This window comes from Taudactylus pleione, unplaced genomic scaffold, assembly GCF_031769625.1.
Source record: "Taudactylus pleione unplaced genomic scaffold, aTauple2 ptg000579l, whole genome shotgun sequence".
NCBI classification, from domain to species: Eukaryota; Metazoa; Chordata; class Amphibia; order Anura; family Myobatrachidae; genus Taudactylus; species Taudactylus pleione.
In genome coordinates, this window is record NW_028284981.1 from 2,443,935 (window position 1) to 2,516,023 (window position 72,089).

The 72,089-nt window shown below is 47.5% G+C and overlaps 1 protein-coding gene across 1 annotated transcript; it reads left to right on the top strand.

The window, feature by feature from the left end:
- The first annotated feature begins 34,809 nt into the window (after positions 1-34,809).
- On the top strand, positions 34,810-57,275 carry CERCAM (cerebral endothelial cell adhesion molecule). The gene is made up of 12 exons (XM_088453360.1): positions 34,810-35,205; positions 36,588-36,698; positions 43,671-43,788; positions 45,920-46,054; positions 47,294-47,498; positions 47,827-47,946; positions 48,142-48,218; positions 49,100-49,206; positions 52,226-52,358; positions 55,741-55,868; positions 55,970-56,173; positions 56,689-57,275. The coding sequence occupies exons 1-12, from the start codon at positions 35,003-35,005 to the stop codon at positions 56,924-56,926; spliced, it is 1,779 nt and encodes a 592-aa protein (XP_088309486.1). The 5' UTR covers positions 34,810-35,002; the 3' UTR covers positions 56,927-57,275.
- Positions 57,276-72,089: the final 14,814 nt, after the last annotated feature.

Genomic DNA, 72,089 nt, shown 5'->3' on the forward strand with positions numbered 1-72,089 from the left:
ACACAGCCTGTGAGATGACAGTTGGGAGCTGATTGGCTGGCACCTTATCACTTCCTTTTCACTCTGTCTCCTAACACTGCTTAGTAAATAGACCCCTTAGTCGCCTACACATTCGATGGAATCTGTGTCTGTTTACGCAGATGTGTCGGACTCAAATCTGGCCCATCGTTACCAGTTTCCTGACACTGAGGGTATGCATCATTACATCATTGTGATAAGATGATATCACAGATATAAATCCATTCCCAGTAGCATATTATAATACACAAGTGATGTTGATGTACTTGTAAAGCCTTGTAAATAAACTCTGTATAAACAGTGAGCTCTGATGTCATCACTTATTATAACTGGTGATGTCATCACTTCAGTGATCATGGAAAACTGTGCATTATAAGGAATATAGCACTCCTTTTGTACATTATTACAGACATTAGCAGTCATACATAAAAGCAATTACATCTAACAACCTTGTGACTTATTATATACATATAATTAATTATACTCATAGTTATGTTTTAATACTAGGTTACCACACCGAGACAACGGCTGTCTTCCTTCTTCTTCCTGGTTGTACATAGAATTAGTAGGAAGTTGCCATAGCGAGTGCATTATGCCGTATACTGTATACAATGTGCAACTTTGTGCTGCATCATCAAGCTGCTCTGCATAGAAGAACGACTGGACTGAGGCAGTGCCATGAGATGTTTGCTGACAATATCTGATTATAGGTAAAGTGTCTACTTGATGCATTCTTTTAATTAATCTGCACTTCTCTACTAATGAGCCTCAAGCTATAATGTACACATTACACAATGGGGGCTGTCAGTCTGTCAGCTCATCCAATATTCATGAGGGTGTAGCTATCCGTTCGCTATGAACTAATGATATGACTGAGGCATGATCCCTGCTATGCCTCATGCCTCAGTGATGTCACTAGATCCTAGTGAATTGATTTTTCAGCCTTTAAAGTGGCTGCCTCCAGTTGGTCTGACTTCTAAAGTATTAAGCGGCGGAGGTGCAGCGCAAAAAGCGTCTTGATATCTGCGTACCTGGGCTCCTGGAGCAGGAGGCAGTGTTTTGGAGGAGGCTTGTGTCGGCTTGGGGCTAGATTAGTAGAGTATGGGCATATTTTTAATGCAAATGTGATTATTTTTCACGTAAATGTGCAACATGAAATAATATTTTCCAGTTTGAACATACATACTTGGGGGCCAACGCCCTCTCCCTTAACTTTTGTGATATAGGCCACTGCCATCTGCATTCTAGAGCGTGGTAAATCTGACAGCACAACAGCCCGTATAGAAACCTATGGAGGCGGCATTTTTGCTTGTGGAAATTGCAGGGATTGCGGCAGAGATATCTGCTGCGTTCCCTCCACGGTACATCTGGCGGACCCTTAATATTTGCTGGTGTCCCCCACCGCCCCCCGCCCCATAAACAGATATTCCGCATATATTGCATGACAAATATGCCCCTAAAACACCGCAAAACTATCTCCCCAAGTTCAATAGGATGTCCAGAAATCTATATACTCGTCATACATTCTATAAATGCTATAGTTGCAACACTCGGATGCAGTCCTAAGCAGCAGCAGACCCATCCATCTTTTTATAAATACACCACTTACCATGGATTGTCTATTGAGGGATATCTGTTCTATTCCTAACTGTAAGGAGCTCAGCATAGTGCTGTACAGTATAGAGAAGATGAGCTTGTATATATCACAGAGGGAGGTAGAGTACCTGGGTCCCCCTTCAGCTTGTCCTGTAGGTAAGTCTGAAGCGTATGAAAGGACTGTGCAGAATGTGATGGGGAATCAAAGTGAGAAGCAGCAGTTGTGACCGAGGAGATATTCACAAGAAATAAGATGCAGAGAACTTGGATGCATTTTGGGGTTATGGTTAGGATTGGGCCTAAACCAGGGATGGGGAACCTTTTTTCTGCAGAGGGCCATTTTAATATATAAATCTTGATTTGCTGTCCCGATGCAGGCCACGCCCCTTCTGTGTGACATCACACGGGGCGGGGTCACAATCGCCGGTAATTACAGCAATGCTAGGAGCATCCTGAGGATGCTCCGGGGAGCTGTAAGGGCAGCGGTGTGACTGTCTGAAGCTTCCTAAGGAGACTCCAGGCGGCACTGCTGCATAGATTCTGGCTACAGTGTGCCATTCTAGTCACCCTGCTTGCCAGCTGAGGCTAGCAGAAAAAGGGATACAATCAGGAAGCCAGCTGACATTATACCGACAGCCGGCTTCCCGACTGTCATATCCCGGCGAGGGTGAAATGACCGGCATCTAGATGTAGACGCCGCTCATTTCACCGACGCCGGGAGACCGGCGCCCGGCATCCCGATCGAAGGGATGCTGGGCGCCGCAAGTGGACAGCCGCTTTAGGTTTAGGGCTCCCGGGGGGGGACTTAGGGTTAGGCACCCCCCCGGGAGATTAGGGCTAGGCTAGGGGGAGGGAGGGTTAGGGATAGGCACCCCCGCGGGGGACTTAGGTTTAGGCAGCGGCGAAGGGGGGGGTTAGGGTTAGGCACTGGGGGGGAGGTTAGGGTTAGGCACCCCTAAGGGAGGGTTAGGGGGGTAGGTTAGTTCATACTTACCTGGGGACGATCAGGATTTCCAGCGCTGTCGGGCTGCCGCTGCCAGGATCTGTTCCACTGTCGGCCTGACGCTGCCGGGAATCGAACTGCCGGCCATGCGGCCGGTGGTATTACATACCGATTCCCAGAAAAAAGCTCAGAGGGCCAGACCAAATGATTCCGCGAGCCTTATACGTACCCCGGGCCTGAGGTTCTCCATCGCTGGCCTAAACCTTCCTTGATGGGCCTGATTATGAGAGAGCAGAGTAACACTGCCTAGAAGGGAGCTACACTGCCTGGAAGGGAGGCCTGCTGGTAGTCCGCTATAGAGTCAGCTGCAGTCCTTATAGAGAGATCACCACACGAGACCTTACTAATGTTAAAGGGACACCATCAGGACAATAGTATATCATTTTCTGACTAGTCTCGATTTCAGATGCAACGTGCAGATGGTAGGGTCAGGATTTGGCCTAAACAACATGAATTCATGGATCCGTCCTGCCTTATATCATCGGCTCAGGCTGGTGGTGTAATGAGGTATGTTTTCTGGGCACACATTCGGCCCCTTAATATCAACTGAGAATTGTTAAAATGCTGCAGCCTACCTGAGTACTGTTGCTGATCATGTACATCCCTTCCTGGCCACTGTCTACCCATCTTCTACTGGCTACTTCCAGCAGTGTTACGCGCCCTGTCACACAGCGCACGTCCTCTCACACAGGTTGCACCAACATGACAACGAGGTCAGTGTACTCCTATGGCCTCCTCAGGCTCAGTACAATAGGGCACCTGTGGGATGTGGTGGAAGCCGACTAATACGCAGCAACTGTGTGATGCCATCATATCACCATAGACCTGAATCTCTATGGAATGTTTCCAGCACATTGTGACTCCCTGCCAGTGTCGTACCTATAATGGGTGCAGTGTGTGCGGTCCAGGAGGGCTCATACCGCATACCCTGTGCCCATTTCTTCAATACTTATCTCTCCAGAGTCCCACATTGGCGCTGCACAAATCACAGAGGAAATCGCGCGGCAGCCATTTTCCCAGTGTTTTGCTCATGTGCAGTAGGAAAATCAGTGGGAAAATGGCTGCCGCACCATTTTCCCGGAGACCTGCGCAGGTGCAGTAGATTCTGGCACAGCGCTAGAGTCTACTAGTACTCCTAGTGCTCAGAGTCTACTGCATTCAGTGCGCTGCTGGAATGAGAGGAAGGGACCCCGAACGGAGACTGCACACGGGCCCCCTCCTCTCATAAGACGCCCCTGCTCCCTGCCATAACAAATTCAGCTGTTCAGGGAGTGAATGGGGTCTACCCAACTCTATAAAGATGTGCCTAATAAAATGGACACTAAGTATATACTTTATAGCTTACCCTCAGCTACAATAAAATATTACAGACTATTTTTAATATTAAGGAGTTATGGAAACTCTTAGAAAGGAAGTAATGGTGTGATCACTTTGTGCCTCGTGCCTCAGTGGTACCACTATCTACTAGTGAAATGAAAGACTACTGTACACACAAATGCTACCTCCACTGTGAATAGGCAAAGGGTGCACTTTAAATAAATATATATATATATTTTTTTAATTTACACTAACAGAGGCAAACACATCTATAAGATTGTGACACACACCTGCGTACACTCTTTTGTATCACACACTGCGGCCCTGCCGTCTCAGGCACTGGGGTTTAACGTGTGAAGCTCACTGTTTCTGGTGCCAGGAAAGAAAAAAAAAAAAAAAGCAATAAAGTTAGTAAGAGACTTCCAGTCCCTCCCAAAGACAGCAAAATATTTCATCTGTAAGCCTGGAGATATAACCTAAGCTGCACTGTTACAGACCACACTCAGGAGCTCAGCACTGACCACCAGCCAGGGTAAGTAGTGTGAGAGTGTAACGGTTTATAAAGTACAAAGTTTTCCTGCTAAACAGGTTGTTAGGGAGAGTTTATGTAATGTACTAATAAGTGTGCAGAGATAAGGAATACTGTATATAGAACTATAGTGATGGGTAGGTGCCAGGACGGTGTAACAGGTGTTATCTGATGAACTGAATGAGAATGGAGTGTACTCCCAAACTGAATAATACTGACAATATCTGGTTAATGCCACCATAACCCAGTTACACTTTTATAATAATCTATTATCTGATTTTTATTTATTATGATCTGAGAAATAGACAAATGTTACAGAGAAGAGTGGCAGTTGGTTACAGACAACATTCTATAGTTAATAAGCCCATATGAGCATGGACCTATTTACTAAGCCTTGGATGATAAAGTGCACTGAGATAAAGTACCAGCCAACCAGCTCCTGGCATTTTTCAAACACAGCCTGTGGCATGGCAGTTAGGAGCTGATTGGCTGGTACTTTATCTCTGTTCACTTTATCTCCATCCAAAGTAGTAAATAGACCCTCTTGTCTCTTTGACCTCTCTATATAAGTATGCTAAATGCTCCCATTAATTATTTATCTGTCAATTTAAATATTATTTGTATTATTCTGTACTCATATTATTATTGTCAGTTTTATCCCCTTGTAAGGTGCTAATAATGGAGCTCTTTAGGTATCTTATAAATAAAAGATAAAATTAATAACAACATTATTTATACATCTTTTTACCGCATCCCTATGAAACTTTAAAACAAACCCCCAAAATAGACATTAGAACGCCAGGCGCTACATTACTAACCCACAAAGTGTCCTAGCTCAACACTGGTTTTATTTCTTATCCCATAGGGCTCTATTTATCAATAATCTTTAAGCCAGGCTAAACTAAGATTATCCAGAGAATGTAGACCTGGCCCCTACTTATTTATGCAGTAAGTTACAGTACTAACACCATTACTGTGCTGCTAATGCCCGATCTGGTGCCACGTAAACCTCTTCATTTTCCCAGGAATGTGCCCTGTTATGGAGGGAGTGGCACTACTGTGTTAAATCATGACATGTCAGCATCCAGGCTTACTGGACGAGGCTGGCAGAGCATAATGGGAGTTGTAGTTCAGCCAGCAACAGCTGCCGAGCCTTCTAGCAAGAGCCAAATATCAGCAGCGTTTAGCGCTCAAGAGTGTTAATACAAAAGTTTTCCCTTCTATACGAATTCCCAGGGACTTTTTTGACGTGTCCCTGACACCTTTGTCTTCTCTCTGGGAAAGGAACAAACCCTCCCAGGTCATGAATCTCATAGCTTTCTATAGGAATGGACGGGTTTGGGTGTGTGTGGGAGGTGAGGGGGTCATAGGTTATTGTGGCTTCATAGGTCATCTGGAAAAGAAACCCTTTAGAAACTGCCCCTCTTCATCACTGGCCACAAAGCGCACTACCAGCAGGAGACTGGCACGGCCCTTCAGTCCCTCCTGGGCCCGGGTACTGTCCAGCATCTGGAAAGTAGGGACAGAAGCCTATTGTGTGCAGGGGACAGTCCTTTGTCATCCCCACAGCTGTGCGGGGTACACAGAATAACAAAGGGTGGAGTAGATTTAAATAGAAAAATAAATAAATCAGGGTCAGTGTATCTGTAACAGATCACATAGGATCAGCAATCACTTGAGATCTGAACACTTGTTCCTGTCTACTGATAATGATACATAGATGGTAACATCGGTGTTGGGTAGTTATTATCCTCAATGCTAATCTTGTGTCAGTCCCAGCGTGCTCACACTCTAGGTTGTCATGAGACTAGTTTCCCAGGAACTAAGCGAATATTGCTCTAATATTATATGATATAGCTTCAGACCCCAAGCGTCATAGCCTCAGTCTATATAGCCTCCTCTTTACTCTGTTTAATATTCCGGTGCTACATCCGCATAATTTATTGCACACTGTTAAGATGTTAATATTATGCTGCGGGGGCCCAGTTTAGTGTCAAATAATACACTTAATGTAGCGTCCTAGGCCTGGAGCTCTACAGCTCAAGTGGCACTAGAAGGCACAGCATGGTCTGAAAGGCAAAGCTAGCAGGTGGTTATGCTGGAACTTGTAGTGCGCTAGCAGCTGGCAAGCCACTGATCGCCTAACTTTACCCTTAAACAGACATATTTAGATAGAAGTTTTAAATCAGCCACCTATTATCTCTAGTGATCATTGATACAGCTTACTCATTATCTCCTAATTGCTAATCATGCTATCTGTGTTGCTATGGCTTGCTGACCCCTAGCAACCAGCATTTAGATATTGCATGTTGAGTGCTGGTTGACAGGGTCAGTGAAATATTGCAGTCGAGCTGCCCGCATTTAGCAGTCGAGAAATATCATTATGTTTGAGTGGACGTCTCCATTTCCTTGACTATGGGTCTGATGAATTATGGGTCACTATTGTGATCGCAGTCCCACTGTGAAAATATGCTGTCTGAGAAACCATCGGTAACATCGAAGCCTCGCGCACATTGCACAAGATCTGACCACATCGCATGCAGTGAAAGGCCAAGCTGCGTACGGCGTCGCAATGGCGTTCAAAGGCACTGGCACGCTTGCGTTTCTCCGACACCCGCCCCCCCCCCGTCACCTCCCCCAAACGGTCACTTTCTGTCAATCACTCTGCAATGGGCAGCACAGATGGTGTAATGGTTAGCATTACTGCCTCACAGCACTGAGGTCATGGGTTCGATTCCCACTACGGCTCTAACTGTGTGGAGTTTGTATATTCTCCCTGTGCTTGCGTGGGTTTCCTCCAGGTGATTCAGTTTCTTCCTACACTCCAAAAATATACTGGTAGGTTAACTGGCCCCCAACAAAAATGAACCCGTGTGTATGTGTGTGTGCATGTGATAGGAAACATAGATTGTAAGCTCCACTGCGGCAGGGACAGATGTGAATGGCCAAATATTCTCTGTGGAACATGTGTGCGCTATATAAATAACTGGTAATAAATAATAAATAAGCACAGGATGTCTAATTAGTACTGCAGTCAATTAGATTTAACCCATACTTGCCTACTCTCCCGAAACGACCGGTAGGCTCCAGAAAATCAGGTGGCCCTCCCGGAAAAGAGGACAAGTCTCCTGGCCGGATACGACCTCTGGCATTTTAACTGCATCCCGATTTAAAAATCTGTGCTCAAGTATGGATATCCTTAAAATCTGTCCTGTTAGGGTGCCTTGAGGGCTGAGGGCCTGATTCAGAGCCGCTCGTAAGCGGCCGCTCGTTCGCTCCGAGCGATGTTCGCACAACTGTGCATGCGTATGGGTCGTAATGCGCATGCGCCAACCAGTCATTGCGGTCGGAAATCGAGCGCTCGCAAAATAGTGAGTGCCTGCTAATTTGAGTGACAGGATGAGGCGTTTGTGGGTGGTAACAGGGGAAGGTGCTTGAAAACGGGGAGTGGAGATCCGAACGCAGGCGTGCCAAACGATCAAAACGGGCGTTTTAAGGGTGTGCATAATTAACAAAGCAGCATCATCGACCACGTCACTTGGTTGTCTCTTAGCCTGAACTGTTCGCATGATTGCGGTAGGATAAACCTACCACAAGCACTGCGAGCAGTTCAGATGCCTTTCGATGTACTCGATTAATCAAATAAATAGCGGAGATGACGTAGGATGCGAGCGGCCAGGGGGCGTCTTTACAAAATAGCGAGCGCATGTTTCGTTCGCTCGCTCAGACATAGAGGCGTCAACAGACCGCAAAGAGCGAGCGCTCAATTTAAATAGCCGGACCCTTTTTCTGACCGAGCGAGCGCAAATAGCGTCCAGCTCTGAATCAGGCCCTGAGTTCGGGAACCATTTCTATATACAAATTGGCTGTACATGCAAATTCCCTATACCGTGTCTGACTTTCTAGTCAGCCAATAACCTCATGCATTTCCTATGTACGTCTGGCAGATCAAACCCAATCAGATTGGCAGTTAAACATTTATTTTGCGACTATACAGTTTACCAATTAGGTTTAAAACAATACATCTGTGTGCCCTTTATTAGGTATATGGTTTGAATGGGGACTTTTTCAGATTTTGGTAAATACTAAATCATTAACTCCACAAGTTAAATGATAGTGTCTAAAATAGTTACTGCATGTAGCAATGTTAAAGCCGCGGAGCGATATAGCGGCCGATCCGAGGGATTGGAATGATATCATGTCCGCCGCGCACTCCTGAGGGGTCGTCTGTCGCTCCTCCAGATCTTCCTGCATGCACAAGAGATCTGGAGAAGCGATGAAGGATCCCATGCAGGTCTATGGAGGGGGGGGGGGGGCGTCGTCATATCCGGCAGTCAGGCACCAGATCGCTCCGTGTGTGGTGACCGCCCGATATGTTGCCCGCCGTCGGTTCGTGGATCACATCGATAGGTACACATCGTACCGTGTGTACCTAGTTTTAATGTATCGACCTCTGAACATGTCAAGCATTTCTAGCACTTATCAAAGCTTCATAGGGGGTTTATGTAACGGGGTCCAAGTTTTCAGAAGCAGCACAACTCTGCGGATCTGGGGTGCAGATTTAAAGTGGCAAGAAAAAAATTCCAGTTATATTATTGCCGCTTTAAATCTGTAGCCAAGATTGCCGGTATGTTGCTGCTTCTGAAAACCTGGACCCTATCGCTTATCACCCTGTATATCACTTTTTATAATGTGCATACAATTGTGGCTAGCATGCGTTATTTGTTATTATCATCAACAATTAACATTTATACTATAATTAGGACTGCAAGGCAAACTTGTCTAATTTAAAACTCCCCTCTCTGTGAGGTAGACAGGAATACCTCCCCGATAATCGGGAAACTGCATTCAGCATTGCACTAGAATGCAATGCAAAATCAGCCCCATAGCCCGGAAGAGAATACGGACGACCATTCAAAACCAGACACATATAGTAAAAAAAGACCCATTCTGCATTGCAGTAAGTCCAGGACATGCCTGCAGTAATTACTATGTATATTACAAAGCTGCCTGGATTTACATGATTTGGCAACTCTAGTTATCTAGTTATATTTTTTCGTAGTAGAATTAGACAGCTGTGACATCATTCCATCACTATTAATCAGACACGTATGCGTTGTAACATATCCCTTATACAATTGTTCCCAGTTTGCAGACTGTCGCAGGAATCATTAGTGACTTGTAATATCCTTATAATATTCAGGTGTGCAGGTGGGGGGAGAGTCTATACCATGTACAATATTTCTGAGGGGTGTAGAGATTATAACACTACAACGTGAATGTGCTCAGAACATGCCATTCTCTGTACAATCCATTTTTCTTTCTGGAGTTACGAGTGTGACCAGCTCATTGTCACACAGTGCTGACAATGGGGCTCGGCTATACATAATCTTGCTTAATAGTATGATTAATGACCGGTACAGCATTACTGTTACTTGGTCTTTTTGTATACTAGCAAATGTGAGAGGGTCATTGCTCGGTGGGAAATTATAAACAAAAGGTTAAACAGGAATGTAAAAGGCTGTTTCCGCCCCTGTGTTTGTGAGGAACTCTCGCTATTGTGTAAATCCGGGCAATTGTTTTTCTCTGTGTGCCTTTTTATGCTTTACAGAAATGTCTCCAAATGTTAGGCGGTAGCAACGGTGTAAGAATAATAGTCTATCCACACTAGCTGGCATATTGAGGAGACACATGAATGTGCGTATGGGGGAGCAGGGAAGAAGAGAGGCAAGAGGGCATATGGATACCAGTGACCCGAGTGATGAGATTTTGGACCTCGTGCCAAAAACCTACAATATTAGAGGCAGGTCCACCCGTCATGGTATCCCCTCCAACAGCAATCTGTATGGAGATGCACCGGAACAAAATACCATTGATAGTTTAGTTTGTAGGCTCCCTCTTTTATCTGAGCAGAGATTGAGGATTTGGACAAGTGCTCACAAATTTTCCCCCATTCCTCCGGGTCGAGGGTGTTCCCAATGTCCACCTCCCACTTCAGTTCATGTGGGCCCTTGGGTGGTTGGTTGTGAAGTAGGAGGGTATGGTAAAGTGACAAAATTAGACCTCTGAAGACGGTTTTGCAAAGGCATAGAGACTCTAGTGCTGAACGAAGAGAGTTGATGGTGGTATAGAAGTGCCTAATTTGTAAGTACTGATAAAAACAGGAGGAAGGAGGCTGAGTCGCTGTTGGAGTCCATTGAAATCTTGGAAACTGTGGAGGGGAGCAACATCAGAGAGGAATTTGATATTGGATGAAGTCCAAATCTCATAAGCTTTATGATTCAGGCCTGGTGGGAAATTGGTATTGTTCCTAAGAGAGCTCATCCTGGTAGGGTTCTCAACAAGCAAGAATACTCGCTTGCAGTAATCCCATATTGCAAGGGAAAATGTCCGGGTGGTTGGGGGCCTGTCAGCAAGGTTGAGCCAAAATATGGTGTATGGAGAGAGGTATCCAATCATGTCAGCCATGAGGTCAACCCACAAGCGTGCGTGACGAGAAGGATGACTGAGGACGGCTTGGGCCGAGTGGGCAGCCAAGTAATACTTGTGTATGCAAGGCAGTCCGAGGCTGCCTTCTCTCTGGTGCTTACATAGGATTCGGAGACGGAGTCATGGCCACCTTACAGACCAGATTAAACATAATATACTGTGCTGCAAGTCCCCCCGGCCCAGGACATGGGATGGCAGTCTAACTGGCAGTGTCTGAAAGAGATAAAGAAGCCGGGGCAAGAGGTTCATCTTGACTGCGGCTATTTACAGTTAAAGAGGGAACTATAGGTGTCTAGCTCTCGGAAAAGCGTAGGAAGTGAGGTGCAGGGATTAGTAAGGGCGAGAAGCACATTGTCTGCATACAGAGCTAATGTATGTGTTCCTGAGCCACAACTGTACCCAGAGCCGTAACTAGAGAGCCTTTAGTGCCCTTGGGAGGAAAAAGCACTGAACCCCCCCCTCATTTTAGAAGCACGGACATTAGACGCCTGCCCGAAAAAGGGGTTGGGGAAGGGGCATGCCAAATCTGATTTGTCCCGTTCGATGATTAAGGGGCACTGATCCCGTTCTACCACTGTTATCCAGCTGTCACTGCCAAATACAGTGTGAATCCAATGGCTGCAGTGGTGATACACAATAATTATGCAGTATACAGTAACTCACGCTGGTGAGGCTGCAACAGGATTTGTCCATCACAACAGTCGCACACAAGCCTGGAGCTGGCAGTGTAGACCACCGACTGAAGGCACAGAATGATCGATACTTGTAGTTCATGTGTAGCATATATCAGCAGCGGGGAGATCTGTGCATGTGCCATGTCGGCAGCTGAACTCACCAGCAAGGGTACTCAAGGTGTCCTGGTAACACCTGGGTCGGGAATCGGGGGCTGTGTTCAGGGCTGCCATCAGAAAATTGTGGGGCAGAAAGCTTCATGTGTAAGGTGTCTGACTGCCATGTGAAAGGTGATAGGTTTGAGTCCTGGGTATGGAAGTAGTTTAAAATGTGTGCGTTAAATATGAGGATGTGACTGAAGGTGTTTGGGGAGGTTGCCAGACGGAGTCTGCAGGGAGGAGATAGGGGCGACCAGGAGATGCCAGGGATAAAAGAAAAGGAAACAACTGTATTAGCGAGAATGATTATATACAGAAAATTCACAGGCCCAAGCAGCGCCCCCTGTCCTGTGGTGCCCTGTGCCATGGCACACCACCCTAATTATGGCCTGACTACATGGCCAGGGGCTCCATAAGGTGGGCAAACAAGAGAGACAACAAGGGACAACCTTGACGCGTTCTGTTAGAGATGCGTAAAGGGAAAAAGGAAAACCATTAACAAGGGCCGACGCTGAAGGGTTAAAATAAAGGGGGGCATTGGAGATATCTGCTGCGGTCTCTCTTTCACACTTTCGGGGCATCCTTAATATTTGCAGGTATCCCCCGAAAAACTGGTGTTTTCGGCGGATATGCCTCAGATATTTAATGATAAATAAATGACCCTAAATGTAAAACATGCTGAAATCTCCAACACAGTGTTAGGACTTCCGGATGGCGTAGTGTGAACTACATCATAATGTGTTCTAGTTATAACATGCTTTCCATGAGTTAGATAGCACAGGAAAAGCACATGGACAGTGGTTAGATGTAAATAAGCCCTTATTAAACATTAGCAAATAGAGATGAAACAGTACTTATAAATCTGCTATACTCTTCCTGGAAAAATGTCAGATTTTAGACAGTCAACCTGCAGCTCTAAGGGGCCAATAAATATGACATTTAGCAGCCAATCCCCGAAACGTAACACGGTGGGACCCTTTTCTGGGCGTGCCCTAGTGCCTCATACGCAGCTGGAGAGGCGTCTTAGTTGAGACGCTCATTCTGAGATAGCACAGGCTTAAGCTGCGTACACACGGTACGATTTCAATGTACTATATGAACGACAACGATATCGTTCATCGTTAAATCATTAACTTTTATGCAGCCAACGACCAATGAATGACCAACGATGCGCGTTCCCACATGGACGATAACGTTCATTTTCCATAGGGGTTTGTGATCATTGGTCGTTGGTGATATCTTTTGTGTGCGGATGAACGATATCGTTCATCCAGCACACTGGGAAATTCAAGGGAGGTCGTTCAGCGATATCGTTAGCTGAACAGATCGTCCCGTGTATACACACCATTACTCAGAGGTTCCATGTGCGACCGATGTTTCTGCTTGTACGGTGCCGGAGGTGGGCGTCTCAGAGCATGAGATGGAGTCATTCGCATATTTTCACAAGTGTGCCGCCTACGGGCTGTTGATTACCGCGGTATGTACCTAGAATATCGCAAATGACAGCTCTTCCGATAAGAGCTGTCCTTTGCGATCCCCCGGCTAGAGGGTCCCCCCTGGGCTTAACACCCAGAAGTGCCTCTTGCGTCCTTCTGCGAATGCGCAGAAGGCCGCCGGCCGCGAGTGGTGATAAGAGGGATCCGATTGGCTCCCTCAGTAGGAGTGTCCCGGAAAGAAACCCATAGGCTTCTATTGGGCAATGCACCGGGACAAAGCCACATGGGGTATGCGGTAAAACCCCCGAAAACTTTATTACATCCCGCCAATAGGCTTGCCAGAGCTCTGGATGTGGACGTTATCGCCAGACGTGGCCGGTGAAGGCTATCTCCTGCGATACCCGGCGTTAGCTATTGCCTGCCAGGGAGCTTGTTACATAGGGAGAAGCCTTATCTCTAAGAACAATGGATTTAGGGCTTATCTCCCTTTTATAAACACACCCCATAGTCTGCATTGTAACAGAAGATACACAATGCGAGAATAAGATACAACAAGAGCTCATGGTCTGGGGATCAGGATAGGGTGACACCGAGGAAATGTGACAATCCACGCTACCAGGTGATGCCAGGGGGACATCACAGAAAGATGTCTGCTGGCGGTTTGATTAATGGTTCTGCTCACGGTTCACTTGAGTCTTTATGAACAACTGAATAGCTTTTTCTTGTACATTGTGTCTTTCCATAACTCAGCTATTTTCCCTATGTCAGTTCAGCACAAATGAACTAGGACTTATAGTAATGAATTATCAAACAAACCTCCACGGCCAGTTACTGTGCTTTTAAAGCACTCTACCATATTACTTTACCATTATTTGCAGGAAGGCGCAGGCACTGATGTATAATAATAAGGGTGTTAACGAGTCATTGCTATTGGACGATGCATACGGCTATCACTGGAGAGGCTGGCCGTCATTGGCCAAAGCAAGGAAAAGATTTGATTGGCTACTTTTTTTTCCCCCTCTATGGCAGACATGTACTGCTAGCTGGAAAATTAATTATTTAAACATCATCAGTTCCAGCGGAGAAAATAAAAATTTCAGCCCTAGTCTGGAACGGAGCGGAGACACGCAATTCAATATATGCAGACCTCAGGGAAAAAAATGGTCTTTAATTTAACCTTTTTCTTCTCAGGAAGGGCAGCGTGAGGCATCAAATACCATTGTATAATACAGCGGGTCCTCTTTATGCCGCCATCTTAAACATACATTATACTGACAGTGACATATCGTGGAATTAATATTTTAATGTACAATTCTGCAAAAAAAAAATACACCTCACAGCAAATGAGGGTGATGTTATAAATGGAGACAATATGAAGAGGAGTATTAAAAAAAAAAGTGAATTGAATAAAGATTAGGTCAATGAATATGTATAAATTTGGTTGAGTAACATGGTGCAAATAGCGAAAATATGCAGTAACCCGTAGCGACCACTCCAATACCAGCTAAGTTTAGACGAGGGCTAGCGCAATTTATTTAATTTAATTTGCGATTTAAATAGAGAAAATCTCAGTTATTATCTAGCTGGGTGCGGCGGATTACGGCAACTTTTTTCACCTACACAAAGTCTTGCATAATAAAATTTAAATTAGTAAAACAAAGTGGACAACTCCCATTCGCACCGCTGTGCATAAACTGTGTATTAATAAATCTGATGAAGTGAGTAAATCAAGTAAGGAAAATGAGGACAAATACAGGATATGTCATCTAATGACTTGGCTAAGTGAATATACAATATGTCCTATGTCTGCCTACAAACTGCTTATTTTTAGAGTCCAGACTGTTGTGTTTTTTTATTTTTTATTTAAGGGAAACGTCTCTATACTCCCGGGAATGTCTCCTTTATCCTATTAAACTAAGCAGGGGCGTTTTAAGAGACCCCTGTGCAGACAGGGCCTGATTCAGACCCGTTCGCTAGATGCGGCTGCTCGCTCCCTACGTATGTAAATTTATCTAAGTGACGTCAAGGCAGGCGCTCGCACAGCAAGGCATAAGCACGCCCACTATGTTTTGGTGAGCGATCACTTTGTGTTTACAGACGCCCAACAGCCTGTCTTTAGCCGCCCACTAGCGTACGTCATCTCCAGGAAGTATATACAACCATCGGTACATCAGGTTCCATCGGATCTGACCGCAGCGCTTGCGGTTGACTGTACCCTACCGCAAGCACTGCAAGCAATTCAGTGTAAAATTCAACCAAGTAACGTGTACTATGACGCTGCCTGTTATGCACATCTATGAAACGGCGTTGAAACACTCTGGCACGCCTGCGTCCGCAACTCCACTCCCCCGTTACTACTGCCCTGCCCCTGTTACCACCCACAAACGGCCTCTCCTGTCACTCATTCCACTGGGCTGTCTTTGCAGGGCAAGCGAACACATTCCAATCGCTCGTACTAGTTTGCGCACGCGCACTGCGAACTACACGCATGCGGACATTAGCGAACATCATCTGCAACGAGCGGCCGCTTACTAGCGAGCAGGTCTGAATCAGGCCCTCAGTCTGAGCACCCTCCTCTCTCTGGCAGTGCAGTAGATTTTGGCTCAGTGCCAGAATCTACTGCACATGCGCGGGTCTCCGGGAAATTGGCGCCTGCACCATTTTCCCAGGAACAGCAGTACTGCGCATGCGCGAGTCACCGGGAAAATGCCCGCCGCCATTTTCCCAGTGATTTTTGCCGACCCAGCGCTACAGACCAGCTACGGAGACTACGGATAGGCAAGTATAAGACTATATGGGTGCAGGGTGTACGGTGTGGGCCCCCCTGCACCCATTATAGATAAGCCCCTGAAACCAAGGCATAACACCATGGGGATGTAACGAATCGTGGCACCACTCAACCCATCACCTAGACTTGTGGCACCACTCAACCCATCACCTGGACTCGTGGCACCACTCAACCCATCACCTGGACTTCCATTAAAGAGTAGGTAAGTATGATATAAAATTACGCAGAAATGTCTTATACTTAAGCTGGGTACACACCATACGACAGCAATGCAATTATGCGAATGTAACAATACATCGCGCATGCCATACACACTACACGATCCGGTGTATGGCGGCGCAATGTGTTGTTACATGCTGCCTGTAACAGCACCGCGTCGTTCGTTGCATCATCACATCCGCAGTGCAGGACAGCAAACGGGAAGATGCAATGAACGTCCACCGTAAATGATGAACCGGGCGTACACTATACGATATATCGTTCCGATCCACGTTAGAGCGATATACCGTATGTGACATCATATAGTATGTACCCAACTTTAGTCTCTAAAGGTTAATACTAAAAACAATTCTCTTTCAAAGTAATATCTTTGGTAGAGCTTATATATGTAAAACACAATGTATGAAGGATTCTTTAAACTAGTGTTCTCAATCTTTGGCCTTAAAGCCCCCTAAAGTCCCCATACATCAACGACAGATTGTCGCAATTCCCCGATCTCCAGACGCCGGGGCATCGTTGAAATCTAACATGTTGGATTAACCTGATTTGCCGATCCCGACCAAAATATGATTCGGTTATGCATATCAGGGATTTTTAACATGAATAATTTCCCCAATTCCTCAAAGGATCAGCGTTCATTGATTTCCAGCCAGCTGAACGGTGGTTACAAATGCATCGGAGGAAAAGCAGGAAGATGTATGAGGGTCTTGATTTTAATCCATGCTTGAGCACTGGTGGATTACTTAGTACCTCAGTCATTTTGAATTACCCATCTGAAAAGTAGTTAGGGTCTTCAAGGAATACTGGAGAAGTGATCCGGACCATATGACTATATGTTGAGTTTCAAGTGATTTTTCTGGTACAACCACTTATGAGTATTACCATATATCGTATTAAGGAAATACTACACTATATCATCTTGTTTCTGGCTCTGAATGAGCCCCTCCTATAAAGGTCTTCCAGTCACCGGAACCCCGGGTTCATCCCACTACCTGGAATATATATATATATATATACAGCAGTGTACCGGCACTCAGCTCCTGGAGTTAGCAGCTTGCCCGGTGCTCGGACTCATGGAACATCTATAAGTCAGTAGAATGTCCAGCACTCTGGGACCAAATTACTTAGTAGAAAAAAGCTCAAACTGACAGGTAGGCTATCATTTCAGAACACAAACCCCTTTATCAAGTTAAAGGAGTTTGCGCCCAGAAACACTGATAGCAGAATAGAAATCTATATCAAATCAATATGTGGTGTGACCACCCTTTGCCTTCAAAACAGCATCAATTCTTCTAGGTACACTTGCACAAAGTCAGGGATTTTGTAGGATTTTAGTCAGGTGTATGAGTAACCAATCATACCAAAGAGGTGATAGTAACCATCATTTTCATATGTAGGTTGAAACACAGTTATTAACTGTAACAGAAACAGCTGTGTAGGAGGCTTAAAACAGGGTGAGGAACAGCCAAACTCTTATATATATATTAGGGAAAATGCTTGTGGAATACAAACGTGTCTGACATGCTTTTTTCACATGCACTTTGAAGTTTTTGGAGGGCTCTGTAGTGTAAGCATCCACAGTTCACATCAACAATGCACCGGAACGCTAGTTAAACTTTTATTGGGTACGTTGACCTTAGGAACAAAGTGTTCTATTGTCAGACCCGTTCATGAGTTGTGCTAGCAATAAAACACAGATAAAAGACAAAATAATAAAAAACACTAATAAAACACATGAAATTGGACGGCAACTGGTTAGCATTGCTGGGTCCATGGGTCCAATTGTGAGCAACACACTATTTCTGTGGAGTTTGTATGTAATATATACTAGCGACTTTGAGGCCTTACACATTTTATCATCACTTATTTATATAGTGTGGCATATTTCCCGTTGCCTTACACATACTTCCCAACATTTTTATAAGGGCAGCGGAACATCATCACGCGGAGCTGGAGGCGTGTGCATTTGCAGGGGGGCGTGACCTTATACCCACTGATCAGTGTAGTTTTGAGGGTTTGACCGCCCGCAGTTGGGACAGAGGGACAGTACCTGAAAATCAGGACTGTCCCTATTTAGGGACGGTTGGGAGGTATGTTTAAACAAGACTGGGAACCAAAAATAAAACAGAAAAAGAGTGATGGGTGCACTGTCTGCTAGCTAACACTCTATAAGAAAATAGGAGTTTGATATGACAGCTTAAATGTATTGGTCTGGCCTGGTTACAATGGGAATGCTTAGTTGGGGCTACGTGACCAGTCTCACAGCAAGGCTACTCTAGAGGCATACTTGCCTACAGGCCCGAGACAGCCAGGAGGCTCCCAAAAACCGTGGGTGCTCTCGGCAGTTCGGAGAGTTACAAGTAATGATTGTTGACAAAACAAAAGGTGCAGATCTTGTGCGTAGAAATGTTCTTTAGACTCTCAGGAGTCTATTTACTAAGCCTTGGATGGAGTTAAAGTGAACGGAGATAAAGTACCAGCCAATTAGCTCCTAACTGCCATTTTTCAAACACAAGCTGCGACATGGCAGTTAGGAGCTGATTGGCTGGTACTTTAAATACACCCCCTTAGTACCCAATGTGTCATGTCAGTATATCTACCTTCTATGTACCTGTTACATATTTACGCTTTGCCTTTACTGATCTAAGCCTTATGCTTCCATATTGAATTTACGGAATCTGCAGCTGTATATGTTGTAATTGTACTTGCATGATTTGTACAGAACCATTATGGGGCATATATCTTTGCTCATCTGTCTTACTATTGTGTCTAATCAGTCTTTGTGTGGTAAATTTTATTTTTGTCACGCCGACTGTCCGGCGCTGCAGACCCACGGGAGCCTTAACAAATACACGATAATGAAATATACATACACATATATTAATAATACTACCAGAACAGAAGTGTATATATTATCATCATTATTGTGTGTTTGTTGAGGCTCCAGAGGTTGCGTAGCGCCGGACATCCAGCATAAAAACACCCCACAAAGACGGATTAGACACGATAGCAAGACAGGTGAGCACTAATACAGAGACTATACTGGTCCTGTACAAATCATACAAGTACAATTACGAGTTGGACATATACAACTGCAGATTCCGTAAGCTAAAACATAATGGAGGTTGCCTTCCCCTGAGGACGTAATATATTATTACCAGTTATTTATTATTACCAGTTATTGATATAGCACATACATGTTACGCAGCGCTTTATAGAGAATATTTGGCCATTCACATCAGTCCCTGCCCCGGAGGAGCTTACAATCTAAATTCCCTACCACATGCTCACACACACTTACACACTAGGGTTATTTTTATTGTGAGCCAATTAACCTACCAATATATTTTTGGAGTTTGGGAGGAAATCAGAGTACCCGGAGGAAACCCACGCAAGCACAGGGAGAATACACAAACTCCACACAGATAGAACCGTAGTGTGAATCGAACCCACGACCTCAGTGCTGTGAGGCAGTAATGCTAACCATTACACCATCTGTGCCGCCTGATAAATACTAATAAGTAATAAATGCACCCAAATAGTTACAGTGAGTGATGACGAGCAGAGAAAATCAAAAAGTATTTTTCGTTCCATCCATCTCCATATAACAGGTGCTTCAGTAATAGCTCACAGCTCAGTTCCATACTCTCATTGGGTATGTACTTTATTCCCTCCAGGTTCAGTGATGGATTATAGACTGTACAGCTTTGTTGGCTCTTCCCTGGGATACCCTAAGTTTATTAATGTTCCTGTAGAGCAGGGGTTCCCAACCACGGTCCTCAAAGCACACTAACAGTCCAGGTTTTAAGGATAGCCATACTTGAGCACAGGCAACTTAATTAGTACCTCAGATATTTTGATTAAACCATCTGTGCTTTAGCATGGATATCACAAAAACCAGGACTGTTAGTGTGCCTTGAGGACCGAGGTTGGGAATCACTGCTGTAGAGAGTGGTTTAGGTGTGGTCCGTGGTCACCTGTTTAACGGTACAGCGAGCGTCCCACTGGCTGAATAAATCACCCACTGCACTCTCCTTGGCGACTTCTACTAGTGAAGTCGTGTCAGGAAGGGAAGCAAGGATTTGTGCCAAGCAGGGGATTAATGGGGAGATTTATCAAAGCTTGGAGAGAGATAAAGTACCAACCAATCAGCTCCTACACGACATAGGGGAAATGATGGGAGCCAGGTGTTGGCAACCGTCACGTAGCGGATCAATAAAATATAAAAATGACTAATAGTGTGGAGGTGGCAGTAGGAAAGGAAGAAAAGATGCTTCCAGAATTTCAGGGCTGAAAATGCTCTTCAACGGGACATGTGTGAAATTTGGCTCCTAATCAATAATAGGAAATACATCTGGAAACAGGAGCGAATGGCTTAGAGTTGAAAGCTGCAGCAGACGACTGATCTCTCAACACAGAGGAGACTACCCGGGAACGGACAGAACCAGGTCGTGTGAGAACAGCGGAGGGTGAGTCGCAGAATTCCTGTAGGGACACTCCCACTGCTGTTACTGTCTTTGTTTCCTCCTGGCGGAGACGGGGTTAAATATGCTGTCCGTAAGTTGTCTGACACAGATTTAAATGATCAAAAACAACTGTCACTGCGGTTTGGCGGCCGCAGATGTTTGGGGTTTGAATTGGGATACAGAGAAATATTTAGGCACCAGCTGTCTCCATGTATGAATTCTGGTGCCGATCTCTGTGATAAAATACTGTGGCATTGTATATCTTAATTAAGATGGTCGGTTACTTGTGATAGGGGTGAGACAATCTCAATATATATCTTCAGCAGCTATAGTAAATACGTTTTTAATTTTTGCAATCTGTTACTGGCCTCTGTGGCAAATTAGTAGAATGCTTGTGACTTTATAACCACTATAATATCCTTTGCAGGTGATACATTGATGAGGGTCCTGCAGAAAGGTGAAACTATGCAACCAATCAGACATTTGCTTCCACTGTGTAAAGGCCCCATACATCAGAGATTGATTGCAGCAATCGTGCAATTTGCAATCGATTGTGTATAAAAATCTTTCCCTTTTTCAATCGATTGTGGCATCTCTGCAATCGATTGAAAAAGGGAAAGATTTTTATACACAATCGATTGCTGCAATCAATTGCTGATGTATGGGGGCCTTAAGTTACACTAGACAGGTGAAAGCTAATTGCTGATTAGTTACTACAATTGAACCTTTGAACAGTGTTAGTACATAACCAGCAAGTACAGATTTCTAGGTCCTCAACTACATTAAAACCCCCATATTTACACACATGACATTACCTGAAAAGATAAGCATTATAAAGGGGGTGAACTTTGGTAATTGACAAATGGCTAAAGGCAATGTGCTAGCTAAACGTCACTGGTGATGTGGCAATAGCTGGACAGTCTGTGAAATGAGGGTTAGCAAGAGCTGGATACCACAGTTTGCCAGCACACAGAAAAGCTGGGCATTGTGGGAAATGTAGAGGGCATCTCCTCACCCAAAAGCTATCAGTTCCTGCTCCGGTGCGGGGAAAATAAAATAAAATTGGCAGACGTCTCAATTGCCAGATTACAGCATAATCAGAATTTTAATATAAACTCCATGTGAGCACCATAATTCATTTAGGATTATGCTGTAACCCACAAAGGCTCAGGCCTGCATCATTCCTTATACTGTTTTATTACAGTTATATATATATATATATATATATATATATATATATATATATATATATATATATATATAGTATTCTGGCGACTGATACAGTGTCTCAGATATGCTATAGTCGCTGACTGGCATGAGGTTAGGTGCACTTGTTGGGAAAGTTAGGTCTTAGGTGTGACTGCCACCCGGTGGCCAACAGACTTACTTCACTTTACTCCCACATCGAACTTGTTTCCAGAGCAATAAATATGTACAAAATGTAGGGATGGATATCGGAAGCCCACCATCATATGATGGCTGGGCTTCCACCATCAAATCATTCGATGTGATGGTAAGTAACCATCATATCAAAAGTATAAGATAAAAAAAAAATATTAATTTGATATTCGCATACGCAAAAGATCCTTCTTGCGCATGCGCAATAGCCCTATTTTGCGGCTGTCAGGGGACGACAATGGGGTCGGGATGGCACTGTGGGCAGGGCGGGGTGGTATCGGGCAGGGCAAGATCCCCGATGCTGAGAGCTGCAGTCAGGGACAGTGCACCTCTCAGCTTTAAAAAAAAAGTAACCATGGCAACAACATCTAATCATTACCATTCAATGGCGGCAAACATCGGAATGCCGCCATCGAATGGTAAAAACACTAACATCACAAGGAAAACAATGATGGTCGGCAAACATCGACTATCGATGTCCATCCCTAACAATAAGCTATATGATATGGGGATGCCGACGCTTAGAAGACCAGTGCTGGAATCCCGACACTTATCAAAATCCCGGCGTCGGCATCCCGACCTCCGGTTTCACGAAGGTAAGTAGCGGAGTTAGGGGGGGAGGGTTAGACATTAGGGGGAGGGTTAGGCACTAGAGAGGGAAGATTAGGTTTAGGGTGTGGGGAGGGGGAGGTTTAGCATTACGGGGGGAGGTTAGGTTTAGGTACTTGGAAGAATTAGGATACCTACTGACAGGTGTCGGTATTCTAACCCTGTTGGGATGCAGGCATCCCATACCCAACCCACCAACCGGGCTGTAGCTATCATTTATCAAGTGCATTCTGTAAAATGATAGCTAGGAGCTGATTGGTTACTATGGGAAACTTCTCCAGCTGTCCTTTTTAGGTTTTTGTCGGCACCTTTTTTATTCTTTTTGTTTAGATTTTTCTGCCCATTTATAAGTTTACCCAGGTTCCATATTAGAGGCAGCAGACAAGTATACAAAGTATAACTATTTAATTGTGTAAATACTAGTATTGGCATCTGAATTGTGTATCCATTGGCTATTAAACTGCTCTAAACTTTATCGATCTCTATAGCAACAAGCATCTTAGGTCTATATGGCCAGTGGTGAAATTGCAGCAGCATACCGTAAGTAAGTACTATTGGCATAAAATAGTTCTGTTTATTACAGCTGGCCCCACTATCAGAAAATATGTGTTGTCATAGGGATCAATAATCCCCAGTGCTGTTTAATTTCCTCAGCAACTGTGGGAAGAAGCCATTTTCTGTAATCATGCTTATTGGCAATTATTACGCATCTGGTACAAAATATACATTTTAATATATAACAGCAAAATGCCCAAATGTTACACACAACTGGATGTGAAACCATGCTAGAGGCAAACAATCCTGCAATATACAGAAACCCATGTCACAGTATGATACATCACATGTAAAGTAAATACGAATATAGCAGGTGTAAACTAGGCATCAATCTATGTTCTGCATATAGAAAAGTGAAGGTAATGTTTAATGGTATGCACTGTACAGTTTTCTGAGAATCTGCAGATGGTATGCAAACCATAACAGGCACATGGCGCCATCTGCTGGCTTGGAAAATGAATTGCAGCCTAATTGTTAAAAAAATAATAATTTATTATTATTATTATTATTATTATTATTATTACTACCAGTTATTTTTGGGTGTGGATCACTAGGTCTACAATAAAAAGGTAGACAATGTTTAGGTAGACAATACAAGTTGGACAGGCAATAGGTCGACAGAGTCTGAAGGTCGACTAGTAAGAAGATTGACAGGGACACAAGGTCGACATGGTCATTAAGTCGACACTCAAATGGTCGACACATTTTTATTTTCTAGCCCTAATCTTCACCCTAACCCTCCCTCCTAGTGCCTAACCCTATCCTTCGGAGTAAGAGCCTAACCCTAACCCTCCGCTAAGTGCCTAACCCTATCCGTCAGAGTAAGTGCCTAACCCTAAAAAAAAAAAGTGTCGACCATTTCTGTGTCGACCTTCAGACCCTGTCAACCTATTGCCTATCTAACTTGTATTGTCTAACTAAACATTGTCTACCTTGTTACTGTAGACCTAAAGACCGGATACCGTTAGTTATAAAACGTCATCATATTCCATTGCATTTACAATTGGGAACAAACAGTAATAGAACAAGACCGAGTAATAACAGACAGACATAAAGGTAATATTCAATTAGCAATATTCAGGCGCTATAGATATGTTTCTCCTTACATTTCGCTCCTTGTTGATATAATCAGCTGTGGAAGACATAAAGGTAAGAGGGCCCTGCTCACATGCTTACATTCTACAGATGTCCAGTGAGTCCTTTTTCCTTTTATTAAACCTAACTCTCCAGGGGAGGTGCCTAACCCTAATCTCCCCTCCAGTGGCGCCTATCCCTAACCCCCCCTTCCCCTAGCTTAACCCTAAGTACCCCCAGGGGTGCCTAAACCTAACCCTCCCCCCCTGCGGCTAACCACTAAGTTTCCCCGCTTACCTTCGTGTGGGAAGCGGTCCTGTCGGGATTCCGTCATTGGGCTACAGATAGGCGTCTGGATTTAGACGCCTGTCTTTAGACCCATGTCGGGATTTAGACAGCGGGATTCCGACAGACGGCTTCCCGTCCGTCGGTATATTGACTGTATCCCCAGTGGGGTATATATATCTCAATCTACTACCACTCTCAAGTTATGGATATGGGCACTGAGGGGCTGGTACTAAAGGCTAGTCTATGCCCCCAACTAAAATGTAAAGCCAAGCCCCCAATCTTGTTTGGCGACACCCCTCTTGAGTCTCAATGCTGCTTGTAAATGGCTCCTTAGAGTCCCGAGGGACGAAACTTTTCATAGTGGCCATACTTATGGCTCAATTTTGTCAGAAGACAACTAACCTACAAGTTTACTTTTGGATTATGGGGCAAAATTGGTGCACCGGGGAAAACTAAAGCACCTGGGAAATTCTAGCAAACAAGATAACATAACGAATAACGGGATAACATACAAACTCCACACAGATAAAACCCTGATCATAACCAAACCCATGGCCCCAATACTTTGTGCCTCCATGCAGCCCAGTACTAGAATAATACATTTTAAGGAAGGACCATATATATTTCTAATAAACCAGGCTTAAGCAGGGTACACACAGAACGATGTGCTGCATCAACGATATCGCTGAACGATTTCCCTTGAACTTTCTGTAGTGCAGGACAAACGATATTGGGTGCACCCACTGACAGATATCTATGATAGACATCTTTCAGTGAAGTCATCCTGCCACATCTCTGAACAGGCAATTCTTGACGATATCGTCCAAAATGGCCTTTATGTATGGACGACCAAAGATATCGTTATCGTCCAGCGGGAGTGCGCATCGTTGGTCGTTCATTGCATACACATTGAACGATATATCGTTGAACTATATCGTTCATATCGTTCAAAGATATCGTCTCGTGTGTATGCCCCTTTACAGTCAAATAATCACTGAAAGACAATTTTTTTAAACACTGTGTGAAAGTTAATTGTAGTAAATGTTACAGAGCGATATATTAGAAAAACTCACCTTATTTAATGTTTGGATTTGATGTCCACCTGACGTCCATTTTCTACAATAAGTTTCTACCTGTGCAGAACTTTTATTCTGAGGTAAAACCTCTTCATGATTCAGCAGTTAAATCTATAAAAAAAAGGACTGACTAAAATACTAATGACGAGAATCAGGAGAGAAACAAATAATTAAATAAACATAATGGAATGTTAATAAAATATATACCAAGTTTAATTATGTGTAGCTTAATTCATGGTAGCTCTTCAGCTTATACAGATGTAGCCAGCATTAAAATTAAGCCTGGCACAGGTAATTTTTTATGTTAATTATCATTGTTTTGGACATCCCACCACTCCTTTTCATTTAGAAGACACATAAACTAAAGATTACTAATTTGTAGTGTTTTATTTATATTATGTTTCTTGTATGGCAGTCACTGGGATGCTGTTTCAGGGACGTGCAGTTAGGGTAGGCCTGTCATACTCCTGAGATTTGATATAAAAATTATTAGAATAATACAAAGTAGATATTTAGAACTTATAAACACTTTCTTTGTTTATTGTAATTATTATTATTATTTTTTTTTTTTCAAAAATATTTTATTGTAGAACTGTACCATGCAAATAAATAAAATCACATTCAAAATATATCTGGCGTAGACATTATTATGTATGCAACATGAATATAAATAATAAATAGTAAGGGTTATTCCCTGCTGCCGCAATCTTAGCTGGCAGCAGACATATCCCAGCAGGCATATTGTAATATTTTTTTATAGTTAACACTCACCAGCTTTGTGGAGCTCCCTGGGACTGCAGGGAGATGAGAGATGAGGCAGTAGCAGCTCAGCCTCGCTTCTGTGCAGTCAGACACTGCTTGCAGTGCTGGGGGCAGGACTACACCACGGGTAGTAAGCTGCACGGAAAGAGTGCTAATAGAGGCATGCCTGAGTATGGGAGGGGGCATGCCTTGAGCACTGATGGACACCTTGGATGTGTCATGTGACCAGGAAGTGCACTGCAGTGTTTAGAGATAGAACCTCTTTCAGCAGCAGCAAGAGAAGACACAGTGATGCAGGTAGGAGAGTCAATGGACACTGAAGCTTAGTGTAGTGAGGGGAGAGTTACAGTAAGCAGGTGGTGAGACAGGCATGGGCGCCGAGAGGGGGGGGATAGAGTTTACCCGGGCTTGCTAGAGGGGCCTGGCGTCGCCCCCCCCCCTCCCTCACAGCAGATCAGCACACAGCTTTTGCTGGGCTGCAGTGCAAGACTGCTGCGAGCAGTCTCCTATGGCACACTGATCGCGCCCCCCCCTGCTTAGCGCTGGGCTGGGGGGTCACGCCTCCCTCAATTAGGCCATGCCCCCTCCTTTACCTGGGCTCTCTACGGCCCTGGAGACAGGCTCCCAGCAATCAGAACCATCTCCATGTGTGCCTCCCCAGCCATTCACCTCACAACACGTCACTGCTTTGTTTACTGTATGGCGATCACTGGGATACTCTGTTTACTTTATAGCGGTTACTGGGATGCTGTTTACTGTATGGCGGTCACTGGTGATCACTGGGATACAGTTTACTGTATGGCAGTCACTGGGATGCTCTGTTTATTGTATGGCAGTAACTGGGATGCTCTGTTTACTGTATGGCGATCACTGGGATACTCTGTTTACTGTATAGCGGTTACTGGGATGCTGTTTACTGTATGGCGGTCACTGGTGATCACTGGGACACAGTTTACTGTATGGCAGTCACTGGGATGCTCTGTTTATTGTATGGCAGTCACTGGGATGCTCTGTTTACTGTATTGTGGTCACTGGGATGCTGTTTACTGTATGGCGGTCACTGGGATACACAGTTTACTGTATGGCAGTCACTGGGATGCTCTGTTTATTGTATGGCAGTCACTGGGATGCTGTTTACTGTATTGTGGTCACTGGGATGCTCTGTTAACTGTATAATGATGCCACCCCTGCTCCCTCTTACCTGTCAGCAGCCCAGCACACGCTGCTGTGTGCTGGGCTGCAGTGGGAGATTGCTGCCGCTGAGCAGCAGCAGTCTCCTCTGCCTGTGGGGAGGAGCCATCACAGTGACCGCCCCCCCCCTGGATTTGCGCCAGGCTGAGGGGCTCACAGCGCCCCCTCCACAGCACACAGCTCCATTTCTTGACGCTGCAAATAGGGTTTTTATTTTTTCACAAGGGGAAGTGGCCACACCTCCCGCGGTTAGGCTACACCCCTGATAGTAATGGGCCAGCTCTCTACGGCCCTGCGCTGGGATACTCTGTATGGGGGTCACTGGGATACTCTGTTTACCGTATGGTGGTCACTGAGTCCTGGCAGTGTTGCTTTAAACTGTTTCTGTAGTGTGTGGGAGGGGGATATTAATATAATGTCAGAGGTACTTAAAATTTCAGATGGATACAGAACCATCAAAATTGATAATAATTTCGATATCCCAGTTGCACAATTCCATTGGTACTTCCTGTTGACATTTCTGACTTGGAATACCTACCTCTTTAAGAACGTTATTAGAATGCTGTAGTGTGTCTGTCATGGCCAGGGTTTCTCGGCATGGTAGTCACCAGGTATTACCTGTGAGGTCATTATGGCGGGGGGTCTCTGGCAGCGGTGCTGGTGTTTGGCGAGGGGCATTGGCTGCGCGTGGTTCTGTGCGGGCACATTGTCACTAGGCCTGGTGAGGTCTGGCGGTGTTTCCGTTTCGTTGGCATGGGCGCCGCCATCTTGCCTGCGGCCATGTGATTCCAGCTGTCCAATCCTGGCAGGTCATGTGCTCATTCCAGCCAGTCACAGCGCGGCACTGAGTATTTAGGAAGGTCCAGAGCCTTCCTTCTTTGCCAGTGCAACGTGTTTCTCAGCTGCGGCTGAGAGAGAGTACCTGTGCTTTACCTGCCTGCCTGTCTGTTACGCTACTAGCCTGCTCCAACCTGCTGGACTTACCCTGCACCCTCCACATACCTTTCACCTGTCTGAGTACCTGAAATTGCTGTTCCCTGCACCTTGCCTCCCTTCACTCCCAGCTGGACCATTACCTCAGCCTGCATTTGTTACAGCTTACCATACCTGCACTCGTTACAGCTCATCATTCCTGCATTCAGCTACAGCTCATCATATCTGCATTCTGTTACAGCTCACCATACTTGTATACTGGACTGTTCCTGCCTGTCACTGTCTGGACATTTTCCCATTAACCCCCACTACAGTTATCAAGTGCACTTTAGTGCTATAACTGGACTTTTATTTGCCATTCCCATATCTTCTAAGTCACTTATTAAAAACCCCACTTTTTCATTTAAGTATGCTCCTATCACCACCCCGGGTCCAAATTCAGTACCTCACAGTGTCATTAGAAAGCTTCAGCCTGCGTCTTTATAATGACAACTTCTATATATTCTCAAGATAACCTGCTCTCTGAAGTAGTCCTGTTTCCTTCCCTTACACTTCCACCCCCCCCAGATTCTGTTTATATGTTGTCATTTCTATTGTATTTTTTTTTACTTCTATATATAATGCCGAGGCCAGACACTGGTCTTGCAAGCTGGCAGAGGTGGCCATTAAGTAATCTTAGGCATACTCAGATGGCTGATGCTGCATGTTCGGACGCACACATCGGATCTGAGATGCCAGAAGGAGGCGTCTGTTTCCTACAGACGCCCCCTGCAGGTATTAGCATATTATTGCACAGCACCTGAATCCAAAGATTCGGCTTCTGTGCAAAAGCGGCCATCTCTGTATCAGGCCCTAAGATCAGAAGAGATGATAAGAGGGAGTCAAACTGGCCACATTTCACTCATGGTGGATGGCGCCGGCCAAATGAGTAAGCCTCAGCTTATGCAGGCTGGCAGGCTTCCGAGGCCAGGAAACTGCGTCCGTAGATGCAGATTCTGGCCTTGCTACCAGGGCCGCCATCAGGGGGGGGTCTGCCGGGCCTGGAGTCCCGGGCCGGAGAGAGCGGGGGCCCGGTGACAAGAGGGTAATGAAATCGGGCTTCGGCAGCCTGGGAGAAACGGCGCAGCGCCGCCGCCAGTATTTGATGCATGGCACCATCCGCGAGCATTACAGCTCGCAGACCGGCGGCCAATCAGGAGTGGCCGCTATGGCCGCTCCTGATTGGCTGCTGGTACGCGAGCTGTGATTGGCTCGCGGCCAACGCCATATTTGAAGTGCCGCCGGCAGCGCTGCGCTGTTTCTCCCAGGCTGCCGTTGTGTGTCTGCGCTGCTGACTCCCGAGGCCGGGCCCGCTGACACTGAGAAACAAGGTAGGACTCAGAGTCCCTGCCGTATGCCCCTCCACCTAGTGCAGCTGGCCTTCACTACCCTAACCCCCTACTCCAGCCAGCCTTCGCCTGCCCTGTGCTCCCCTTGTCTAGGCAGCCTTCGTCTGCCCTGTGCCCCCCCAGTCCAGCCAGCCTTTCCTTCCTCTGTCTAATCAAGCCACCCTTCCCTTCCCTGTGCTCACCCTAAACCAGCCATCCTTCACTGCCCTGTGCCCTCTAATCCAGCCAGTCTTTTCTCCTTGTTCCCCCTTCCCAGTCCAGCCTTCCCTGCCCTGTGCCTCCCCCCTAGTACACCTAGCCTTCCCTGCCCTGCCCCCCTCTAGTCCAGTCAGCTATCCCTGCCCTGTGCCCCCCAATTAAGGTCCAGCCTTCCCTGCCCTGTGCACCCCCAGTCCAGCCTTCCCTGCCCTGTGCACCCCCAGTCCAGCCTTCTCTGTGCCCTCCCAGTCCAGGCTTCCCAGCTGTATGTCCCCATGTCCATCCTTCCTTCCCGACCCCAAACTTTGAGAATGTTTAAACTGGTTTAATCACCAATTGACGTCCCACCCCCGAGTGTAACTCCACCCACATTATACAAAGCTCCGCCCACCTCTGTGCCATCCCCGGGGAGGCCCTGCCTATTTTGTCAGTACCGGGCCCCACGATTTCTGATGGCAGCCCTGCTTGCTACTCTCGGAAAATGGAGCTGTCACGTCCCTGTTTCCTGGAATGCCGACCGTCCCCGTACTGCCCCTTAAATGCCTCTGCCTGTCAATCAGGCAGAGGCATAGCAGGGGCTGCGTGCGATCACGCAGGACCCAGTCTGCACATGTGCAGAATGGGTTCTGTGCTCGCACAGATTCCTGATAATCGGGAATCTGCGTTCAGCACTGCACTAGCAATGCTGAATTTGCCCCTTACTGCGGGTTTCTAACTGAATAGCAAAATCTCAGTCGTGGGCTTTTACCCTGCATTAAGCCATTTTCGAACAACTCGTGGCTAATTTAATCTGACGCAAAGTTATAATTGGGGGCTATTGGCATTTGTACTGGTGAATTTAATTTTGAATTTTAAAACCAGTTCCAAATTTGTGTAAATCTGAAGTGATGAATTTGTTTAAATCTGGAGAGTACTGTGAGATCTGTGGAATCTTCCTCTCGTACTATAGCCTGAGACCTGGGCTATAAATATGGCCTTAGGGAGTTGAATTAGGCCTGAATGGAGTTGCGCTTGTAAGAGGGGTCTGGGCCGACAGATCAGCACTAACGTGGATAACATGATGTTTATACTCCTGCAGCACAAAAATCATCAGTATTATGCCTGTCTGTGTCACTGTGGGCCCAGGGGACCCACAAATCAAAGGGGGAGAGCAAAGACCGCCCACTCCCCGATAACCTAGCCACATCTGCTACTGCTGACTTAATATTAATATATTACTTATGCAAACATACTTTATGCACAAAAACATTTCAAATAGATGTTTACAATATTGTGGTGTTTAAACGTAAGTACAAGTTTAAGGGCGGGATGCATTCCGACACTCATCACACGCATGCCGGCGTAAATAACGCTTATTAAATAGGTCTTAGGGATATGGAGGTCTATTTACAAAGCCTTGGATGGAGATAAAGTGGATAAAGTACCAGCCAACCAGCTCTTAACTGTCATTTTTTAAACACAGCCTGTGACATGGCAGTTAGGAGCTGATTGGCTGGAACTTTATTTCCATCCAAGGCTTAGTAAATAGAACCCTCTGTTTGCCAAATGCTAATGGTATAGTGTCCACCATGAATGAGAACTGCGTCTACTATGCCGAAAAATAACAATTGTGCTGTACCTACGGTATATTACTAAAATGTGATTTTTCCAGATATCTATCCTGTTAGGCCTATCTAGGCTCGGGCCCATAACTGGATCCCCTGCCATCTTTAATGCCAGTCTGAGCCTAGCTATCATTTAAAATCACTCAGCCCATAACCCTTTAATCTGTTTTTCCACAGTCACTTATTCTGTGTTATACAATCACTGGCCACTGTGAGAACTCCAGTGTTGGTAGTTTTCATATCTAGAAGACAGAAAAGTAAATTCCAGATTAATGAAAATGTGTCATTTATTATACTTTGGTCACCACAGCGGTGCTGTATCTGGGAACTGGGATCATGGGTGTATTTCGGGGGATCCGGTCTAAAGATCTACAGTAAAAAGGTAGACAATGTCTAGATAGACACCAGATGTTAAGACAGGCAATAGGTTCGATAGGGACAAAAGATCGACAGGGACAAAAGGTCGACATGTAAGAAGGACGCCAGGTACAAATGGTCGACAAGAAAATGGTCGACATCTGATTTTTTTTTTTTTTTATTATATATTTTTTTTTAGGGTTAGACACTTACCACAACGGTTAGAGTTAGGCACTAGAAGGGACGATTAGGGTCAGGCACCTACCCCGATGGTTAGGCACCAGGAGGGAGGGTTAGGCACCAAGGGGAGGGTTAGGGTGAAGATTAGGGTTAGAAGATAAAAAAACCATGTGTCAACAATTTTTGTGTAAACATTTTAGTCCTGTCGACCATTTGTACATGTTGACCTTCTTACATGTCGACCTTTAGTGTGTCGACCTTTTGTCCCTGCCGACCTATTGACTGTCTAACATCTAGCTGTAAATTTACTAAAGTGAGAGTTTTTAAAGTGACGTTGCCCATAGCAACCAATCAGATTCTACTTAACATTTAACTAGCACCTTCTAGAAGATAATAGCTAGAATCTGATTGGTTGCTATGGGCAACATCACTTTAAAGCTCACTTCTAAAAACTCTCGCATTAGTAAATTTACCCCCTGGTGTCTATCTAGACATTGTCAATCTTTTTACTGTAGATCTTTCATTCCACATCCTATTTCCGGCCAGGCCACTATTTGTATGGATAGTGTGGGACCCACTCAGAGTTGCACACATCTGCCACAATTACACTCACATTGCGTGTGCAGAACTAAACGCTATTATAAACTTGGGGGCTGAGTCAGAGATGTACCCTAACCCGATGGTCAGCGCACATCTCCGACTGTAGATGCTCTGTGCCGGCGCAGAACCTGTACTGAGATCCCACATGCAGAGCGACAGCGGACGGTCAGTGATTGACAGTCTGCTGCCGGTTCTTTGGGAGGGTAGGGGGGCGACGAAGGCCTCCATTTCCCAAAACGGAGGCATCGCCACTGTTGGGGTGGGGGGGGGGGAAGAGGCCGGGATCTCCGTCTGCTGATGAGTTTTCCTGGCCTCTTTTGAGCAACTGCAGCCTGAGGATCCCGCAGACGGACCACGGACGCAGCTCGGATCATTAATGAATGCAGGCGGCGTGACGCCTCTTGAGGCATTAACATTACAGTGCTATCGCAGCTGCTACCATGTTAGCAGCAAAAGGAAATCCTGAGCCTGAATAACCCCCTTGGTTTCATAGTGGCCATCACTATCAGTGTGTACTTGTACCAGCCATATCCTTCGTGCAAGTGATTAGTCTGAATTCATACAGAGGGCAAAATACATCAAAGCTATAAATGCGGTCAAACCCCCCCAAATGCTGTTTTTCGGGGATCTGACGGCATTTCTCATAAGCACCAAGTTTCGGTAACAAAGCTTTCCACAGCTTGGACCCTGAAAATGATGGCGTTGCCCAATAGAAGCTTATGGGCTTCTTATCGCAGTTGTGCTGTTAGAGGGATCCAATCGGATACCTCCCAGCACCCCCGGCGGCGTGCGTGTCATAAAACGCAGGCGCAGAGGGACTTCTGTGTGATAAACCCGGAAGTCCTTCAATCGCAAAGGACAGCTCTTATCAGTGGACCATCGATGGAAAGCCATTGATGGTTAGAACCAAAAATGGGCATCTATTGTGAGACACATGGATGTGGCTGGCCAATCAGGGAAGGAGGAGGGGATAAGAGCTAAGCGCTTTGTACCAAAAACAAAACAATAACACATCTCTGTCATTGATGGTGGAGAAACATCGGACCTCCACTCTCTATGGCCAATCGAATATCGGTGGCCCAATCCATTCCATATAGTGTTTGTGTGGCACAGAATACAGACTGCAATGACCACAATTTTACCCTGTTGATACAAAATGAACTCCCAGTCAATTTATTTTTTTGAAGCATCAACTCTTAACGAGGTGCGTGCAAAAATAAGCAATGCTTCATGTACTGTAATACCCAGTATAGCACATTGTGTAATCTTGTGCTCAGTTGAATGGGCCCCATAATTATTTTCTAATATATTGGCTTTACACAGGTCGTCTATGAAACAGAGCAGCGCAGCAGCTGCTGAAGAACCCCTTAGGAAGCAGAAACGTTATCCCCAATCAGCTTCATAGAAAAAGTTAAGAGGTTTCCTCTTTAAAAAAATAATTTCCCTTTAATAGTGTTATTGGTATGAGAACCAGGAAGTCATCCTGAAAGTTTATCTTCTGCCAAAGATCTTCTGCATGATGGTAATGATATTATTCCATTCTGGGAGTGTGCATGCATAGTATGAGGGGCCCCTGCTGCACTGCATATAGTATGAGGGGTCCCTGCTGCATTACATCGTATGAGGGGTCCCTGCTGCATTGCATAGTATGAGGGGTCCCTGCTGCATTGCATAGTATGAGGGGCCCCTGCTGCATTGCATAGTAAGAGGGGTCCCTGCTGCATTGCATAGTATGTGGGGCCCCTGCTGCATTACATAGTAAGAGGGGTCCCTGCTGCATTGCATAGTATGAGGGGTCCCTGCATAGTATGAGGGGTCCCTGCTGTATTACATAGTAAGAGGGGTCCCTGCTGCATTACATACATACAGTAGTCCATGTGTCAGGACAGGGAGGAGAACACAAACTACTCTCTGCAAACTTCACCATGGACCCCTCCTGCAACCTTCCCATTTCAGAACGTAGTCCCCTTCCCCTCCCACCGATAGCCCCATTCTCTCCTCCTCCTCTCCCGGGCACACACAGCAGCCCTCCCCGCCTGCTCTCCTGTGTATCTCTCCCCCTCCTCTGACACGTCCCTCCCGGTGTACAATCACATACATGGCCCACGCCGCTGTGCTGCCGCTGCTTCTACTACCGGGCCTGCTGCTGCTGGCAGCCGGACAAGAGACCGCTGCTCCCGCTTCTCCCTCACCCCCTTCCCTGGTCATCGCCATCCTTGCTCGCAATGCAGCTCATTCCCTGCCCTACAGCCTGGGGGCGCTAGAGAGGATGAACTACCCCAAGGAGAGGATCTCCATCTGGTGAGCGGTAAAGGTGTGACAGTGGGGTGTGTGGGGGAGAGGGGTACCACATTTTGTGTATCATGGGGGGGATTGTGTTTTTAATATTGTGTTTATAATGAGGCAACAACTTTCTTAAGCCTGGTACACACTAGCCCATTTGTCGTTTTCTGACAGATCAGAACAAGAAATCGTTCAGTGTGTATGCGCGTTCCCACGGCGGCGGCCGTCGCATCGTCAGATCTGACGAACATACTCCTCAATCTGAGGTTGTGACTGACCACCCCATGCATTTGGATGCGGCAGGGGGGAACGATATATCGTGCTGTCGTTCACCAAATCGTGTGGTGTGTACGGACCGCACGATACGACGCTCGTCGCATCTTCCGTCGGCTGGGTACACAGGTCGTCTAATGTGTAAAGGGGCCTCTCCATTAGATGACGTTCTGAACAATGCGACCAAAACCAAGAGGTTTTGGTCGGTACGTTCAGAAAGTCATCTAAAGGATAGCCGGCAAAGACCAGCGATGTGCGTGCACGCTGGGTTCTTGCCGACGCCGACTATCTGTGGAACATGCCCATCAACCTGACGACGATCGTCAGGTTCGGCATGTTCTCAGATGTGAGGTCGTCTCCTGCATTGAGTGACGTTCAGTGAACGCCGTTCAGTGCGGGCACCGCACCTAGGCGACCTGAAGGACTGAACGCTAGTCGTTCAGTTTTTCATGTCGCCTAATGGATAGGCCCCTTACCCGGCTTTAGGCTGCAGCTTTCGGAGGGCAACAATCTGTGTAGGGAATTCACATTTTTCTCTACTGTGATTTAACTTATTGATGTGCAATAGTGGAGACATTGGGGGCAGTGCCCTACGCGCCAGATGGAATTGTTTCATTTGGAAGATCTGGGATTGACTAAAAACATATTTTGTTTTAGCAAAAGTGAATTAGTTGTTTCTCCATTATGGATGCTAGATCTCAGATATTCTGTGGATGAGCAGTTTAGGAGATTTCTTTTTTTTTTTTTTTATTCTTTTGCGTTTTAGAAGGAAAGGAGCACAGAAATATACTGGGGTGAGAATGTTGAAGGCGTCGGGATCCGTCCCTGCGTTTTCCGCATCTATTGTTCATGGAAGTAGCACGTCTTGCTGTGACTGTCAACTGCCCAGTGTACATTGAAGTATTACATATTTATAGTCTGGTATTTTGTCTATCTCTTATGTGCACAATATCCATCTCGGGATGTGTACATTATTAGCGTGTTAGGCAAGATGACAGATTTATGGTCCTTTAGCAAATTGGTCAGTGTGAGTGACGTCCCATTGCAAAATGTCATTGCTTTGAACCATGAATGACTGGTCGTGCATTCATCCCGCCTATGTTCACAGTGTTGTTTTGTCGCTGCAGGTGTGTCACTGACCACAATGAAGATGGGACACTGGATGTACTGCAGAAGTGGCTGGAATCCGTGCGGCTGTCATATCATTCAGTGGTGTGGAGAGCACAGGAGAGGCCCAGGTGATATATGTCCTCGCCACCTGTATGTTCTAAGTTAACATGTATGAGCACGCTGAGTGCATGCAGTTATTTCCAGTCTGTCAAACAGACACATCTAGCCCACAGACATTGTGCTCTCCTTACAACAGTCGGGAAATGTATAATTATACGCCTTAGGGTAAATTGAAGGGCCAGTAAACCCACAATACTAGTTGATTCGATATGAAAAGCAGCATATATGAAAAGTCCACGTACTCTGAGAAGAGTTTGTTAGTCTATGTGGACTAGTTTTCTCTCTCACTATACAATATTGTCCTCTCCTGTCAGCCATTTTGGGCTTAAGCAGGTTACACATTTAGCCAATGAAGGGGCCAACCAGCTATACACACTTACCAATCGGCCACTCGATGTGTCTGGCCAAACATCACAGCTGGGCGGCCATTTCAATTTTGACGCCCTGTTATGACGTCATTGTCGGCGTTACCTGCAGCCAGTGCGTGGGCGGTTGGCTGGGCGTCCGTACACACTGTCAGGCTTCGGCTGTGCTCTAGGGCCAACCTTATTGGTCTGTGAACGACGTCGTTCACAGACATGTCGGGTGTACACAATTGCGGATCCGCTAACGATATATCGCTCGTCGTTCGATCGAACAATATATCTAGTAGTGTGTACCCAGAATCAGAGACAATGCATAGTCCTGCATGTAGCAAAAATGCTTCCACCATAATAAATACTCTCACTATATATTCAGTTATAATAAGCTACCAGTGTATTTCTGGATAATGGTAACTTTTTTGAGTATAGGAAATTCAGTGTAGTTTTGGTTTTGTTTGGCCTTTGCCGATCCTTTGGAGTAAATTTGGTTATTTGTAATGCCGGCCATACATTATGCAATTTTTGGCCTGATCAGCCAATGATCGGACAGTCAGGCATGAAAAATCTTCCAACAAATCCGACTGATTCAATCATTGGTCGGATGTATCTGACAGTGTATGCACTTCCCCTGTTCCTTCGCAGGAGAGGAACGCAGATATTCTGGCCATACTCTGTGACATGACTCCCAGTGTATGGCCACAGTATTTGCTGGGTGTCAGACTGACAGATAAAATGTCTGTCTGTCGGTCTGACAGACATTTTATATGACAGTGTATGCCCAGCTTGACTCTTGTGTCTGATGTATAGTGACAAGCATTAGTCATCTCACATAACTCAGAGGCACTTTCTCTTAGAGCAGGGGTTCCCAACCACAGTACTCAAAGCACACTAACAGTCCAGGTTTTAAGAGTAGCCATACGCGAGCACAGGTCTCTTAATTAGTACCTTTGTTTTATTGATTTAACCATCTGTGCTCAAGCATGCATATCATTAAAACCTGGCCTGTTATACCCCTTTTACACCAGAGCAAAAACCTGGGTTTTTGCTGGGTCTACCCGGGTCGCAGCTCAGTGTAAAAGGGTCCCTGAAAAATAATCCAGGTCAATTGACCCAGCAATCCAACCCAGGTAGCTACCAGGGTTGGACCCAGGATGAACCCGGGTAATGATGCAGTGTAAACGGTGCGACCCGGGTTATCCGACCTGGATGATGACTAAATGAGCTGATTGGTGGCTGTGGAGCAGTCACCTGCCACTTTTTATGACCTCACAGGTTTAGCAGGGCAGACCTGAGTTCAGTGTGAACGGGGCTGACCTGGGAATAAACCAGATCGATGGTGCTGTGTAAATGGCGTCTGACCTGGGTTGGAACCATGTCCAAAAACCAGGTCGGACCCGGGTTTTTAGTGGAAAAGAGGTATAAGTCTACCTTGAGGACTGAGGGCCTGATTCAGAGCCGCTCGTAAGCGGCCGCTCGTTCTCTCCGAGCGATGTTCGCACATCTGCCATGCGTATGGGTTTTAGTATGCATGCGCGAACCAGTCAATGCGGTCGAAAATCGTGTGCTTGCAAAATAGCGAATGCCCGCTAATTTGAGTGACAGGATGAGGCGTTTGTGGGTGGTAACAGGGGAAGGTGCTTGAAAACGGGGAGTGGAGATCCGAACGCAGGCGTGCCAAACGGTCAAAACGGGCGTTTACTGGGTGTGCATAATTAACAAAGCAGCGTCATCGACCACGTCACTTGGTTGTCTTTTAGCCTGAACTGCTCGCATGATTGCGGTAGGAAAATGCTACCACAAGCACTGAGAGCAGTTCAGACGCCTTTCGATGTACTCGATTAATCTAATAAATAGCGGAGATGACGTAGGATGCGAGCGGCCAGGGGGCGTTTTTTTAAAAATAGCGAGCGCATGTTTCGTTCGCTCGTTCAGACATAGAGGCGTCAACAGACCGCAAAGAGCGAGCGCTCTATTTAAATATACGGCCCCTTTTTCTGAACGAGCGAGCGCAAATAGCGTCCGGCTCTGAATCAGGCCCTGAGTTTGGGAAACAATGTTTTATAGCCTGCATGCAATGCCAACAAAGCACTGGCTTTCTATAAGGCTTTTGCACTTTATAACTTGTTATATTGGCACTGTATCTCTTTATGCACTTTGTAAGGTGCCGCAGACCCCTTGTGGCGCCATATAAATAAAGGATAATAATAACTCCATTCACATTGATGATCAGGATATAAAGTTCTTTTGCCAGCATTACAATATTGAGATGTTTCACCTTCAAGCCATTTTAATGTAAAGTCGTCCTTTAAACTAAACATATTGTTTTATTTATCTGGCCACCTTCTGTGTTTTTTACCAGATACTTTATGTTATGCAGACAGCTGTTATTCTCATTGCCTTTGGATACAGCACTAAACTAGCCTGCGGACACCGTATGTAATGTGCACAGCTGAGCTTTGTTGTATTCAAGAGAATTTAAATAAAAAACTCAGCATCAGTGGCGTAACTAGGGTATTTGGAGCCCAGGGCAAGTAAAAAAAACAGAGCCCCCCTCCCCAAGTAGGTGTGTGCCGAAAAAGTGGGCACATGCCACAAGGGGCGTGGTCACTGGAAAATGGGGGTGTGGCAACATGACACACAACAATTCTCGTCACTCTGGGAATGTTCCCAGTAGTAGTGCCCCTTATGCAGTGCCCCCTGTAGTACTGCCCCTTATACAATGCCCTCAGTAGTGCACCCTTATTTAGTGCTCCCAGTAATGCCCCTTATACAGTGCCGCTAGTAGTGTTCCCACCTATGCAGTGCCCCTTATACAGTGCTCCAGTAGTGGTCCCCAATATGCAGTACTCCCAGTAGTGCCCCTTATACAGTGCCCCAGCTGTGGTCCGCCCTGTGCAGTGCCCCTTATACAGTGCTTCCAGTAGTGGTTCCCCCCTATGCAGTGCCCCAATAGTGGTGCCCCCTATGCAGTGTCCCTTTTATAGTGCCCCCAGTAGTGGTCCCCCTATGCAGTGCCCTCAGTAGTAGTACCCCCCAGTCCCCCCTATGCAGTGCCTCCAGTAGTTCCCCCATATATAATGCCCCCAGTAGTAGTACCCCCCTATGCAGGCCCCTGTAGTAATCCTCCCCCTATGCAGTGCCCCCTGTAGTGGTTCCCCCGATTCAGTGCCCCCAGTAGTGGCCCTTATATAGTGCCCCCAGTAGTAGTCCTCCAACCAGCAGCGCCAGACAAAGACACACTTGAATAAAAAACCCAAAAAACACTTACCTGAATCCCTGCTCCTGCGCCCGCCGCTGTCCGCTCCTCCGTCCTCCCAGGCCGACCCGCTCTGCATTACGGAAGAGACGTCATGACGTCTCTCCCATCACCCACTGTCCCACTATGGGAGCCGGAAGGTGGAGCTCATGAGCTCCAGCCCGGCTCCGGCAGTGGGCGCAGCACATCAGTCAATGAGAGTCTGCCTGACTCTCATTGGCTGCCAAAACAAACACACAGCCACCGGGTAGTACGAGTGTACTAGCTGGCGACGATGTTTGTTACTGTGTAGTGCGGGACCGCATTCAGGGCCTGATACAGACCCCGTCACAAGGCTGCGTTCACACACAGCCTGCCGATGTTTGCAGTCTGCGCACGCTTACAAGACGCAGTACGCGTGCACGAACCAGTCGCTGCGATCGGGAAGCGTTCGCAGCTAGTACACAGACGCTCCGCAAGCATGAGTGACAGGACTTGCCGTTTGTGGGTGGTGACAGGGGGTGATTGATGGTAGTAGGTGATTGATTGATAGTAGTCCCACCCCAAGCAGTGCCCCTAGTAGTAGTCCCCCCCTTGTAGAGCCCCTAATAGTAGTCCCCCCCCCCCAATTGTAGTGACCCCAGTAGTGGTCCCCCCCTTGTAGTGCCCCCAGTAGTGGTCCCCCCCTTGTAGTGCTCCCAGTAGTAGTCCCCCCCAAGTAGTGCTCCCAGTAGTAGTCCACCCCTTGTAGTGTCCCCAGTAGTAGTCCACCCCTTGTAGTGTCCCCAGTAGTGGTCCCTCCCATGTAATGCCCCCAGTAGACACTTACCTGAATCCCCGCTCCTGCCATCCGCTCCTCCGTCCGTCCTCCCGAGCCGGTCCGCTCTGCATTATGGGAGAGACGTCATGACGTCTCTCCCATTACCCACTGCGGGAGCTGGAAGAGTGAGCTCCAGCCCGCATTGGGCGCACCAGTCTGACAGACTCTCATTGGCTGCTAATTAAAACAAATAGACAGCTGCCGGCGCTGCCGGCTGAGTGTTTGTCACAGAGACACAGACTGCCCACAGCCCGCATGGCGCTGCAGCCCGGGGGGCACATGGCACCCTACTGACCGGCCCAGCTCGCCTCTGGCCGGCAGGCTGTCAGCTTAGACAGCTGCCGGGTACACAGTGGGTGGCGCCTCCAGACACCTTCGGAACCGCCCTCCCTACGCCCCTGGATATGGTTATAGAAGGCAAATATTTATCCTGAGATTGTGGTGATGATTTTATTTACATTGTTTTTAATATATTCCCAGGAGTGTCATTGATATTTTATGGTTGTATTGTATTGTTCAATACACATTTATATGTGCTTTATTAATAAATGTAATATATGATTTTGATATTGAATTGGTATTTTGGCTGAAGTGTGCAGCGCGAGATGTGGTCATAATATTGACACCTGTCATAATCCCGGCGTTGGTATCCAGAAGGTAAATAGCGGGTTTAGGGGGGGTATCGTTGGGGTTAGGCACTAGCTGGAGGGTTAGGGTTAGGCACTAAGGGGGAAGGGTTAGGTTTTGGGTGCGGGAAGGAGGAGGTTAGGATTAGGCAATGGTAGGGGGAGGTTAGGTTTAGGCAGCGGGGATAGAGGGTTAGGGGTAGGGTGAGGGTTAAAATACTGATCGACAGGTGTCGGTATCCTAACCCTGACCGCCGGCATCTCTTACCCGACCCGTGGAGCGTCACACACTATCTTTTTGTCTGTATTTTCTGTGAGAGAAGTGCCAGTTCTCTCAGCAGGTGTACAGCGGCTATTTGCATCTAGCCTATTGGGACAGCTACTGCAGTTTGACGCCAGGATTATTTTTCTTATCCATGCATGAGCACAGGTGACTTCATTATTACCTGAGTCAATTTGATTTACCCACCTGAGCTGAATCAGGGATATCCCTAATGTCTGGATTGTGACTGGGTTTGGGAAACACTGGCCTAGCCCATATAAAAGCATAATTGGAAATCAGAAGTGCTGTATAATATGTGTGCGCTATATAAATAATACTCCATTGTTAATAAATACAGCCTGTTTCGAAATTAAAGGCCAAACTCTCTATCTATATTTTGTTGTGTAGAAGTATATTTAGCTATGGAGTAATGGACTAATATTATTTATTTAAATTGGCTTTAGGTCACACTCAAAACTACAACTGAGCAATGTTTCACTGTATAACGGACACAGGGCCTGATTCAGAGCCGGAAGCTCTGACAAGAGCGCTCGCTCTGAATCAGGGCCCTCCTACCTAAACTTGAAGCGGCTTCCTGGCCGCTCGCATAGCTGTGGGTAACCACCCACAGCATATGCGAGCGGCCAAGAAGTTGGTCGCGATGGTCAAGACCATCGCGACCATCGGGCTTGCGACGAGACCCTGCGGTAGGGTCTCGGTGACCGCAAGCCCTGGAGTGATTTTGGCTCTATCAGAGCCAAAATCACTCCCACTGACATCACTAGTGATGTCAGTGGGGCCGGACCCAGACGGTAGGCGTTCCCATGGGAACACCTCCGTCTGGCAGCCACGCCCCCGGCACGCCCACCAAAGGGGGCGTGCTGTCAATCAACATCGCCAGCAGGCCCCCTTTGGTGCAAGACCCGGAGCGATGGCTTCCCCGTCGCTAGCCGGGTCTCGCGCATGTGCACAACGGAGCAGCCTCCGTTGTGCGCATGCGCACTAGGGCACCATCGACCCGCTTGCGAGCGCTAAACGCTCGCGAGCGGGTCTGAATCAGGCCCACAGTTCTTCTTATCTCTGTATATATCTTCTAGGAAACGACCACTTAAGTCGACGCACAAATTTAGCTGATGGTTAGGATTTGCTTATTTTGTAATGATAGAGTTAGCGACAATAGTCCTGATTCAGAATAGTACGCTAATGCTAATGTAGTACTGCGAGCAGTGCACCTGCGATTTTGTAAATCCAAGCACCTGCGTAAAATGTTGCAGAATCTGCTTGCAAAGGTGCAGCATCGGTCCCAGATAATTAGATTATCGCAGTCCAGAGTGAGTCTATGGCCTTGCAAAATGGCCGCGGTTATTGAGATGCCGGAGCCATATTTCTGGCATACGGGATCGCAGACGCAGGATGTGACACCCTGAAACGATCGTGAAACGCCTGCGTTTTTTTTCGTTAGCTTCCCCAAACGCTCCCTGACTGTCAATCACTCTGCAATGAAAAGTCGCTGCAAGCGACTCCAGTAATGTACCTTGAAGCATGCGCTGTTCGACTTAGACGCATGTGCTATTTACTGATAAAAGCTCATCTCATTGGAATAGCGTACTACTCTTCATCAGAGCCAATGTGTATAGACGGTGTCTAATTATTCTTTTACTTCATGGATTCACAGGTGGTATGCCGAGGAGATTGGCCCAAAACAGTGGCCCAAGGAGCGCTATGAGCACGTCATGAAGCTAAGACAGGAGGCGTTGGACTATGCCAGGGAGAACAAGGCCGACTATATCCTGGTAACGTTGTGGTTTTGTCGAGAACATGATGCTGTGTTAATAATAGGGCACCAGTGCGCTATGCACCTCTGAGGGCTAAAGGAAGTAAAGGTGCATACACACGTAACGATTTTGTAACCAACGATTTTCTGTCAGATTTTCCCATGAAAAAGTGAACGATTTTTTTGAAGTGTAATGAACGATTTTTTGAACGAATAATGTTCCTTCCCTTTAATGAAAATCGTCTTGTTGGACAGTCTGAAATGGACGATGAACGATAACTACAAACGGAAGCGTGCATTTGTGATTATCGTTCATCATTATAACTCATAAACTGAACACATTTTTTGACCGATTTAACGATAGCAACGTCGTTATCGACAAATCGTTCAAAAAATCTTTACGTGTGTATGCGCCTTAACTGTGCTGTACATTACAGATGTATAGATGAGTGTGATAGGAGACTATACATAACTATTGGGGTATTACTTGGGAATAAAATAGGTGTGCACAGGATACAACATGGCTGTCTAGGCTGAACCTCATTTATTTAGTGGAGTTTACAGTCTAAAATCCCTATCACATGGACACACACACTGGGGCTCTTTTTCTGTCAGACGCCCATTATCCCACCAGTATGTTTTTGGATTGTGGCACAGAAATCAGGCAAACCTGCCCCAGTGCCACTGTACACCTGCAGCATATGAATTATTTTATTTTCTCCCCCGTCTCTTGGCTGCTTGTATCTGACCCGCCCTCTTTCTTCTGCGTCGCCCTGATTTTTTTTTATCTGTTTCCTTTCTCTCTGTATCTGCTTTCCCTTTTATTTTATTTTTATTTATCTTATTTATTTATATAGTTTCCTTCTGTTTTAATCAAACAGTGCAAGATCAGTAGGGAGTACATACAATATACAAGGACTGTTTTTAGTTTTGTGGGCAGGGGCAAATAATGTAACCAAACAAACAAACAATAGGGGGTGTAAGAGGAACGAGGATGGATCACAACTCGCATAGCGAAACTAAAAAAGAAAGAGGGATATGTTAGGTGCTACAGGAGGAATATAATTACAGAGAGGTCAGCTCAGCCCCTCCTGAAAAGCTATGTATTATTAATATATCCTTTTTCTTGTTTTGTTACTCGATTCAGAGCCTCCTGAAAGACCCAGGGGGCACTGACTTGGGAAACGAGGGCGGGTCTGTCATGGATGTAATAAGTGATTTGTTCCATGCATGCAACATGCCAGAGGCAGATATTAACTTCTGAGAGGGGTGTGGGATCCACGTGTTATCCAACAGTGGGCTTGGCTGCTTGGCTGCTGGGGGAACATGTGAACTCCATTTTATGGAGTGTTTGGACAGATGTTGATGGGGGATATGAGAGAAGAAAGTTCACGTGTCTTTAGTAATGGGGACCTGCAACATAGGATTGAGAAGCCTGTGGATATTATTCCAGAGAACGAGCAAGTCCACCATATGTGGTGGAAGGTCCCCCTCTGGCCACAGTTCCTCCAGCTTAATGGATAAGGGGAACATTTGGCCTAATTTGTCTGGTGTGTACTATTTATTTATTACCAGTTATTTATATAGCGCACACATATTCCGCAGCGCTTTACAGAGAATATCTTACCATTCACATCAGTCCCTGCCCCAGTAGAGCTTACACTCTATGATCCCTATCACATGCGCACACACATACACACTAGGGTTAATTTGTGTTCGGAGCCAATTAACCTACCAGTATATTTTTGGAGTGTGGGAGGAAACCGGAGTACCCGGAGGAAACCCACGCAAGCACAGGGAGAATATACACCAGCGGTAATAGAGTATATAGGACATCTCCTTGATTACAGTGGAGATGGTGGTGCAGGCAAGTCCTTCCACTAACTACCTGCCACTAGTCATCGCCTGCAGATGGGTCCAAGTCCAGCTCCCATTCACATTCCTACGATGACCCTCTGATGAAGTGTCTGAGAGCTTATTCCCCATTTGAGGGGGGTGTACAGACAAAGTACTTCAAAGGGAGGGAGAGGGCGATAAACGCCATGGGGAGGAAGAGTGAGTTGGCACAATGCCTGAGCTGGAGTAATAAGCCTTTTTAAACACATTTCGCCAATATTTCTGTTCTGTTCAACGACTTTGATGTCCTACAGTACACGGATGCAGATAACGTCCTGACCAGCGACGATACAGTGCAGTTGCTGATGGCAGAGAATAAGACCTTGGTAGCGCCCATGTTGGACTCGCAGACAGGATTCTCAAACTTTTGGTGTGAAATAACCCCCCAGGTGAGTGTCCAGTGACCGGACTAGTGTTAGGTGGGGAGGGTAGAACAGAAGGTTGTAATTCAGGGCTGGAAAAACAGCTGTCTTCATGGTGACTAAAAACACCTCCTGCCGACCAATACTGGGTATAGACGGCACGGAGGGACCCTGTTTTGTATCAAACCTTCCAGTGAAGACATGTCTAGAAGTTGCCCATAGCAACCTATCAGTTTCTAGCTTTCATTTTATAGATTGTGTTAGATCATTGACATCCAGAATCTGATTGGTTGCTGTTTCCACTTGTCCCTTTTAGATGGTTTAATACATCTCCCCAAATGTAGTACACAACTAAAAGACTGATGTGGAACCTGGAGACAGTCTCTCTTTATGGGGTAGATGTACTAAGCTTTGGAGAGACTATCGCTGGCGCAGTATCTCCTTCTGAAAATCCTCTAAACATGGCATTTTGTGGTTGTGGATTAGCGTTTGAGAACACAGACGTGTTCTCTGACACACTGGTGACACTCCCATCACATGCCCATGAGATGGCCTTTTTTGCGCAGTTCAGGACAACTTCCACGAACGCCCATGGTCTTGCGCCACCAGCTCTAATGCCTGTCATTCCATACGGAACAACGTATGGAGCATATACGCTCAGGGTGACGCAGGCGGCTTTGGGGTTTTCAGGAGTTTTTCTGCAAGGGCAGTAGCAAATAATCGCTCAACTACACAAACCTCGCCACTTCCAGGGGCTTTTTTATAATGGGTGCAGGGTGTGGGGGCACACAAGCCCCTGGGTCCAGGGGGGGCCCGCACCGCACACCCTGCACCCATATTATACTTACCTCTCCGGAGTACCACGTTGGCGCAGGTGTGGAAAATGGCCGCCGCGGCCATTCTTCTGTAGTTTGCGCATGAGCAGTACAGGGAAAATGTCCGCCACAGCCATTTTCCCGGTGACCTGCACATGCGCTATAGACTCTGGGCACACTCTAGTGCCCAGAGTCTATTAGTGCGGGGCTGGCAACGCACTGCTCAGTGTGCTGCCGGACGCAGAGGAGGGGGCCCGTGACGGAGAATGCACATGGGCCGCCTCCTCTCTAGAAACGTCCCTGGTCACTTCGTTCACCTCAAGTTCAAGGCTTTAAATAGCAAGGGTAGCATTTGCATCTTATGAAGGGGCTCAATATAACATGATGATTCTTAGAATTGGAGATCTCGTTAATACTAAGCTAAAGTGTAATTGTACATTCTTGTTTGCAGGGCTTTTACCGCCGGACACCTGACTATTACCCCACAAAGAACCGACAGCGCACTGGCTGCTTTGCAGTACCCATGGTCCACTCCACCTTTCTCCTTGACCTGCGGAAGGAAGAGAGCCACAAACTGGCTTTTTACCCCCCTCATCCTAATTACTCCTGGACCTTTGACGATGTCATTGTCTTCGCTTACTCCTGCTTGGCATCAGGTACACATAGGGAGGGGAGAGGATCAATATTTCTGGGGTTCATTTTAGGGATGTGCAGGCTCGGATTAGTTCGGATTTTCCCGCCAAAAATCGGGTCTCAGGGGCAAAACGTCATCTTTCATGGACTTTTGTCCAGGTATGATGATGTTTACCCATGAAAGATGACGTTTTGCCTCTTTCTGATACCCGATTTTTGGCGGGAAAAAATTCAAACTTGGCATGAAAATCCAAACTAATCCGAGCCTGCACTACCCTAGTTCATTTCCCCTCTTGATCCAGATCTGGTGTCCACTCATTAGTTGTAGTTATCAGTCTGCTTTTCTTGCAGGAGTACAGGCTTTCGTGTGTAACAGTGAGCGCTATGGTTATATAAATGTTCCGGCACAGCCGCAGCAGAGCCTGGAGGACGACAGGCTGAATTTTGTGCACCTTATACTGGAAGCAATGGGTGAGAATGTTCATGCAATTGCGACACAGCCAGACCTGGACACGTTGGCAGATATGTATTTTACAGGCCTGGAGGGGAGGCACCACTGAACTGGCACCTTCTCCTAAGTGGTTGTGCATCTTTTAAGAAAAGTGTGAGGCAAAAAGCATTCAGAGAGGCCGGTCTGTTTATGTGGCACTCTCTTATATCTTGCAGTGGACGGCTTTCCCTTCATTTCTTCTCAGTATGTGTCCCCTCTGCAGGAGCTTCCAGACCAGATGGGGTTTGATGAGGTAACTTGTTACTATTCTAAACTGTACAGATTGCATTTTGTAGTGTTCTTGTATTTCCCATGTACATCAGGGTTGGGCGACCTTCCTCCATTTTGCCGTCACTGAGCTAGATTGCCCGGGATGCTTCCACACTGCCATGCCAGTTCACTAACAGTTGGTTTCCTATATAATAACTCTCACTAATTACTGTGGCTGTTTCCTCTCTCTCTCTTATGACAACGTACCTACTATGGTATGTAATTGTAAGGAATACTGGGCCTGATTCAGAGCCGGACGCTCTGACAGAGCGCTCGCTCTGAATCAGGGCCGGCCTTCTGGTTTTTTCGAATGGCCTCCTGGCTGCTCGCATAGCTGTGGGTGACCACCCACAGCTATAGCGAGCGGCCATGTTCATGGTCACGATGGTCAACACCATCGGGCTTGCGACGAGACCCTTGTGGTAGGGTCTCGTTGCCGCAAGCCCCAGAGAGCTTTCGGCTCTAACAGATCCGAAAGCTCTCCCACTGACATCACTTGTGTCAGTGGGGCCGGCACCGGACGGTAGGCGTTCCCATGGGAACGTCTCCGTCTGGGCAGCCACGCCCCCGGCCCGCCCACCAAAGGGGGCATGCTGTCACTCAACATCGACAGCACGCCCCCTTTGGTACGAGACCCGGAGCGACGGTTTGCCCGTCGCTATCCGGGTCTCGCGCATGCGCACGACGGAGCCGGCTCCGTCGTGCATAAGCGCACTGGGCCACCATCGACCCGCTTGCGAGCAGGTCTGAATCAGGCCCACTGTCTTTGGTTTCATGGTAACACTGTAATAGTCCCATTTCATGGTGGCCCCATTCTTGCCCACTGAGTCTGTCCAGTCACACCAGCGCCTCTGTCTATCTTAGATATTTCTGATTAATCTGCTGCGTCGCCCTGAGAAACGCGAGAGGATGTTCCGCTCTCTGTATGAACAGGAGATATCGTTCCATGTGCTGGACGCTGTGGATGGAAGGTAACCAGCCTAATAACAATAATTATTTTATGATGCTCAGTATCCGCTACACTGGGTGCAGGCCCTTGGGTTGTTATGATCTGTCTTGTGTTTCATTACGCTTCTATTACGCTGGATGGATAATGGATAAAGTGCACACATTGGTCCTGAGGCTTTTTAAAACATTGGTGATTGGAACATTAGAGCGTATCCTGCTCTTTACTTCTGCAGACGTGTCCTCATACATCTAGCCCAGGGGTCTTCAACCTTGGCCCTCCAGCTGCTGTGGAACTACACATCCCAGCATGCACTGCCTTAGCTTTAGCATGCTGTTATATCAAAAAGGTGGCAGTGCAAGCTGGGATGTGTAGTTCCACAGCAGCTGGAGGGCCAAGGTTGAAGACCCCTGATCTAGCCTCAATACGCCATGTGAGCTGCCAGGTTCCGTGCGTATCTGCTAGCGCCGAGCATCTTTTCACCCAGAAACGTGTCTAAGGGCCAGATTCACTACCGATCGCAACTGCGATTACGCACGCAGTTCAACTGCGATAGTATGCTAATCCATTGCGATCGCTATGCCGCCGCAGCACAACATAAGGACGCCCACTTTACCTTACACACATCCGTAATGACTGCAAAACCATCGCAGCCTGACGCACACTTGCACAAGCACTGAACTTACTCAGAAAACTAGCTATGTGTCCTCAGGGTGCGTAGGGCATCGCAGTGGCTAATTTATGTAAGCTCCTGCAACGGCGTTCAAATGCACTGGCACGCCTGCGTTTCTCCAACCACCCCCGTCACCACCCACAAATGGCACTTCCTGCCAATCGCTCTGAGATGGTCCTGCACGGTCACTGCGATCGCGGTGGCCAGAACAAGTTTGCGGACTGCGATGCATACGCATGCCCAGTACGCAACAGTCGGCTGATTGCGTGCGTATTAGCAACTGCGATCCAAGCTGAATCAGGCCCTTAGTCGTAAAGTGAGGCGACTAGGATGCGCCAGGAGACTGCTGATTGGGACACTTGTATATCTATGTGCGACTTAGGGGTCTAGTTACTAAGCAGTGTTAGGAGACAGAGTGAAAAGTGATAAGTCTGTGATAAGGTGCCAGCCAATCAGCTCCCAACTGCCATCTCACAGGCTGTGTTTGCAAAATGACAGTTGGGAGCTGATTGGCTGGCACCTTATCACAGACTTATCACTTTTCACTCTGTCTCCTAACACTGCTTAGTAACTAGACCCCTCAGTCTGTATACGAAGCATAATGCAGCTTGACGTGGAAATAAACCTTGGCTGCTGCAGTGTAGCACTTCATATAAAGATTCAGGGCCTCATTCAGAGGCGGTCGGAGGATGCAAGCGGTGGGCGGTGACCACCCGCCTCTGTTGCGGTCGTTAGGCTGTAGGCCGCTCACGACCATCGGGGCTTACGACGAGACCCTAGGGTAGGGTCTCACTTGTCGTAAGCCCCGGAGAGCTTCTGGCTCTGTCAGAGCCGGAAGCTCTCCACTGACATCACTAGTGATGTCAGTGGGGCCTCCCCCAAACGGCAGGCGTTCCCATGGGAACGCCTCCGTTTGGGCTGCCACCCCCCCGGCCCGCCTTCCAAACGGGGCGAGCTGTCAATCAACATCGACAGCTCGCCCCCTTTGGATCGAGATCGTAGCGGGTCTCACGCATGCGCACGCCGGCGCCGTCGTGCGCATGCTCTGTGGGGGGACATCGACCCGGTCCGAGCGCATCGGCGCTAACGACCGGGTCTGAATGACCCCCTCAGACTCCGTCACACACAGATATACTAGTGTCGCACATCAGCAGTGGTATTGCGACCAAGACACATTTTTGGGCGAAATAGAAGCAAAAAAAAGACGATCGGTGCGAGCAGAATAACACAGGACCTGGCGCGCCGAGGGGGGGTGTTTGGAAGACTGCAGCAATGATGTATGAGGACACATCAGTACTTTGCCTGTATGTGTTCCTCCATAGCCTTCCCAGGGCTGGACATCTTTTGCTATTAAAAGCATTGTCCTTTTAAACTGTGGCCTGATTCAGAGATGGGGGCGCTAATGCGCTCGCAGCTGCCATTTTGTACGCAACGCAGCTGCGAAAATATGCTAATAGTTCAAAAGATCACCCGAGCATAGGGACCCCCACGGCTGCCTTCTCTCCTGCGTGCGTCGTCGCTTACCAGCGTAAATATCTGTAACATCTTCGCACATCGAGTGGCCATCTTGCCCTTGCGGCTGGTCTGACCAGCTGCAGACTCTGCAGCTCTTCTGACACGCAGTGCTGCGCATGCGCAGTGGCTAATTTATGCACGCCCATGTAACGGCGTTTAAACGGACAGGCTCCCCGTTACCACCACCAGACGCTGACCACCTGTCAGTCACTTTGTGATGGGATCCTTTGTGCGTTCGTAATCTCAATACGATCGCTGCGCACGTGCAGTGCGGTTTATGCATGTGCATAATTGCAAACAATTGCTCAATCTGAATGAAAATGGCTTTAGCGTCCATCTCTGAATCAGGCCCTCTGATCGCACTGCGTTTACGGACGCACAGAGGAAGCTATCGGAGAGTGAGTGACAGGCTGTGTGAGCGTTGGGGGAGTGGTCATAAATATACAGGTGTGTCTTGACCATTTGAACGCCGTTTCATGGGCGTGCATAAATTAGCCACTGCGATTGCCTCCGACCCTTAAGTACTCACTGCGTGCGACGAGATTCAGCGTCTGCCGCTGGTCAGACCCGCTGTAAATGTGCGCGATGGCCCGATGTCCGTCGATGGTACCGATGTATACGCCGGAGTGCGACATAGTGGGGAAGTGGTAAAGCAGCTGTGGGCGTCTCTATGCCCGCTGCGATGTGGCAGGCATTAGCATACATTCGCAGTTGCGTTCCGGTAGGATTCGCAGCTGCATGCGCATATTATTCGGCGATCCTTGCTGAATCAGACCCTATACCTGTAAATTGTCATTGACTGACCGATGCATCTCACCATGCAGCATCTAACTTGTCCTGTCCTCATTTCCTCCAGTGCTCTGAACAGCAGCGACATCAAGCGTCTGGGTGTGAATCTGCTGACGGGATTCTATGACCCATTCTCTGGCCGGACCCTCACTAAAGGGGAGGTGGGCTGCTTCCTGAGCCATTATAAAATCTGGAAAGAGGTACTGTATTGGGCATTGCTTTCTTATCTCACAAATTAGTAGCTGGCACAATAAAATAAGCATAGAATTTTGATGTATACAACGTTCTAAAGAGCTAAGCAAACCGCAGCCATCTACGCTAAATATATTAACGGGCTGATTATGAGTCGTCCTGATCTGTGTTCACGGATGCAAGTGGCGAGTTTTTGCATATAGCGCATGCGCAGAAGTGAGTTTACGCATCTTGCATATGTCCATCTTTTTCTGAGTTAGACAGAACTTGGTTGCATTTGTCGTTCCGTGAAATAGGCCGATTCGGGGCATGAAGTGAGCGGGGACTATGCAATCGCACGCAACCACCCTTGTGGGCGTGTATCTAAATCTCTGTGAGTTGTGCGCACGGGGACGGGGCGCTTGTATCTGACTGATTTCTTGCACCCATCCTGGTGCAAGTGCTGATATTAATGATGCTGGTGTAAAATCAATGGGTGCCACGGATTTCCGCTTGCACACGCACGATCCCCTGCATTAGTTGAACTGATACTTGCATTAGCATAAATCTGGCTTCCGCTGCTGCAGACAACTTCAGACACTAAGGCCCTCATTCAGAGCCGTACGCTCTGAGCAGAGCGCACGCTCTGAATGAGGGCCGGCCTCCATAAAAATGGAGCGTCCTCCTGGACGCTCGTATAGCTGTGGGTCACCACCCACAGCCTATACGAGCGTGCAGTTTGATGGCCGCTATGGTCTTGACCATCGCGACCATCGAAACTGCGAGCCGGAGCCTGCGGTTGAGGTTTTCAACCGCAAGCTCCGGAGTGATTTTGGCTCTATCAGAGCCAAAATCACTCCCACTGACATCACTAGTGATGTCAGTGGGCCGGCTTCTGACGGGAGGCGTTCCTGTGGGAACGCCCCCGTCAGGGAGGCACGCCCCCGGCACGCCTACCAAAGGGGGCGTGCTGTCAGTCAACATCGACAGCACGCCCCCTTTGATCAGACACAACGAGCGAAGGACTTTCCTTCGCTCGTCACGTCTGGCGCATGCGCACGACGGAGCTCCCTCCACGACGGAGGCGCATGTTCAGTGCAGAACATCGTCCCACTTGCGAGTGGACAGCCGCTCACGAGTGGGTCTGAATCAGGGCCTAAATGTGTTGTTTATATTGTCCATTAAGCCCCTCAGTGCTACCACCGTTCTGATGCACCCACCCACGATGACCTCCACTGTTACCTGTTTTCAATCCCTACATTTCACAACATGGAAAGGATATCACCCTTAAAGTGCCCACACACATAGCGATGTGCTCACGATCCGACATCGTGCACGATTTCCCTTGAAAACTCGCCTCGGCAGCTCTGCACATGATTTGGTGTTTGCAGTGTCCAATCTTCAAACGATCTATCGTGCATTCAGACTTTTTCCAGGGCATTTGTGTCCCAGATTGGCAGATCTGCCCTACAGCACGGCAGATCTGACGATGCGATGTATACGTCCAGATGGGGCCGCGCATCGCATCATGATCGTTAGTGGGAACTCACGATTTGGCCATATTTTACATGATCTGTCGTTCCAATGCATCGGAATCGGCCAGATAGTGTAAAATATCTCTGTGTGTGGGCACCTTTTAGTTTAGTCTCCAAGAACCCAGTACTAAAGCACCAGACCGTAGAGTCATCCAAGCAGTTGTCGCATATACCCATGCAACCTGTGTGAGTAGTCAAAGGGCTCGATTCAATTGAACGCAATTTAAATAATGCCGGGAGGAAGCTCCTGGAGCTATTCAATTCTGCGTGCTGTTAAGGATTTCTTCTCTTACCCCTCCAGGGGTGCGAGCACAAATCCGACGAAAGTACAGGCGCGATGCTGTTTTCTGCCCTTAGCGTGGAAGAAACTGCATCACGCCAGGAAGTTTAGTCGGAGAATGCCCGTTCTCGCGACTAAACACCCTATTTAAGGCACGAGGGGCGTGAGAACGAGCATTCTCCGACCTAACGGCGCATAGAATTAAATAGCTCCGGGAGCGGGATCAGTATGATTTACCACCGGCTGCATCCCGACAGGTAAGTATTTTTTCTATTTACTAGCCTAACCTCCCCCCCACCCTCCTCTAAGTGCCTAAACCTAACCCCCCCCCTTCCCCGCAGCCTAACCGCAAGTCTCCCGGGGGGGTGCCTAACCTCCCCCAGGGGTGCCTAACCCTAACCTCCCCTTCCCTAGCCTAACACTAACCTCCTGGGGGGGTGCCTAACCCTAAGTGTCCCCCGGGAGCCCCTAACCTAACCCTCCCCCCGGCGGCTATCCGCGCCCGGATTACCTTCAATCGATAAGCCAGGTGTCGGGCTCCCGGCATAGGTCTAATGACAGGCAGTTCATTAGACACTTGCCGGGATTAGAAAGTCGGGATGCCGATGGTCAGCATTTAGACCGTCGACATCCCGACTGCATCCCCCGGGAGATCCCTTCCGGCGCTATTTAATTTGCGTTCAATTGAATCGAGCCCAATGGTTGGGTCTACCAGGTAACGTGGTTTTTCCAGAGAAGGACCACCACACTGAGGGCCTGATTCAGACCTGCTCGCAAGCGGTGAGCGCTCTCAAGTGGGTCGGTGTTGCCCAAGTGCGCATGCGCACGACAGAGGCGGCTCCATCGTGCGCATGCGCGAGACCCGAATAACGACGGCCAAGCCGTCGTTATGGGTCTCGCACCAAAGGGGGCGTGCTGTCGATGGTGATTGACAGCACGCCCCCTTTGGTGGGCGTGCCGTGGGCGTGGCTGCCCAGACGGAGGCGCTCCCATGGGAACGCCTACCATCTGGGGCCGGCCCCACTGACATCACTAGTGATGTCAGTGGGAGTGCTTTTGGCTCTGAGAGCCAAAAGCACTCCAGGGCTAACGGCATTGAGACCCTACCGCAAGGGTCTCGTCGCAAGCCCGATGGTCGCGATGGTCTTGACCATCGCGACCATTATTTTGGCCGCTCGCTATAGCTGTGGAGCCAGAAGGCCGCTCCAAAAAGGAGGAGGGACGGCCCTGATTCAGAGCGAGCGCTCTGTTAGAGCGTCCGGCTCTGAATCAGGGCCTGAGTGCAGTGTAAGAGTGGGAAGTGTCCAGTAGTGGACAACTTTAAAATGAGACGACTGCTAATTTCGTGTGTCTGTCCCAAGAAGTAACCTTGGTGGGAAACTTTATCCAATCAAAGGTTTGTACAAATGGGATTTGGTTGTGTTCAGCGATGCATGAGCTCACCTTGGGGACCTGTATGTCCACACAGCAGTACCTCAACATACGAACTCCAAGGTCTATACAGTAATCTTAGTAGCACCCAGCAGTGTGACACTACTTCCTGCTCGTACTCCTATTCTGTTACCTCCTAGTGACAAACTCTATGTTCCTGCTTAGATTGTAGATCGCCAGCTGGATGTGACCCTGGTGTTTGAAGACGACGTACGGTTTGAGTCATTTTTCAAGCGAAAGATGATCCGACTCCTGGATGACATCCGCACTGCCCAGCTGGACTGGGACTTGATGTAAGGGGCCACTTACTACAAAGGTGTAGAGCAATCTACTTTCTCTAATGTTGTTATTAACTTATTTATAAGTAACTAGCTGACCAGTCTTCATCTTACAGTTACATTGGGAGGAAACAGGTGACTACAGACCCTGAGAGGCCGGTGGAGAATGTGCGGAACCTGGTGGAAGCCCGCTACTCCTATTGGACCCTTTGTTACATGATCTCCTTCAAGGGGGCCCAGAAGCTGCTGAATGCTGACCCCCTCTGCAAGATGCTTCCTGTAGACGAGTTCCTACCCATTATGGCAGACACACACCCAAAGTAGGTGCCTTGGAGATTGTCACTCTCCGTCCTGAGATTACAGTTTAACTTTTTCTTTTATTTTAGTCATTTTATAAATTTACTGTACAGATGTATCCTCACTGAGTGTCTTTGTGCCATACGGCGCTACTGAGACGCTTCGAAACGAGTAGCGAAATAGAACTCCGTGTACCAGAGACGCTAGGCTGCGCACAGGAATTGGTTTCACACACGTATAAGGTCGCAGATGAAGCGCATTTCAACTGGGCATGAGGAAAAGCCGCGACCGCTCGCATCTCAGCCCTTTTTACGCAGATTAAGACTCAGTCGCGCATATATTCTAGTTGTGTTCATTATGCGAATAAGACAAACATTTTGCACAGAAAAGACGCTCGGAGCAGCGAGTCGCCCAGGACCTGTTGCAACGAGAGGGGCTGTTTGTCGCGACATTGTATGAGGATATATCTGTATCTTGGATTTACTCATTCGCCCCGTGACCTTCATTTCTTACTGCTGTGTTCTGTTTTGTTTCGCAGTGAGGAGTACAAAAGCCATTTTGCCAATCGGAACCTGAGGGTGTTCTCTGTGCACCCGCTTATGGTTTACCCCACACATTATACCGGGGAGCCCAGCTGGCTCAGTGACACCGAGACGTCCACCCTCTGGGATGACGACAACGTACGGACAGATTGGAGTGGATCACAGAAGACCCTCAAAGACACGCGGAGGAATGTACCTGTTGGGCTGCGCGCCACGTCACGAGATGAATTGTGATCTCGAGTCATAGGATGAACAGTAACCTTAGGCGACAAGCAGTCACCTACCATGGGGCTTAAATATGGGAACGAAAAAAGAGAGGCTTGGAAGGGCATAGGTCACAATATCTCCTTTTAGGCCACGTTTTCCGTCCTTCGTGCAGTCATGTGGAGAAGGAAAGATGCCGTCTTTTAAACCCTTCTGCTGACGTGGTTTCCAAAACATTTTATACAGAACACTCTTATTGGACTACCGGGGGGTGAACATTTTCATATAGTTTATTTTGTGTTTTATTTTAAATTGTCTAGAAGGGAATTTAATGTATTGTTTTCTACTCTTAAAAACATTATATGATTTACAATCATAACCAGAATTTATATTTATGAATTGCCAAACAAATTGACTAATTTGCTGTCGTCTCCTGGGCTGGAACACTTGGCGACAGGTTGTAGATGGTTGTTGACTCCAAAACCCCATTGTTCCTAGCAAGGCTCTCTTACATGGGGTACATAAGTTGCATGACCATGCCCTTAATTTATTCCAGGCTGTGGGCATGCTCTCTCTGTACTAGAAAAGTGAACTGAGGGCCTAATTCAGACCCGCTCGCGAGCGCAGGCTGCTCGCAAGCGGGTCGATGGTGCTCTAATGCGCATGCGCACGACGGAGGGAGCTCCGTCGTGCGCATGCGCGAGACCCGCATAGCGACAGCCAAGCTGTCGTTATAGGTCTCGCACCAAAGGGGGCGTGCTGTCGATGGTGACTGACAGCACGCCCCCTTTGGTGGGCGTGCTGGGGTGTGGCTGCCAGACTGAGGCGTTCCCATGGGAACGCCTACCGTCTGAGTCCGGCCCCACTGACATCAGTAGTGATGTCAGTGGGAGTGATTTTGGCTCTGATAGAGCCAAAATCACTCCAGGGCTTGCGGCAGCGAGACCCTACCACAGGGTCTCGTCGCAAGCCCGATGGTCGCGATGGTCTTGACCATCGCGGCCATCATCATGGCCGCTCGCTATAGCTGTGGGTGGTCACCCACAGCTATGCGAGCGGCCAGGAGGCCACTCCAATTTTAGGTAGGAGGGCCCTGATTCAGAGCGAGCGCTCTGGTCAGAGCGTCCGGCTCTGAATCAGGCCCTGAGCTCCTAGATACAATCAATTAGTTTGGATCGATAGGAAATATAGAAACAGTCATAAAGGAAACAAGTTCGGGCTTTGAAGGTGCTTCATGATCCCTCACAACATCTCTACCAATTGTATCCATTGATCTTCAGTGAATAAATGAGTTTACAGAACGAGTAAAACCACTGAATGAATGCACATCAATGCCTGTTTGTTACTGGAAAGAATAATACATGCAGTAAGTGATAACTGGAGCGTTTATTCTTAACTAAAGTTGTTCATTGTTTCACTACTCTGCAGCAGGTTGCAGAGTTAGGAAAGAGGATCTTCTCTCACTAAGCAGACGGTGTTTGAGTGACAGTTTGGCAGACTTGCTGTGCAGAAATGCAGGGTGCGGATTGGTGCGTTCGTACAGAGGGGCAGGGCCGGCGATGTCAAAGCAACTGTGCAACACTTGTCAAGATGTGGGAGGAGCTTCTGTAATGGAGTGGGAGGGGCTTCTGTAATGGAGCGGGAAGTGTCCACTTTACTTTGTAGCAGCCTTGCAGTAAATTATGTATTTTATCTTCATGGTCCATATCTGACATTTTTAAATGATGTCATCCAAGCGATTTTTTTTTTTTTTAGAGGAATAATGAAGAAATACTACTACTAATAATAATAATGTACGACTGCAAGCCTTTCCATTGCTTATGTATTTGTGTGACCTCAGCCACAGCTTCTATTACAGTACTCTTATTGTTCTCTCCCTGTACTTACATGAAACACCAGTCGCCCTTTCCTCTAATATGCACAAGTAGTATAGGTAGAACACAGTGATGCCTGCAAAACACCATTATACATAGAATTAGGGCTGCATTACTATGCAGATGGATATAGGGGGGCGAGAGAAGGCAGAGTGAGGGTGATGGGTCTGGTATGTAGAGGGCGACCTTTCCCAGGGTGATCTATATCTGCTCTAGAACCAAGCAGTGACTCTTCTGAAATTACCCTGCGCTCAGTTAATTGAGATAAAGGCTTGTTTTTTATTGGTTAATTCACTGAGCTCAGGCAGCGCTAAGTGCTAGAGAAGACAAATATCTCTTGGATAATGTTGGTCAGGTTATCATCTCTGCAATTACCCCAGGTACAATAAGTAGGGCTGATGCCTATTACTATGGAGACAAAACGCTTCTGGGTTTCTGGGATAGAGTGCAGTAGAGAGACCTTTAGATATCTCCCCCGCAGACCCCGGCCGGCACATGCGCAGTGTCAGCCTCCCCCGGAGAAGTCTTTCACTTCTGTGAAAGACTTCTCCTAAATGCCGGGGATATAACTCGCAGGGACAACGGTTACCGCAAACCCTGTCCCTGCGAGTTCCCCTTGGTACATATCTGGGATATTTTCAATAACCTTGAAAATATCCCCTGCGAGATAGATACATAATAACCGCTGCAGTACCGCGATTATTAGTACATAGACCGCTAAGGGGTCTGTTCATCACTTGTGATCATTATGTTTTAAACTCGCTGCGAGTTTAAAAAAAAACTGTTTGGAGGCAGTGGAGGCTCCAGAGGTGGGGCTGCAACGGGGTCCAAAATTCAAATAGGGGAGCCACACCAACTGTCATTTCACACGCTGCCAAACATAGATGGCCGGGACTCACTGGCAGTTGGTGTGGCTCCCCTATTTGAATTTTGGTCTGTACTGCAGCCCCACCCCTGGAGCCGCCACTGTTTGGAGGCATTCATCATTCCTCACTGCCTAAAGTATCAGCTTTTCGGAAAAGTTATACTTTTCCCCCTACACCTGCCATGCCCTATGATGTCTGTGCCCCCCCCACGCCGCAGCCGCGGATGTTTGTGGCACCCACTGCTGTGTGTGACGCCCCCCCCCCCGCCTCCTCCTCTGTGTCATCTCTCCCCCTGCTGCTGTGTCCCTTAGCTTTCCCCGATGCTGGCTCTGTCCTCTCCCCCGCTCCCCCCCCCCCCTGCTGTCTCTTAGCTTTCCCTGATGTCGGCTCTGTCCTTGCCCCCCTCCCCTGCGATGTCCCTTAAGGTGCCTACATATATGGCGATATGCTGCCGATCCGACGATGTGTGCGATTTCCCTTGAAACTCCCCCGGCAGTCCTGCTCACAATTTGGCACACTATTTGGTGTATGAACAAACGATACATCGTGTATCCTTTCTTTTTGTTCAGTGCATCGTATCCCAGATTGTCAGATCTGCCCTACAGCACTGCAGACCTGAAGATGCGATGTGCGACCAGCGGGGACGCGCATCGGCATCATATTTTACACGATCGGTCGCTCCGATGCTTCGGAATCGGCCAGATCGGGTAAGATATCGCTATGTGTGTAGGCACCCTTAGCGTTCCCTGGCGTTCTTTCTGTTCTCGCCCCCAAGTGAGGACAGTAAGCTGTGAGTGCATAATGTATCATTATTTTACTTTTGCATGTCTGTGTGTAAACTAGTTTGAAAATGAACAAACTCCTATCAATTCAGGACACGAGAATCTTTAATTATTAGCTAAATTGTAGCTTTTGAGGGAACAGCAAGCTCTCTATTCCATGAATGAACAACTACTGTATCTTCCAATAACATAGATGTCAGTAAAATAGCTACAGTAGAACTTTTCTGAGGAAATTGGATGTGTGAAATGGAAACATCAATATCTAAAGAGTAATATATTGTATATTTAGCAAAACTGCGAGTGTCCTGGTGTTGCTCTATATTACTAGTTTGGCACCTGGATAGTACTCTATTCATGCTGGTGGCTCTCAAAGGAACTAACACGTATATATACGTTCTCCCTCCCCCTCTCTTTTTTTTTTATATATAACAATTTGGAACAGAGGACCTAATTCAGAGCTGCTCGCAAAATGCGAGCACTCGCTCTGAATGAGGGCGGCCGCTTTTCTTTTGAAAGGTGGCCTCCTGGCCACTCGCTAAGCTGTGGGTTACCACCTACAGCTTTAGCGAGTGACTAGGTGATGGTCGAGACCATCGCGACCATCGGGGCTTTCGACGAGACCCTTGGGGTCGGGTCTCGTCTACCGCCAGCCCCAGGCATCTTCCTGCTCTAACAGAGTAGGAAGCTCCCTACTGACATCACTGCTGATGTCAGTAGGGCCGCCTACAAACGGCAGGCGTTCCTTCAGGAACACCTCAGTTTGTCTGGCCACCCCCCCCCCCCCACCAGGCCTACAAAACGGGGCGAGCTGTTGATCGACAGCTGCCCCTTTTGTAGCGAGCCCCGGAGTGAGAGAATTTTTCTCTCGCTCCGGGGCTTGCGCACGCGCCGTGCGCACGTGACGCTTGCACAGTGCCCCACCATCGACCCGCTTGCGAGCGGGTCTGAATGAGGTTCATAATGTAATTCCAACAGCTTGTTTCATGATAGTTGCACTTTAGAGGTGCGGAATGTGTGCTTAAAGCCGGATCTATTCAAATTTACTAGAGCACCCCTCTCCCAGAAGTGAGGACCACAGCCTTCTCCCAGTTCCAGATTTACTTTACTTGAGCGCAGCGGCTGCAGTCTGCACAGTTGCCCTGTTCGATCTACCCGCTGTTCCCGGCTCAGGCTGCGTCCCGGTGCATGCCACCCCTGCGCTAACCGCTAGCTGCCGACCAGGTGCCCCACACCCGCAAACCGCCACTGTCCACTCACTGTTTGGTGCTGTCAGCTGAGCTCCAATCGTGGTCGCTGCGCATCGGCAATAACTGCTGCCAGAGTCTCTGCCCATCTGGCAGCAGATGCCCCGGGCTGTGCCTCCCCCAAAACGCAGATGGCCCTAGCTGGGCATGGATGCCCCTAGGTATTCCAAATGCCCTAGGCATTTGCTTAGTTTGCCTATGCCTAGAGCTGGCTCTGGGCTTCCTGCAGGGCAGGTGCTAGAGTGTTCGGCGCCCCCCTGCAAATTATAAATTTGTGCCCCCCTCACCTCCGTCAGAGACAGGCAACTGCCAGCTGTGTCTCTCTTTCTCTTACTCACTGTGCGGCGGGTCCTCCTCCTGGCGTTACGGTGCACAGTTGAGGCAGCTCCTCCATTGCTTCTCTTCTTCGGCCCAGCACACCACACACAGAGAGAGCATGTGATCTGTGCACCGTGACATCATGTGGTACATCGCGCGTGTAAACTGCTCAGGGGCTGGCAATGCCAGGCAGTGAAATCAGTTTTTGACTGGGCGGCCGCGGACATAAATTATATTTTTAAATGCAGGCGGATTTGCGATGCCGACAGAAGCCGTCTTTTTTCTTGAGACGCTTCCGGTGGCATTAACATATTTTAGCATTGTTGCGTAGCGATGCTATTAGCGTAAACTCTGAATCGGGCCCATTGTGTGCTGTTTAACCGTTCTTAAAAGGGCTAGTGAACTGGTGGTTAAATACAATATACTATAATTTATAGGTAAGTAGCCTGTGGGTGCCCCAATATCATGACGTCTCTGGACATCTCACTATCTTCCAATGGTTTAGCCAATAACTTTTGCTGTAATGGGCAAAACACCTTACATATTTAGCCATTGTTATATATGATCCGGACGGATCTGCCAATATCATGGAAATTAATGTCTTTGGTAAAGTTACCGGTTTCAGCTCTCCCTGTACTGGTGGTTATGACAGAAGACTTGGTAGGAAACCAATTGTAAGGCCGGGTACACATCCGAACGACGTACAAAAGAGGCGATGGTCGTTCCAATCTCCCTTCATCCCAGAACACACGATATAGATCGTACACACTATGCAATCTTACGAACGACGGTACGATATATCGTTCCAATTTTATCAAAACGATATATCGTCCGATAGGGGATGTAGTCAATTTGCCGGTGGACGGGATCCCAGACGTCCATATGCATACTCCGAAATCCCGAAGGAGATCTGGATACCGGCTCTGGCATCCCGACCCCCGCCATCCCGAATGTCTAAAGCTGGGTAAGTAGCACACTGTCCCTGAGGATGGGGGGGGTAGGTTTAGGCACCCTCCAGGGAGGGTTAGGCTACAGAGAATTGGTATGAAATACCGCATGGCAGCGGCAGCCCGACATCAGCAGAGATCCCGGCAGCGGAAGCCAGACAGCGCTGGAAATCCCGATCATGGATAGGTAAGTATTGCCTAACCCTAAGTCCCCCCCCGGGGTGCCTAACCCTCCCTCCCCCTAGCCTAACCCTCCCAGGGGGTGCCTAACCCTAAGTCCCCCCCGGAGCCTTAAACCTAACCCTCCCCCCCCCCGCGGCTGTCCTCTCGCGGCGCCCGGCATCACTACGATCGAGATGCCGGGCGCCGGTCTCCCGGCGTCGGGTAAATGCCGGGCGTCTACATCTAGACGCCCGGCATTTCACCCTTGCCGGCATATGACAGTCGGGAAGCCGGCTGCCGGTATTTAGGCAGTCGGCTTCCCGATTGCATACCGGCTACAGGGAGGGGAGTTAGGGTTAGGCACCACCGGGGGAGGTTAGAGTTAGGCACCCCCCCGGGAGGGTTAGGTTTAGGGTGCGGGAAGGGGGGGTTACGGTTAGGCACCACGGTAAAGTTTAGGGATAGGCACCTGAGAGGGAGGGTTAGGGAGGGTGAAGGGTAGGAATAGTATATTTACCACCCCTGTCGGGATCTTCAGTCTTCGGGGATCCGACGTCGGGATTTGAATTTTGAACCAATATATCCCGTCCAATTTATTGCTTAATGTGTGCTTGGCCTAAGTTACTTTTTGCTAACAATCCCCAAGGTACTTGTTTATTTGATCTGTATTTCCTGGTTTGAGTTTCTCAAATCACCTGTTGATAGAGCATTATTGGATACAAGCAGACGGGCTTACAGACGGGGGGTAAATATAATAGGCTGCGGCTTTGACACAAATCGGAGACTGGCTGATGTTTTAAAGTAGCAGTCTTTTAATAGGCTAAATCAACATGGTGTTGCCTATTAAAAAAACGCTACTTTAAAACTATCGGGCAGTCTCGCACGGGACTCGTCGATGTCTCAAAGCCGCAGCCTATTACATATACCCCCAGGTCTAAAAAGTCCACTTCTGTTTGTCAAAACTAATGCTGAGCTATTCATTGAACAGATGCAATTGTCATGATTGGGTCGGACTAGTAGAGGGATGTACAACCCACGGTTACAGGTGTGTATACATTATATATATAATTTTTAAATGTTCTAAAAACTATTCCCCTACCTGACGCAACAGAAAACAGTTGCCTGATCTACATATCCTCTTGTCTTTTTGTGTACTTTTTGTTTTATTTATGTTAATTTTTTGTCCATTGTTGTTGTTTTATAATAGAATATTAAAAAGTAGATGAATACTAAAACATGACTTGGACATAAAAATGAAGGTTTGTCCCTAACAAGGTTCTTATTTTCTTCATGTAAACACGGCTTAAACCAAGTGCCTACAAAAAGTGCATGTTGTGTAACTGAGCATTTAAATAGCCAACCTGCCAACTCCAACTGCACTCTCCCTCCTGTGCTGAACTGAAATATTAGTTAGCGAGGAGATGTAGTCTCTTTTTTCTCCCCGGGAACCATATTGCCGGGAAACAGCCCTGCTGTGGCGACTGTTAATTACGGTTTACATTAATTATATGTTAATTAGAGGCAGAACAAAAATCTGGATTGATTCCATATCTGAAGTCACGCTTGGCCACGGATATGGCCCATGTAAAAGGGACACATTCGCTAATTGGGACGCCATGCAGAGTTGTTGTGTCATGTATTTTGATTTCTGCCTGGAGATTTCATAATGCCAGTGATACTTCATTAGGAATGTTAAAATGTAACTGAGAGGCTCCTTCCCCTTAGTGGAACCCTGGGGGCTGACAGCTGAAACAGATTTTTCCAAAGCTTCAGCTTTAGTACAGAATAGACACAGCTATCAATGGTTTGAGATCTATCAATGTTTTTAGATTTAAAATCGAAAAAATTGATCGATATCAATGTGTTTCTGGGGCTAAATCAATTTTAGCCTCAGAATCACAACATTGATGTTGATCGATTTTGATTTACCACTGGTAAATATACCCCTGAGAGGGGATACGTTTAAGATGCCGGCGGTCGCAATCCCGACCGCCGGCATCTAGAATCCTTAATCCCGGCTAGGGTTAAATGACAGGCGTCTATAATCCAGACGCCTGTCATTTTCCCGACACCGGCGCCCGGCATCCCGATCGAAGGGATGCCGGGCGCCGCAAGTGGACAGCCGCGCGGGGGGGAGGGTTAGGTTTAGGCCACCCGGGGGGACTTAGGGTTAGGCACCTCCCCGGGAGGGTTAGGGTTAGGCTAGGGCGAGGGTTAGGGTTAGGCACCCCCCTGGGTCTTAGGGTTAGGCACCCCCCCCCTGGGATTTAGGTTTAGGCAGCGGGGAAAGGGGGGTTAGGGTTAGGCACTTAGAGGGGGGAGGTTAGGGTTAGGCACCCCTAAGGAGGGTTAGGGTTAGGGGGTTAGAATAGAATAGTTTATACTGACCTTTAGACGATCGGGATTTCCAGCGCTGTCGGTCTTACGCTGCCGGGCTCTGCTGTTTTGTCGGGCTGCCGCAGCTGGGATTCGAACTGCCGGTCATGCGGCAGCCGGCATTCCATACCGAATGCCCTGAGAGTGCTGAGCCAGTTAATTTAAGACTGTCCCATGATGCAAAATGGCTTACTCTGACTATCTCAGCATCTCAGATATGAATATACAATGGCAGCCCACGCTCTCCTGCTTACTATTAACAATAGTATATGATGGCTAAAACACATCAACTGTCCTTTTGATGTCCATCTCTAGCACGGCATCAAGGGAAAATCCACTGCTACGCGCACACCCCATGGACCAATAGGAAATTGAATGCAGAAAGCTGAAGATTCCCTATTGGACAATAGGGTCACACACCCATCTGGCAGTCATATCTGATTGGTTAACACTTTTGCTTTAGCAAGTCCTGGTAAGTAAACGTTTTGTATTTTATTTTGTCACCTAATTGCAACCAAGCAAAATTTTTTAGATTTCTGTTGAATTAGTTGTTACATAGCTGGGCACTTAGAACAGTGCACTAGATATAATGATCAAATAATGTGGGATGATCTTTTTTGCAGGGATAGTTCAGCTGAAAGTACAGATCAACTTGGTATAATGTTTCCATGGCATGTCATTACAAAGTTGTCATAATGTCGGCAATTATGATATCAACATGGTTGAAATGTCAATATTAGCATTAGGGGTAGGGTTAGGCTTAACTTAAATAGAAATTGGCGACATTATGACCATGTCGACATTTCATCAGTGTCGACATGATGACCATGTCCACATTATGAATGGAAAGATATAGCAATACTTGCTTACTCTCCTGTAACGGCTGGGAGGCTCACGAAAAACTGGTGGCACTTCTTGCCACCTGGAACAGTGGACAACTGCCCCGGCCGGCCGTTACCTGCCCGAACCCCCTTGCACCCCCCCAACGGCGTCTATTTTCCCCCGCCGTCGCCCACTAATACAATACAAGTGAGAGAACAGGGTGGAGGCGATGACGCGATTCGCGCTGAATTGCGTCACCGTGATCCTGTCCCCTGCTGCACAATGCCGGTAATTCAGGGGCGTATTTATAATTGGTGCATGGTGGGCGTTACACACGGGCCCCCAGGTCCAGCGGGTGCCACGCACCGCACACCCTGCACCCATATTATATAAAACTTACCTCTATGAGGTCCTGAGTCGGGTCTCTCAGCGCTACTCAAAATGCTGGAAAATGGCCACCGTGGCCATTTTTCCAGCATTTTGTGCATGCACTGTGAGGAAAATGGCAGCCATGCCATTTCCCTGGTGATCTGCGCATGCGCAGTAGACTCTGGGCACACTCTAGTGCCCAGAGTTAACTAATTCTGCGGTGGCCGGCCGGCCACGTCAGTCGGCTGCCAGGGTGAGAGGAGGGGGCCCGTGACGGGGGATGCACACTGGCCCCATTCTCTCTAATGACACTCCTGCGGCAATCTCTGCCTAGTGTAGCGGGGGCGGGGCCACAATGACGCAATTGTGCAGTAATGCTTTGCTGCTGAACTTGTATCATGCCCCTCGCCGTGCCAACCTCAGATTGGCAGCAAGTATGGATATAGCTATTGGCCAAATACTCTCTACAGACAACAATTATAGAAATGACAGTTGGGGACTAGAATAAATACTTAGGGGTCTATTTACTAAGCAGTGTTAGGAGACAGAGGCCCTGATTCAGAGCCGGACGCTCTGACAGAGCGCTCTCTCTGAATCAGGGCCGTTCCTCTTACTTTTTGGAGCGGCCTCCTGGACGCTCGCATAGCTGTGGTTGACCACCCACAGCTATAGCGAGCGGCCAGGAAGATGGTTGCGATGGTCAAGACCATCGGGCTTGCGACGAGACCCTTGTGGTAAGGTCTCGTCTGCCGCAAGCCCTGGAGTGCTTTTGGCTCTATCAGAGCCAAAAGCACTCCCACTGACATCACTAGTGATGTCAGTGGGGCCGGCCCCAGACGGTAGGCGTTCCCATGGTAACGCCACTGTCTGGGCAGCCACTCCCCCGGCACGCCCACCAAAGGGGGCGTGCTGTCAATCACCATCGACAGCACGCCCCCTTTGGTGTGAGACCCATAACGACAGCTTGGCCGTCGTTATTCGGGTCTCGTGCATGCGCACGACGGAGCCGCCTCCATCGTGCGCATGCGCACTTGGGCAACATCGACCCGCTTGCAAGCGCTCAGCGCTCGCGAGTGGGTCTGAATCAGGCCCAAAGTGAAAAGTGATAAGAAAGTGATAAGGTGCCAGCCAATCAGCTCCTAACTGCCATCTCACAGGCTGTGTTTGAAAAATGACAGTTGGGAGCTGATTGGCTGGCACCTTATCACTTTTCACTATGTCTCCTAACACTGCTTAGTAAATAGACCCCTATATGTTTTTTTTTATTTATAGAGCACTGACGTATTATTCGTCACTGCACACTGACGAACCTAGACACAAACAAAATACATACAGTTCTAACATACAGAGGCTAAACATGGTCTTGCCAAACTGAGCTTACAATCTAAAGCGGAGTACACACTATATGATTTGTGACCCAGCGACGCTGCGATGCGATGTAACAGCACTGGTGTGTCCAGGTACACAGTAACTTGCCTTTTCCCACATTAGAATCAGCCCCATGCAGCCTCCAAGGGATGTTATAGATTGTTATAGTTTAGTTTCAGGATTAAATGCTTCAAAGAGGCTATAAGGAGACGGGGTACTGGGCATCTTGAACAAAGATCTCCTCAATGCTCTATGGGGGAAGGAGGGGGGAGGGTTGTAAATTCCATGCATGCCATTTAGGACAAGAATTCCCCCACAAGATGTTTCTTCAAATAAGCAGTTTCTCCTAATGTAACTGTGCCATAATGACTGTAACAGACTGTCAGTGCACCAGTATATTGCTATATGGTGTGTAGGGTTATTTCTGGGTTTCATCTGTTGGTTTGTAGTTATCCATCTATTATTGTGATGTGGAATTCCTATGTGCTGTGAATGTGGGTATAAATTATCCAGCCTTGTTTTGTTGTCCTACTTCTCAGGACGTGGCATGTTAACTTAGTGTCTGCTCGGGATGCAGTCAGGAAGCCGACGGTCTAAATGCTGACCGCCAGCTTCCCAACTGTCTAATCCCGGCAGGGGTCTAATGATAGGCGTCGAAATCCTGACGCCTATCATCATACCTATGCCGGGAGCCCGACGCCCGGCATACCGAACGAAGGTAAGCTGTGCGGTGGGCGCGAACAGCCGTGGGGGGGGGGGAGAGTTAGGTTTCAGGGCTCCCGGGGGGACTTAGGGTTAGGCACCCCCCAGGAGGGTTAGGGTTAGGCTAGGGAAAGGGGGGGTTAGGGTTAGGCACCCCCAGGGGGATGTTAGGGTTAGGCACCCTCCCAGGGGGACTTAGGGTTAGGCACCCTCCCAGGGAGGGTTAGGATTAGGCTAGGGAAAGGGGAAGTTAGGTTAGGCACCCCTGGGGCAGATTAAGGTTAGGCACCCTCCTGGGAGACTTAGGTTTAGGCTGCGGGGGAGGGGGGTTAGGTTTAGGCACTTGGGGGGGGAGGTTAGGGTTAGGCACCCCTAAGGGAGGGTTAAGGGGGGGAGAGGGTTAGGTTTAGTTAGAATACTTACCGATCAGGATTTTCACTCCTGTCGGTGTTGCAGCGCCGGGATTTGAACCTCCGGGCATAGGTCCGGCGGTCGTTCATACCAATCCCGTCTGATCTGGGCAACAGGAGAAGGGTACTGTGAGGAGCTCTTCTTGTAAAGAAACAGCCAGTGAAAGAGATGTTGACACTAGTGAAACATACAGTATATAGATCCTAAAAATATTGTACACCATTATTAATCAATTAATTAAAACGGTGGTTAATTTCCAAATTCCCGGAGAGGGGGAGTAGCCAAAACTGTAGTAGGATTATAACCATCATATTTTTAATACTTCAGACCATTTTCTTACTGCTCTAATAGAGACCCCTCATGGCAGGGGCGTCTTTAGAGAGGAGGGGGCGCTTCTGCCTTCCCCGTCCAGGGCCCCCTCCTCTCTTCCCGGCGGCCAGCAGCCGACTGACAAGGCTGGCCGGCCACCGGAGCATTAGTAGACTCTGGGCACACCCTGCACCCATTATAGATACACCCCTGCCTCATGGTCAAGTGGTCCTGTATACTCTTCAATGCTTTGTTTAACTTCAAACATCCATCTTCCCAGCTTCTAGAAGCCCATGTGTTACTGATTCATAAGACAGGGAAGAAATATCCAAACACCTGTCATCAGAGTTTCAGATCAATTTCTGCATAAGGCTTCTGAAGCAGATCCAGGAAAGGCGTAATGGCATGATTGTGATGATATATACACCATATACAAAGATTTCTGAAACGTGGTCTCTGATGGAAATGACCATACAAAGAAGGGGATACAGGGCCTCTACTGTAACATGTGAAACTGTGGGATTTCTTTTGAAGTAAGGGGCAGTGGCGTAACAAAAGAGGGTACAAGGGGTGCGCTTGCTATGGGGCCCAGCGGCTTAGGGGTCCTGCCGGCCCAGCAAGCAACACCCTGCACCCTGCCAAGTACAGCGCGATGTCATTTTTAATCAGGCGCCGGTCGCGAGCCAATAGGAACTCGCGGGCCAGCAGCTAACCAGCAGCGTGATTAAAAATGACATTGGCTCTCCTCTGATACGTCTCAAGCTGGGAGGAGGCGTGGCTTTGATAACATCCCCAGACCACACCCACGCCCCCTCCCAGCTTCCGCGAGGAGAGATGGAGTGGCGCACAGGAGATAAGTAGTGAGGGCCTGGAGGGTGGTGGGGTGATGAGGGGCATAGATAGACCTATTGGGGCCCCAACACCTCTGGTAAGGGGTCAATCTTATTAGGTGCAATGGCGGCAAGTTGACGTTGCAACGGCATGGAAATGCCAGACGGATGTACCATTCTATAAGACATTTCCAGACAAGGCATATTGGACTTTATTTTTAGCAGCAATAAACCACATTACCACCAATAACTTTCCAGCAAACACCCAGTCATCCACCAACTGGGTACAGACAGATCGCAGGATGCAAGTCACTCTTTTAAATGAGTAAAACATTTTTTTTTTTCTTCAAAAATAGGTGTTTACCTTCCTATATTTACATGGGGCCATGGAGAATACGATTAAGACTATCGATGCATCCGCTATGTCCATTTACATAGGATTCCGATGAGGCTTCATGGAGGCGAGAGAGCTGAATGTCTGCTTACAGCGGGGGGCGAGGCCGGGCAATGATTAAGTACTAGGGGTACACAATGCCAAAATTAACAGCATTGTGAAGCAAGGGGCGGGGCCACGATGACGCGATTCAGCGCGAATCCCGCCACCGCCACCCCACCCCACCCCACTGAGGGGGGTTCCTACTTTACTCTGGTGGGGGGGGGTCGGAGGGTTGGCGGCCGCCAGAAGGTCTGCCTGCCTTTCCGGGGGGCCGGTAGCAGCACCCGATATTCGGGAGGGTAGGCAAGCCTGAGTTTATTTAGGAATCAAGCAGGGCCATCCTACCTATATATCTGTCTGTTATTACCCAGTTTTGTTCTATTAATGTTTACAATTGTAAAGCGCAACGGAATATGTTGCGCTATATAACTGTTAATAAAGTTCCAAAGGACCCTGATGCCCTCTAACATCTATTTACAAATTATCACAATACACTTTCCACCTAAATATTTCAAATCTATTATGGAATAACTGACCAAATTTATATAAGTAGGAAAAACAACCACGTTGGCTACAAACATCGTCCCAGAATCCAGACCGATAATAGTGGGATTGGGAGGTCCCTGCCCTGTGGCATACCATCTGTGTCTCTTGCTATAACTGTAGAGTGGAAGGAACACTAATGCACAAGATGTGGGGTCATCCTTCACCGTAGAGCTCTGAGAAACAGCGATCACACACACACAGAAAATATAGCGCTAGTTTTGTTGCCATGGGATAGATGCCTGAGATCATTGCCTATGTCTCTTCCAAGCCCATTGTTTATTCTGGGCTAAGGTCCAAAGTAATACTAAAGGTTCTGGGATTATGGTCGACACTAGAAGTATTTGATGTTTTTTACAGGGGACAGTTGAAAAAAAACCCACTGGTTTTATTAATACATCTGTCAGAGATCATTTTGTTTATGTCCAACTGAAAGATTTAATAGTCGACCTCCCACCTATTTCTGACCCCCGCTATCATATTTAGAGTTGTATTATAGAATATCAAAGCAAAACAACTCACATTATAGCTAGGATTTATCCACTTTATAAGCTATTACACTTTAGTCAAAGCTAGACTTCCAATTTCCCATCTCATATACATAAAAGCAGTATATGAATACCAGCGCAATAATGTTGTTTTTTTTAGGGTCGCACTGGGCGCTAAACCGTGGGGGGCACGGTAGCTGCTCTGCGCAGCACCTTTTTTCCAGCTTGTGAGCACCTACAGGGCAGGGACGTGCTGTCAGGGTAGGCAGGAGAGGCAGAGCCTCCCTTGTCATACTCCTGAGATTTGATAAAAAATTATTACAATACGAAGAAGATATTTATAACT

What these genes read in the sequence shown, in the direction of transcription:
- CERCAM (XM_088453360.1), top strand. Translation starts at nt 35,003, where the DNA reads ATGGCCCACGCCGCTGTGCTGCCGCTGCTTCTACTACCGGGCCTGCTG. An exon ending in AGAGCACAGGAGAGGCCCAG is followed by an intron (nt 36,699 to 43,670) that starts GTGATATATGTC and finishes ATGGATTCACAG; the next exon opens with GTGGTATGCCGAGGAGATTG. An exon ending in ACAAGGCCGACTATATCCTG is followed by an intron (nt 43,789 to 45,919) that starts GTAACGTTGTGG and finishes GATGTCCTACAG; the next exon opens with TACACGGATGCAGATAACGT.